Source organism: Homalodisca vitripennis, chromosome X (assembly GCF_021130785.1).
Source record: "Homalodisca vitripennis isolate AUS2020 chromosome X, UT_GWSS_2.1, whole genome shotgun sequence".
Taxonomy (NCBI): domain Eukaryota; kingdom Metazoa; phylum Arthropoda; class Insecta; order Hemiptera; family Cicadellidae; genus Homalodisca; species Homalodisca vitripennis.
Window position 1 is genome coordinate 13030696 of NC_060215.1, and position 72089 is coordinate 13102784.

The following is a 72089-nucleotide window of genomic DNA, read 5'->3' on the forward strand; positions in this document are numbered from 1 at the left end:
CTTTTTGAACAGACACATATAATTTTAAGAGCCTAGTCATAGTTTCATAGTCAAGTTTATTCTTATAGCTAAGATGACTGTAGAGGAGTTTACATCCGTCCTGAAAAGGTTTGGATTGCTCCTGCTAAAAATAATTATTTAAAAATCAATTCATATAATATAATATAATTGTTTTACTCACGTTTTTATTAGGTTGTATTTTCATTCTTAATTGTATCAATGCATGAATGAAATCTTTCAGTGGTACTCGATGAAACAGTTCTAAACTTTTCTTATAAGGCTTTTAGAGGAACAATTCGTCTCTTTTATTGCATTCAAAGTATTTTAATGTATAAAAAACGAATCAGTCGATTTAGTAACTAACAAAGCATGTTAAAATATTCTAAATGTTTGCTCTCTCTTACTGGACATGTTCCTATTTGTTTAATGCGATGTAGAAAAACCTATTTACTTTAATAATTCACGGTAATGTTAGACATATTATCGTTTACCTTAAGTTAGCTGTGCACTTTCCAAACTTGAGACAGTGTACTCATTTTACTGTCCAACACTTTATAATTGGTGATTTTGGTGTATTCTTGGAGCATAAAGCTTTGGACTTCTCACTTGTAGGTAATCGGTAGGTAAACCTCTATGTGCATTGATCAGATTCCACTTATTTTAAACCTAGTAATTTATAGCGACTTCGAGATCATGTTTTTTTCTAATTTTTTATGGTTCTTGCTTCTAAAAATACCGCTAATATCTACTCACCCTTATCCCCAAACTTTTGTATAAGCGTAATGCAGTACACCGTTGGCGTTGGCAAATAAAACGTGAGCCTCACGGTACTGTCTTGTCAGTTTGTTTTTACTGGCTTCCTTTGGATAAACTTTTGACTCCGATATAAAAACCTCCATCACAGAAATGTAACATTGTAAAAAGGAAGTACTCTTAAGAGGTTCCCAAAGAAGAGCGTGAGAAAGAGGCGCTTTGTCTGTCCCATCCTGGATGACTAACGAAAAACAATGGTTGGGCCGCGTCTATCTGCCTGCCCGTCCTTCTGCTGCCGGCTCCCTTCTTCGGCCGGCCTCGTTACATCTGACGTGGATGTCACTGCTCTCGACAACACCGACTCGCTGACCCGCTGACTCGACAACCTTTGATTAGTCGAGAGAGAAGACTCAGGATCTGGGATGTTCTCTTGCTCTCTGCGGAAAGCCTCTAGATTCTATTTCTCCGTAGATATTTACAGTTGAAAACCCCTTAAAAGTATATGAAAAGATAGTTTTCTTCTAGAAGTTCTTATGGTAAAGTGGTTAGAAAAGGTAAATCACTGAGCGTAACTTTTACTTACCCAAAGGAAAGATAAGGAAAGGTACCGATATAGCTCCGCTGTATTTGCTAATTAACGCACTTTACTTCAAGGTAACTAGCGCAACAATTACCGTATCAATTTTGGTTTTTTATAGACTCGTATCAGAACTCTTTTATCAGTACGTAAATACACCACAATAAGTATTTGTTCCATAAAAACTGCTCTATATTGGAGGAAAACTACAGCTATAAAAATTACTATGTGTGATATATGAGATAGAACCATTAAATAATTATGGTTGAAACATAAATGGAGGGTAAAAGTGGTTCAGTGAGGCCAAAACAGAGGTTTAATCTAAAATCTTATGGCAAAATCCACGTTTGGAACCTAGGATGCAGAGCCTGAAAGTTAAACAATTACAAAAAAAAACACCTTTCTGGAAGATTTTCGAGATTAAGTCCTCCATAAATTTGATATGGTGTCCAATGCGACCATAGGTTGAGGCGCCAAAGCCTTAAGATTTGCAAGTTTAAACTTTACATTGTGAAAATCCGGAGAATTCCACAAGGTCCAATTTAATTGACTGAACATACAATACGAACGTTCTTATGCACCCTTTTAAAAATTTAAAAACTGTAACGACCGTACAAAACACGTGTACCCATTTTTGACAGTATGCAACAGACTTTGAATACAGCAAACGACGTACAAGTGGACATGGTGTGGCCGCAGAACGAAAATTAGACGCGAATCAAAATAATATAAACCGTATTCGTTTTCTAACACATCTCTTACATGTACTTACATATTTCTCAGAAATACCCAATTCGGAACAAATTGAATTGGTCAAGTGAAATGTACTAGGTAATAAATGTGTTAATATTCTCATTAGTCTCTCGATATCGATAACTGGAGGGTCGCGTTATTTAATGAGACGTGTACAATGAGAGGTAAAAATATGAATTATTAGTATAAAACAATGAATTGTTTATTTTATTTGGTCTTCTGGAAACATTAAGAACATATTTAAAATGGCATTAATCAATTATAGAGAGTTGTAAAACAACGAAGCGATGAAGCTTGCAATGGTTACTGTCCCAAATGACAAATTTACTGTTATTTTTAAATGTATCGCTTTCAATACATATAACTAAATTTATGGAATATTTCAAATTTACACGTTCATGTTTTCTAAGTGCAAGAGCGTCATAGTTTGACCTTCGTGGAAATTAAAATAAAATCTCTTCACTCTCTTCTCTTCTCTAAACTGGATGGCGGAGACGAACTGGTTCCTAAGTTTGATATCATAATCACACGCATAATTATGAAGAGTTAATATCGTCAAGACGTCAAGCAGGCTAATTGACTTAATGTTATGTATTCACGTCATTTCTATGAATAAATTATCCAGAAACGGCACATCGGGTTTGTCTATTACCAGGTAATGTCTGTATAATTTACCTGAAATTAAAAATATATGATAAATAAACTATTTATAATTCAGTATTAAGTAAAAGAATTGTTTTAACTACAATAGTTTATTTATGGGAATAAATTAAACATGATGCACTTTATAGTCTAGTTCGCAATCTGTTCCTCCGTAGATTTTTTTCCCCGAATTTTCTCCAATAATATTATTGCTTCATTAGAGGGAAGGGAGGGTTACTCCCTCAACAATTATTTTCTTTGGTAACCTATTTTGTAACAGATTACTTGTTCTCACCGTCAACATTTTCTTTTCGGTTAGATGCTTGGCGACCATTGTAAAGAATGACGTGTAAGAGTGCAAAATGTATCTTGTGGGCATGGAAAAAGCCTTGAAAAAGGCGATACTGTTAAAATACAAAATTTTGTTAATTTTTACAAAATGAACGCCATTACGATGACAAATGTTGTTAACAAAATCCTGAAATGTTTTTAAAAAGCCGTAGTAAGTTTCTAAAATATATGCCTTTTTTCTGATTTTGAAAAATGGACAGGATATGATCAAATTCACCATGTACGCTAAGCTTTAGTGTAAAAGAGGTTTATAATTTTAAAACCTTTGATTATGCAGTTCAGAATCACGTAATGTTTAGTGCCATATGAGTATGTAATTTTATACACACTGTTCGAGCATTGTGGTCTGAATATTAATAAAAAATAAGTAATAAAAAATTTTATTATTTATACTTTTGTAAAAAGTTTTTATTTTAGTAACAGTAATATTTTTTAACTGTATAAATTGAATTTTTGCAGGTTTTAAAATTACAAACGCCTTTCAAACTAAACATATGCATACGTGATAGATTTTCCCCAACTCCTGCTTACTGTTCCAAATCTGGGAAAGGGACATATTAAAGAAACTTATAAAAACTTAAAATTCAAAATATCGCAGGCCCTTTGTTGACAATGTTGTTCCTGTCCAACTATTAAATACTTGTCAATATGGACACTTATATTCTGCCAGTAAGTGAATGCACCAGTCGACTCCAGGTGCTGTACGGTGGGATTGAGATCATTATTACTTATGAGTAATATAGGCTATTAAAAATGACTAGTCTGTGGAAGATACATCTTTTTTAGAATTTTAAAAATACATTTCAGTATCGTCAATACTGTTGACCACGAACCCAAAGTTTAACATTACTCATACTTTTGGCCTTAAATTAAGACCGAGCATGAGCTCTATACATTCAACCAGATCAAATCCAAGAACTGACAAAAATGTTGAATTATCTCTATTTATTTATTGTTTCCAGTTTAAAGAACAGAACATTAAGGGCCCGACGGTCTTTCTTAAAAGAGTGTCGTCGTCTGTTCGTCTTCCCGACTGGACGATATCTCTTGATAGACGAACTTTCAGACTTGAAACTTGCTACACAGGTTCCTCTTAGTCCAAAATCCTACTGATTTTGGGGTGAACAAGTTTAAGTGCTGCTTTGTTGTAAGTGGTTCCGTACAGAGATATGTTACATTTCGTTATTTTCTGCTGAGTTCTCTGATAGTCGCTTTATCACTGCTAAAAGCTGTCTTAACATTATCAGTAATGTAGCAGCAGACCCACCTAAGTTATTCACAGACACTATCGTGCAATTTTCTTTATTTTATTTTATTACAGAGCACCAACTATTGCCGAAATATTTCAAATACATATGGGAAGGGTTGATTCAATGTGAATGTTGAGTTTAGCTCCAGTTCACCTTCCTCATAGTGCAGCGGCGTCTGGAATCTACAAAATATAGAATAATCTAGGTGAAGAGGTTGCTCCTCCTTGCTCAGAGATTGTGTCTAAAAGATCGTAGTGCACTCAACTCCACACCTGATGAGACAATGAGAATTCCTATTCACCTAGATTATACTATATTCTGTAGTCTAGGTGTTCCTGATGTTGAAACATGCAAAGAGTTCACATTGAGCTCCGTTGTCATCGACGTTTTTGTACCTCTTCAGACGAACATGACTCCAGATTCCAGGAGCCAAACCTGTGACAGCGTCAGATTCCAGACGCTACACTAAGAGGAAGGTAAACTCCAGCTAAACTCAACACTCACAATTTAAAATACCTGTTAAAACTTCCAGGTGAAAGAATAACAGAGAAGCCGTATTAAAATGCATTTCGGTTGGGTTAGTAATTACGACCTGAAGAAAGCATGAGCAGTACCCAGAAAGTGGGCCCACCTTTGGCCCCGAGTCCAATTAGTACTTCGGCACATCCACCGCTTAATTCGGTGAGAGAACCGTGTCCACTTCACACTGATCGCTTTGATAAATTAATATAATAATATCGCACGAATTAAATCTAACTTAACACAAGATGCCCTAGGAGAACGCTTCAAGATAGAATAAATGCAGCAACTACATGGTGGTGTTGTAGATATTGTTAAACTAACCAGATTTTAATTTTAAGAAATTGACACTGTTTCTAAACGATACTCAAATATTGAATCTGGACGGACTATGTAAGAGCTTAGTTTGCTCAGTGCCTTACCATCTGCGTTAAAATTGCTGTAAGAAACGGAAATTCTTACCTTGTAAATAATTACCTATTTTTTACTCATAATCTTATAGCTATAATTCGAAATCAGCAAAGTAACTGTTAATCCAGTGATATTGCTGTGGTGATCCCAATAGAGTACGCCTATACTCTATATATATATCTCTCTCTCTCACTCTGTCTGCATATAGTTATAAAAGAAAGCGCAAGATTTTGTTTAACAGGATGTATTAAACGTATGACATTTAATTAAGTATTCTTTAAAATAATAGCATCATATAATGTAGTAATTTGTATGTAAGGACGTGCGTGATAATGAAATTAAATAAATTGTTCAGGACGCAAAAAAAATGTGCCGTTATCCCTCGATATATATATATATATATATATATATATATATATATCAAGGTTTCAGTTAAATATATGATTCAAATTTAAAGGTAGTAGCTTTGCATTTTATATTTATGTTACCAATATTTATCAAACTTAAAGCACTTAATACTAAGACTTAAGTAACGCCACTAGGCTACTACACTGAATACATTAGCTGAATATACCAGGTGTCTTAAAAGCCCCCCTCTCCAAAACTGTCTTATAAATACAGCTAAAATTATTTACTTTTGGGAATATTTATATGACCACAAGAGGAGTTTTTTATGTATGATCAATTTTTACACCTTTGCCCCCACCAACATGGGGTAGATTGGGGTAAATTAAAAATGTAAATAGGATCTACTAGCAATGTGTCTCACTTACTAATGTAGCGAATATAGATGACATGGTAAAACCTTCAATTGGTATTCCCAAAACTTCCTTCTGGACTTCAGTCTGACAGAACAAAACCTATTAAATGCTGTGTTAATCATGGTTATTGATGATTGTTGATTCTTGTAATAACTTGTTCCACGATTTGGTTTCATAATTGCTCAAAATAACTAGGGAGTGAATGTTTTATCTGCCTTACAACAACTTCAAATGTAACTTAAACTGTGGGGACTTCATAACACAATTCAACTTTAATTGTCCACCAAATTTGATAGAGTAACATTGGGGACCTTTAGTTTGTGACATTGTTCTTCTTTTTATAATACCTTTAAAATGAGGAGTCATTTGCTAGGGGTTCCTATTTTAAAATGTTTACTTGCCCCCAAACTAGCCAAGTTTTGGGGTGACAAAAGAATACATGAAAAATCACCTCAGTTGGTCATATGAGAAAGCCCCATAGTAAATCAATTCATCTCTAAGAATAGGGGGTGGAACCTTTAAGATACCCAATATTATGAGAAAAAGTAATTTCAACATTACAATTACAGTTTGGAATAATTAACACCAAACATTCTTGCATTTACTAAATTAAACAATCCCAAAGTACGAGTAAATTAGGCCAGTGTTTCAAGATAGATATCACGCCATAGATAAGGTGATCTTAACGGCGTATTAGCGCATCTTGTGTTTCTCCCTCAACTTGCGCATCAGTGTTGTGCTAATATTATTATGGACAGCTAGGATTTCAGGCGTTCCTTAACCGTAACTGATTTTTTGGGCAACAAGATTTCCACTCCGATTTTTCGTTCTATGTCAGCCCCCCTTTAGGCATATTTTAAATATAGCTTAATTCATCAAAGTACAGAACCAAACGGCAATCTGCCAGTATAATATACAATATAGTATATACGAATATATTATAATCGTGATATACTGAGTGTTAACTCATATTTCCTACCCTGTATTGACTTTCAGCAAAATCTACTTCAGCTCCCCCTCAACTATTTTTGTTTGTTTTGGACATCCCAGTTTAAAAGTGGCTCCAATTACACGCAGTGTGCCGAGAGAATGCGCTCCTGATAAAGTTGTGTGTGAGGACTATGAAACCTCTTCGAAGCACGTAAAACTTAATGAACTTTTCCTAAAAGAAAAGATTCAAAAAATACGAGGAGACAATGCTGCAGATCACGCTTGACAATACTCTTTCTGATATGATCTTGTTAGGACATCAGGTTCATGCTTATTAAAAGAAATTACATCAGGATTCCGTGCTAAAAGAAATCTTAATCTAACGCTCTGATTTCAATATTCGCACACCCACAACTGCTTGGGAATTAGATCAAAGCACTTTAACTAGGAATCAACAACTATAAAATCTAACCAGTGGGCCACATGGGATAGCTTTTTTTATTCGTTATACCTTTTTTAGAAAAGTTTGGTTTGAATGTTCAATTTGTGGACAGTGGTAGTGATAGTTATTTGAAGCTAAATTTACAAACAGTTGCAAACCTCTATCCACCCAACCTATCTTTAGGAAATAAAGCTTGACATATCTTGAATTTGTAGGGATGATATTTACAAATTTCAATCATATTTCATCAATTAACTTTATAATAAGGCATCGCATAATTCTGTTATTACCTTTACACCGGATTCGGAGTTGGCCTCAGAACAAAAACGTAATTTTAAATATTTTTATTGATGATTTTTCATACACCGGCGTTTTGTCATTATTGCACCAGAGTTTATCCAACTATCAACTGCTTGTATCAAACTGACGTACTTTCTGCTAGCAACTTGTCAATTTTGCTGGCAGAAGTATTAAATATCCATCTAACTTTTATGGATCTGCCAATTTCATTTTACCCCATTAATGGCAAAGCAGTGAAAATAGTACTACACAAACTTCACTAGGAAATATACAAGTGCTAAGAAATCCAAGAAACAAAGGTCTGAATCGCACTAAAATAAGGAATATCTGTCTCTGGTGTGTTTTGAATAACCTACCATAATCACCACAACAATGAGAACTGTGAGCAGCATCAGCTGTTTAAGTTTACTAAATACAAACAGCTGATTTATAAATACTGTATTTCCTTACATCAGCAGAACGAGACCGTTTAAACTATAAACTTTTAAACTGCTAATTTAAGTGTACATCATAATCGAATAATTATAAAAGTTGGACTTCATGGATTGCTCTAATTTCTGACAATTATTATACTAATTTATACAGACGACAACTACAATTTAACCATTAGTTAAGTTATTCGTGATTTATTTAAGATAAATGTACTTACTGTAGTTAACAGTTTTCTTAGATTATTTAAAAGTTAAATAGTAATAAATTGAAGAAGTTCAAGTTTTATCAGTAAGAGAAATGTAGAAATTTCAAATTTTAAAAGAGATTATTTACTATTTCACAGAAGTTTTGGAATAACAAGTACCTGTATAAAAACTACGAACTTCAACATATATTTTTATATAACCTATGTCTTTTCTTTTTAGTGTTAATTGCATTATTATTATGTTATGTATTAAAGTCAAAGCGTCTTGTCGTAATCTTCTGCTTGATATTTTTTTCTAGATATCGAGCTAAAGATGACATTCGAAGGATTGTATTTAATAAGAACTAATTATTGACGAATAACATGTAAAAACAATTTTTTATGGTGGGCAATTGGATGTTGTAATTAATTTCCGTTTCATACTAGACATTCATACACTGAATTAGCGAGGGAATTCCATGACGTTTATTACTGTCTGGTTACAATAAATTCGAAATTTGGTGCTTCACTGAATTATCAAAAATATTAGTAGGCCTAACTCAACATGTTTTCACACGTTAAGTAAAAGAGATCAACGAGTACGACGTTAAAAACCTACGGACTGTAGAGATATGTGAGGGACGCCTTAAGGTTGGTTACATTGAATTCCATTTGTGATACTTCTACTCGTTAAATCGTCGAGTGAGCTATGGTGAAGCACACCCTGGACTCTGTATTGCAGCGTGAGCAGCGAGAGGTGCCAGCGAGGGTTCCAAGTGTCCGGGTCGCGCGATGACGACACGGCCGCCCGGAATGTACCCAACTGAGGCGATGTAACAACTCGAAACCGCAACCCTGTTTTCACTGCCATTGGCATTCACCTCTTTCACGAGAGACCAGGGCAGTCACGACCGTCTCAGCCTCCTGCAATAATTACCTCAACTTCTACTGTCACACGCAATTCGCCACCTCCGCTGCTGACGATTCTTCGGAAGCTGCCAGTTGCCAGAAACTAGAAAACTAGAAACTAGTTACCTTCGTCAGCCAGCTGAAGGATTTGGTTGTTTTGTTATAGTTGCCATAAATAATAAAGTTCCCTTCGGAAGTTGTGGAACCTGGTTGTTCTGTGTCAGCTGTCATAAGCTACAAAGCTCCCCTCGGAAGTTGTGGAACCTGATTGTTTTATTCAGTTGTAATAAGAGAGTTTTAAGTTGTACAACTCTCTTCGAATGTTATAAAACCTGGTTATTCTGTGTCAGCTGTCATAAGGTATAAAACTCCCTTCAGAAGTTGTAGAACCTGGTTGTTCTGTGTCAGCTGTCATAATGTATAAAACTCCCTTTGGAAGTTGTGGAACCTGGTTGTTCTGTGTCAGCTGTCATAATGTATAAAATTCCCTTCAGAAGTTGGAGAACCTGGTTGTTCTGTGTCAGCTGGCATAATGTATAAAACTTTCTTTGGAAGTTGTGGAACCTGGTTGTTCTGTGTCAGCTGTCATAAGGTATAAAAACTCCTCTCGGAAGTTGTGGAACCTGGTTGTTCTGTGTCAGCTGTCATAAGGTATAAAACTCCTCTCGGAAGTTGTGGAACTTGGTTGTTCTGTGTCAGCTGTCATATGGTATAAAACTCCCTTCGGAAGTTTTGGAACCTGGTTGTTCTGTCAGCTGTCATAAGGTATAAAACTCTCTTCGGAAGTTGTGGAACCCGGTTGTTCTGTCAGCTGCCATAAGGTATAAAACTCTCTTCGGAAGTTGTGGAACCCGGTTGTTCTGTCAGCTGTCATAAGGTATAAAACTCCTCTCGGAAGTTGTGGAACCCGGTTGTTCTGTCAGCTGTCATAAGGTATAAAACTCCTCTCGGAAGTTGTGGAACCCGGTTGTTCTGTCAGCTGTCATAAGGTATAAAACTCTCTTCGGAAGTTGTAGAACCCGGTTGTTCTGTCAGCTGTCATAAGGTATAAAACTCCTCTCGGAAGTTGTGGAACCCGGTTGTTCTGTCAGCTGTCATAAGGTATAAAACTCTCTTCGGAAGTTGTGGAACCCGGTTGTTCTGTCAGCTGTCATAAGGTATAAAACTCCTCTCGGAAGTTGTGGAACCCGGTTGTTCTGTCAGCTGTCATAAGGTATAAAACTCCTCTCGGAAGTTGTGGAACCTGATTGTTTTATTCAGTTGTAATAAGAGAGTTTTAAGTTGTACAACTCTCTTCGTATGTTTATAAAACCTGGTTATTCTGTGTCAGCTGTCATAAGGTATAAAACTCCCTTCAGAAGATGTAGAACCTGGTTGTTCTGTGTCAGCTGTCATAATATATAAAACTCCCTTTGGAAGTTGTGGAACCTGGTTGTTCTGTGTCAGCTGTCATAATGTATAAAATTCCCTTCAGAAGTTGGAGAACCTGGTTGTTCTGTGTCAGCTGGCATAATGTATAAAACTTTCTTTGGAAGTTGTGGAACCTGGTTGTTCTGTGTCAGCTGTCATAAGGTATAAAACTCCTCTCGGAAGTTGTGGAACCTGGTTGTTCTGTGTCAGCTGTCATAAGGTATAAAACTCCTCTCGGAAGTTGTGGAACTTGGTTGTTCTGTGTCAGCTGTCATATGGTATAAAACTCCCTTCGGAAGTTTTGGAACCTGGTTGTTCTGTCAGCTGTCATAAGGTATAAAACTCTCTTCGGAAGTTGTGGAACCCGGTTGTTCTGTCAGCTGTCATAAGGTATAAAACTCCTCTCGGAAGTTGTGGAACCCGGTTGTTCTGTCAGCTGTCATAAGGTATAAAACTCCTCTCGGAAGTTGTGGAACCCGGTTGTTCTGTCAGCTGTCATAAGGTATAAAACTCCTCTCGGAAGTTGTGGAACCCGGTTGTTCTGTCAGCTGTCATAAGGTATAAAACTCTCTTCGGAAGTTGTGGAACCCGGTTGTTCTGTCAGCTGTCATAAGGTATAAAACTCCTCTCGGAAGTTGTGGAACCCGGTTGTTCTGTCAGCTGTCATAAGGTATAAAACTCCTCTCGGAAGTTGTGGAACCCGGTTGTTCTGTCAGCTGTCATAAAGTATAAAACTCCTCTCGGAAGTTGTGGAACCTGGTTGTTCTGTGTCAGCTGTCATAAGGTATAAAACTCCTCTCGGAAGTTGTGGAACTTGGTTGTTCTGTGTCAGCTGTCATATGGTATAAAACTCCTCTCGGAAGTTTTGGAACCTGGTTGTTCTGTCAGCTGTCATAAGGTATAAAACTCTCTTCGGAAGTTGTGGAACCCGGTTGTTCTGTCAGCTGTCATAAGGTATAAAACTCTCTTCGGAAGTTGTGGAACCCGGTTGTTCTGTCAGCTGTCATAAGGTATAAAACTCCTCTCGGAAGTTGTGGAACCCGGTTGTTCTGTCAGCTGTCATAAGGTATAAAACTCCTCTCGGAAGTTGTGGAACCCGGTTGTTCTGTCAGCAGTCATAAGGTATAAAACTCCTCTCGGAAGTTGTGGAACCTCGGTTGTTCTGTCAGCTGTCATAAGGTATAAAACTCCTCTCGGAAGTTGTGGAACCCGGTTGTTCTGTCAGCAGTCATAAGGTATAAAACTCCTCTCGGAAGTTGTGGAACCCGGTTGTTCTGTCAGCTGTCATAAAGTATAAAACTCTCTTCGGAAGTTGTGGAACCCGGTTATTCTGTCAGCTGTCATAAGGTATAAAACTCCTCTCGGAAGTTGTGGAACCCGGTTGTTCTGTTAATCTTTCTTATGGCTAATGGCTACGTATTGAATTAAAAAATAAATAATTTATATTCGATTATTATGTAATACTCATCACCCTAACACCGTGGCACATGCTTACATGCCTAATTAATGTTAAATGATGTTATGGCAATCAACATTCGTATATACATATTTATCATACCAAACCAAGTGTTATTATTTCGAATATCTTTTTTTTTATTTTTTTTTATTTATTAGTTATTATAAAAACTGCAGACCTATACACTGTTAACTCAATCCCACTCTAGTTTATCCTACTGTTATCTTAGATTCTTTACTCATGTTGGTCCTTTTCACATAGTTTATTTACTGTTTTTCCTTTATAGTATTTAATTAATTGTTGTTATTTCTTATTTAAATAGCTCTCATTAGGCTCTATGTTCTATGTCCTATTGCTATACAGTGTTTACTGGCCTTACAATTTCCAGTCTTGTACAGTTGTTACCTGTGTTGTTTGCTGGTCATGCCTCCTTGTTGTATGTTACTATTTACTCTCTGTCTTATTAGCTCCTAAGAAAACTTGTGTACATCTTGTCCATAATTATTTTTTTGTTACTTTTGTATAAAATTGGCGATTGCCGTTGAAATAAATAAATAAATATTTTCATTGATTTACTATTAAATGAAAGGGGGTTATTTACGTTGTTAATTCAATTTCACGGATATAACTTTGATATATTTATAAAGAAAATTTAAAGATCGTAGTAAGGAATTGCACATGACAAATAAAACAAAAATAATAGTTTGTAAGTAGCACGAACCTAGTGTGACGATTTCGTAAGTGAGTGTATCCAAGCAGATAGTTTCCTTGTCAAGTTTCGGCCAACTCGGCAAATCGTCAATCATGTGGTTGTGGTTGATTATGTCATTAAACGTATCAAACGATGTGTTTTTACACTGTTTCTTATCCATTTCCTGCATTTCCCGAGCCTGAAACCTTGTGACTGGAGTAATTAGTGGCACAGCTCACTCCCACTTCCTCGCCGCCGCCGTGGCTGGGCACGTGTTCGATAACTCAGTGTTCGGAACCCATATTGTAATTTACTTATCTTAGGCTCCCTGGTCACCGTTTTTTGTTTTAATAGGTGTTTGCTTCAGTACACTCACTCAAGACGATGCAGCACTTCTTGTAAGAACGTGTGAAATTTCCACCGGTAAAAACACTGATTTTTCCTCATTTTTCATATTGTAACTCTGTAATCAATGATATGAATGTGGATCTGGCTAACAAATTGCAGAAATGCCAAAGTTACTGTTTACGTTTTGTATTTGATCTAAGACGTGACAATCATATAAATCATATTTATATTCAAAATTCTATTCTAAAATTGGCCGCTAGAAGATTATTAGAAATTCTAAAATTGGTGTATTTTAGTCTTAACACTGGAGAGCCTATATATGTGGCTGACAAATTCAAATTGATTTCTGAAACAAGCGCAAGAGAGACATGAATCGCCTCATCATTGCTTCTTATCCCTCCTCACGGAACCTCAACTTAAAATAAATAATTTGTCGTTACTGCTTACCGAGCATGGAATTCCCTTCCTAACCATATTAAGTAAGTTGCAAGTAGAAACCTGTTTGCAGCCTTACTGAAAGCTAAATTTCTAGAAACGATGTCAGCGATGGGTTAGTTGAGGTAGGTCTTGGAGGACGGATAGGGTGCTAATGAATGTGCGTATGAATGTACTGTATGGATATATGTGTATTAAATTCTTAAAGAGACCTTATTGCATAATTTTTGTTTTATTTTAAATGTAGTAGTTTTATTATTGTATTACTATATTAGGGCTAATTGTTAGACAGGGCCTTATGGCCCTAAATTCGCCCTTTTGTACATTATGTATATGATACAAATAAAGTCATTTGACAAGAAGCTTAGAAAATTGCACTTAGTCCTTAAGAACCTTCCAGAGTGACAGGATATCTTGTATGAGTAAGATTGGGAGTAGGGGCCGTCTACTGTCGAGACTCACGAGGAAAAGTTTAGGGCACTAATCTCAAGTCATGTCCCCTAGAAAGAAGGAGAAGCTAGCTCTGAACCAACCTCTCCAGTCAAAGAAGGCAGGGGATGGCATACCCTTATGTCTATGCTAGCAAGAACCATTGACTCTTTGGGGGAAAATCCCACCAATTCCAACAGTCATCTCCCGCAGTATATTAGACCTATCGAATTACCCTCGACATTTGCGGTTAGTAATATGCCGCTCCTGGACATCTATAAGGTTACGCTGATTTAAATGACACATCGGTTTTTGCTGTACCCAGTGTGGGTTCAACTGGAAAATATAAACCAGCCAGAAGTAAACCCTCCTGGAGATCTGGTCACCCTAGTTCAGTCTGCTCGCTGAGGAAGCAACAAACTTCACAAGCACGCAGACTCATTTTACACACCATTAATTTCCTATTTATCCATGAAGACATCCGGTGGTTTAAATAGAAAATAGATCACTGGTAAACAAACCTTGGCATTTTATGTTGTATGAAGACCTATTAAACATAAACATGAAACACACAAGACAGGCATTCATATAACATTAACTAAAATGCACATGTGACATGTTTTATATAAGCTAAGCACTTTACTCTTTGACAAAATATCTTAATTTGAAACACAACAGAATTGCTTCCTAAGAGCAATTCAATGAAAAGGTCAAACCGTAAAAAAGGAAAAACTGCTATTATTACAGAATCCCCTTACAAAAACGAGCTTCAAGCCGAGAAGCAGAAACAGGAGGAAAAAATCAAAGCAAAAGCAGAAAGAGCAAGAATGAAATTATTCAAAGAAGAAAAAAATAAAGAGAAAAAGGACAAAGCACAGAAAAAACAGAAGAAAAGGAAACTCCATGAAAATAGACATGAAAGTAAAGGTAAAAAATTGAAGAAGAAAATACAACCAGAGACTGATGACTCAAGCGATGATAAAGATGATGCCCAATGTTTGTATTGTGGGTACTTTTATTCCAAGTCAAATGAGGGATGGATAAGCTGTGTACGATGTAAGAACTGGGCACATAACTCTTGTGCTAATGTAGACAGTGAAGAGGACGAAGTAGTTCTCATTTGCAAAGATTGTCACTCTGACTAGTTTCAGTAGGCCCAGGCTAAATTTCCAACACCGTTCCGCCCCACCCATGGGAAGTTTGTATTAATTTTGTTATTATATTTTATTAATAATATTTTTTATATAATACATCATGTAAATAGCCAGTGTTATAACCAATAAACATATAATTATATATTTCGGTTGATTTTTTTTATTCCTTCAAATTTTTGAATTAGGTTAGATTTAACATTAAGTGCCCCGTTCCGCCCCGTCTTCCCCTATTGTAACATAGAGTAACTGAATATATTTAAATTTTAAGCATTTGTTTAATATGAATGTTATGTAATAAATAGTGTATAGAGCTTAGTTTAATATTATTAAATTTTAAATTCAGCCTCAAAATAAGGTAATTTTTCATTTCATATTGCTTTTATCCATTATGTCATTCTTTACCAACTAAAATTATTCTTAATAACTAATAAACTTCATTTTCACCCATTGTAGTTGAATAAACACGAAACAGAATTAAAAACCCTTTTTATTAGCTGTTGTAATCGATTCAACTAACATAATATTCCCTCCATTTGCATATAATTTAACAGGTATAGCCATATTATAACAATTGAGTAAAAATAACAATTTTGGCGGTCTAGACAAATGTATTATAGTCTACATCTGTTTGTAGCAGGTATAAGATAGCCCATATCATTGTTTATATATGATTTACAAAGGAAAAACGTAATAAAAAGGTGATGTAAGGATAGCGTGTGTAAACTGGAATTTTCCACTTTCTGGAAAAGTCGAGACTCTGAAACTGTGATTTATCTCAGAGGCAACAACGTCATCCACCCGTCCCCTTCTGGGGCTGCCCCTTGATGTGTAGCAAAATATTAGGGAACATTTTTGTAGCTTAAACTCATAGCCCTTTAAGCAATTTTCCGTGAAATACTTGATCTTTTGTCACTACGAGGAATGTCATGCATTGAAGGAAGGAAATGTAGGCAATATTGTTATTAAGTCCAAATGAAACCTGCTGAAGACAACAATAAGAAATCTCTGTAGTGTGTACACGGGTTCTAGCGTCAGGGAGTTACACGTTTTAATTTATTTATGATGTAAGGACATATAAGTTTTTTAATTACACACAACTGAAGAAATTACATTTTCATAGCCTACATAAAAACTTAGTCACTAACCCCAGTTATCTTTAATGGACACACTCTAAAAAGTTCATATCGTGAATATATTCAAACGTTACTCTTTGGGCTTGATTAAAAATGTTACAAAATTCTGTTTGAAATACCTACCACTTCTCAAGCGAATAATTAAAAAAAAACTTTTCATAAAGGCATGTAATGGAACTGTAACAAGATTTCTTTGAAAAATCAAATAAAGCATTGTAACAAAACTTAAATTACAAATACTAGATTAAGTTGAATATAATAATACTTAATTTTACACCCAACTTTCTTCATTTTGTTTTCTTCCCACTAATTTCTATAATAAGTACGCCGTTTTGGTAAAATTAAAGTGCTATTAAAGGTTAAAAATAAACATTAATTATTAAGTGCATATTTGACAGTTAGTGTGCATGGAATAGACACACAACATGGCTGTTGTTGTTCCTGACTTATGCGTGTCACAACAACGCTCTGGTATGTAAGTTTACTTTAACTTAGGTTGTAGTCATGCATTAGTTTGGTCATTTCCACCAAAAAGAGATCAGTTTTTAGATCTCAAAACGCAGTGTTACTACAGCTTTATCCACAATTTCATTACGAGTCACCGCATCTCGCTGTAATTCTTTGCATACGTAAAGTTATTGAAAATAACTTAATTCTGAACAACAGTTATTTATTTAAACTTGTATATTGGTCAATATCAAGAGACTGTTGAATTTACAAATTCGTCAATTATTTTCACTGACACACACTTAACACATGAGGTAATCATAAATTGAAATGCAATACCGAAAGACATTCCCTGGAACAATTAGTTTTGCCTACACCTAAATTACAAAACAAGTTTTTCATCAATTAATTGCAGTTTAGTGAACACTTATAATATTTTATTTTAATTATGTTCAAATAAAAGTAAATTATCTCAAAAGCCTAGACACATACTCAGGTCTACGAGTAGTGATCAAGGAAGCTCTAAGATTGTTATATATTAAATTGTTGTGTTCCACTTTAACAACACAGGTCGCCCTTTCCAGGAAACATATAGGAAATGTTGAACTAGCATATGTAGAATATAGGCTAAAGAATTATTTATTTCAAACGAGAAAAGAAAAAAAACTAAACACAAAATAATATTTTCTTCAGATTTCTACTTTGTGTTTTGTGATAATTTATTGAATGAGTTTATAAAATTGATTATTCATTTAATTACAAATAACAATAATCTCATTTTATACATCTCATAAAAACGATTCGTTGATATATTAAAGAAGGAATTTTATTTGTCTTTGGTCCGAATCACGTTAGTTTTTATATTTTTCATCTGGGAATGTTCCAGGATCCTTTCAAACCGGTTGAGGCCGCGAGGAGGGGGGTGCCGCCTGGAGGGGGGAGCGGGAAGCCATATTGGACAAGGTAATAGTTGGACGGTCGGCCACCACAGCGCTAGCGACAGGAGACCGCCTACTAACGCTACCTCGCGGCAGCTTACAAAGCTAAACCTTGCGCCGGCGCCTCGCCCACGCTACCTAGCGGCCTCAGCAGGAACCACGTAATTTGTTTGAAAATTAAATCTAATAGGACCCAGTGAAACTGTAATAATTTAGGATCTAACTTCATTCACAAGCGAGATGCGCACGTAACCGTGCCCTCGAGTGGTTAATGATGTTTACTTTCGTTCGGCATAATGTTGTCTTTATACTCCCGTCCTCGTGTTACAGGAGGTGGCCAACTGTCCAGATAACGGTGTATTACTCTCGGTACTCTCGAGTCACACAAGTCAATTTTCTATTGCTCAGCCAACGCGAGTACACTTGTGTTGACTATTAAGTCAATTATTTCTATTAAGTCAAATATCCTGACTAATATCCTACAAAAATTAGTATTTTCTTATTAATTAGTAGTTTTTAAAACGTTAAAGATGTAATCGGATTAAGAGCTGTTTCTTACCGCTCAAGTAATGTATTATTTAAAATTGCAGCTGTTGACTCTGCCATGTCTATATATCTTGGAGGCGGTTTTATTGTGAAAGTATAAAAATGTGCCCTGACTAGACGTCGTGACTTACATTGATATGAAACGAGAGGCAGAGACAACTACCGTACTGGGCGACACAGAACGGTGGTTTATGAACACCTACCCTCGCAGGCAGGTGTCCGTTTAATCAACAGACGTTAAAAACTCGTCTGAAGCGCTTTTATAGCATTCTACAGTGTCGACGAATTTTTTAATTATAGTTGGGAGACCTCCAGTCTAGAAGGCTGACACTGGCGTTGGTGGTGGAGACAATTGGCGAGTGAGTGGTATGGATGAACGTAAAGATTGTATGTCTGAATGTGTTATTGTGAACAAATGTAAAAATTATAGATTTATCCGGTATGACTTTTGCCACATAATTGTTATATTGTACTTGACACTAAAAGATTTGACTTTGACTATTTTAAAAACACAAAAATCTACGTACGTGATACGTATTAAACAGTGATATAATTTGTGTGTCCACGCAATATCATGCCGTAATGGATTGAGGCAGATCTTGTGGTCTATACAAAAATAAAACTCGTTTACCAACACTTTACGTGGAACCAATTCAAATTTGAGAAGTATGTAAATTGCGGGTGTGGAATATAACGACGTTACGTTGTAGTTGTAACGGTTAACACAACACAATGTGTCGCGCCGTAGCTTGTCCATCGCCTCGCTGAATGATTGATTTATTGCAGCATTAATCTGCACATGCAACAGATCGTGCGGCGACCGGTTAAACTACACACAGACCAAATAAATTACAAGACGGTAATTCACGAGAAAACCTTCGGAACCTGTTCTACTCGCGGAACATGTTCTATGAGGAAGTTAGGAACAATTGTACATCATGGAAACAGTTTATGGTTAGCAAGATCCTGTGCGGTGCGTTTGTGTACCTTCCGTTTAAACCAGTTTAATTTCGTCGAATCAAATTTCCACACACAAAGGTGTATCCAGGAACTGGCTTGAGGTGGAGGGGCGAACTCGTCAGCTTATATATTATTTATTGTTCAGGGAACTAGTTCAATCTTTTATTTTACGAATACAGGATTTTAGCGTTACAGGATGTTCGGCAATGTGGGCTAAAATTGGTCGGGTTAACAACAATTCCTGATCCGAACAATGTGAATGTTGAGTTTAACACCAATACATCTTCCTCTTAGTAGACAACTGGGTAGGTTCACCGTGCTTAGTAGACAACTCGGTAGGTTCACCGAGCTTAGTAGACAACTCGGTAGGTTCACCGAGCTTAGTAGACGACTCGGTAGGTTCACCGAGCTTAGTAGACAACTCGGTAGGTTCACCGAGCTTAGTAGACGACTCGGTAGGTTCAACGAACTTAGTAGACGACTCGGTAGGTTCACCGAACTTAGTAGACGACTCGGTAGGTTCACCGAGCTTAGTAGACGACTCGGTAGGTTCACCGTGCTTAGTAGACAACTCGGTAGGTTCACCGAGCTTAGTAGACAACTCGGTAGGTTCACCGAACTTAGTAGACGACTCGGTAGGTTCACCGAGCTTAGTAGACAACTCGGTAGGTTCACCGAACTTAGTAGACGACTCGGTAGGTTCACCGAGCTTAGTAGACAACTCGGTAGGTTCACCGAACTTAGTAGACGACTCGGTAGGTTCACCGAGCTTATTAGACGACTCGGTAGGTTCAACGTGCTTAGTAGACGACTCGGTAAGTTCAACGTGCTTAGTAGACGACTCGGTAGGTTCACCGAACTTAGTAGACGACTCGGTAGGTTCACCGAGCTTATTAGACGACTCGGTAGGTTAAACGTGCTTAGTAGACAACTCGGTAGGTTCAACGTGCTTAGTAGACAACTCGGTAGGTTCAACGTGCTTAGTAGACAACTCGGTAGGTTCAACGTGCTTAGTAGACGACTCGGTAGGTTCACCGAACTTAGTAGACGACTCGGTAGGTTCACCGAGCTTATTAGACGACTCGGTAGGTTCAACGTGCTTAGTAGACAACTCGGTAGGTTCACCGAACTTAGTAGACGACTCGGTAGGTTCACCGAGCTTATTAGACGACTCGGTAGGTTCAACGTGCTTAGTAGACAACTCGGTAGGTTCACCGAGCTTAGTAGACGACTCGGTAGGTTCACCGAGCTTAGTAGACGACTCGGTACGTTCAACGTGCTTAGTAGACAACTCGGTAGGTTCACCGAGCTTAGTAGACAACTCGGTAGGTTCACCGAGCTTAGTAGACGACTCGGTACGTTCAACGTGCTTAGTAGACAACTCGGTAGGTTCAACGTGCTTAGTAGACAACTCGGTAGGTTCAACGTGCTTAGTAGACGACTCGGTAGGTTCACCGAGCTTAGTAGACAACTCGGTAGGTTCACCGTGCTTAGTAGACAACTCGGTAGGTTCAATGTGCTTAGAGATCGTGTCTAAAACATCTCAATTGTGCATCTGACGAGACAATGAGAATACTTCATTACACTATATTTTGTATTCAAGTTGTGTTTGATGTCGAGACTAGGTAAAGACTTCATTTTAAGCTTCTTCGTTGCGGACTTTTATGGACCTTTTCAGACGAACACGACTCAAGATTCCAGGGGTCAAGTGGGAGGGGAGCGTCAGATAACAGAAGCTGCACTAAGCGGAAGGTAAACTGCAGCTAGACAGCATTGAAGCTGAATCAACCCTTCCTACCATGGCTACGTCATGTGTAGAACCTCGGTTGTTCCGCCGTGCTTAGAGATCGTGTCAGAAACATCGTAGTGCACTCAATTGTAATGCGATGACAAAACAATCGCATTGAATCAACCCTTCCTACCATGGCTACGTCATGTGTAGAAACTCGGTTTGTTCCGCCGTGCATAGAGATCGTGTCAGAAACATCGTAGTGCACTCAATTGTAATGCGATGACAAAACAATCGCATTGAATCATCCCTTCCTACCATGGCTACGTCATGTGTAGAAACTCGGTTGTTCCGCCGTGCTTTGAGATCGTGTCAGAAACATCGTAGTGCACTCAATTGTAATGCGATGACAAAACAATCGTATTGAATCAACCCTTCCTACCATGACTACGTCATGTGTAGAAACTCGGTTGTTCCGCCGTGCTTAGAGATCGTGTCAGAAACATCGTAGTGCACTCAATTGTAATGCGATGACAAAACAATCGCATTGAATCATCCCTTCCTACCATGGCTACGTCATGTGTAGAAACTCGGTTGTTCCGCCGTGCTTAGAGATCGTGTCAGAAACATCGTAGTGCACTCAATTGTAATGCGATGACAAAACAATCGCATTGAATCATCCCTTCCTACCATGGCTACGTCATGTGTAGAAACTCGGTTGTTCCGCCGTGCTTAGAGATCGTGTCAGAAACATCGTAGTGCACTCAATTGTAATGCGATGACAAAACAATCGCATTGAATCATCCCTTCCTACCATGGCTACGTCATGTGTAGAAACTCGGTTGTTCCGCCGTGCTTAGAGATCGTGTCAGAAACATCGTAGTGCACTCAATTGTAATGCGATGACAAAACAATCGCATTGAATCATCCCTTCCCACCATGTTATGCTTACTTTCAAGTTAATTCCATTTTAGATACATCACATCTTAAAGATATACTTGTACGATAGTGGAGGTTCTTTCCTTGAAAACTTCAAGTCTAGTTTCTGGAGTTCTCTGGTTTCTGGAGTTCCTTGATGTAGGGAAATGTCTTGGATCATGACCCGACCACAAACACTAAGGAGGCGTTAACCACTGAACACATATTATCACTGCTTTGCGTTTTGTGGAATAACAAAGGAAATCACTTAAGTGGATACTTATACTCTTAACTTTGCCTCTCAAGAATTACATTTTTAATTTCGTTTCACATCTATAATCTTCAATTCTAAACGTGTATTTTATTTTTAGAACCTAAAATGCAAGGACAATTATTAATATTACAAATAAAGGGTACCGTTAAAAGAATGTGTCATTATTTCTGCAAACCGACTGGTAGAGTATGTGGTTAACAAACCACACTTAATTTAAGTATCAGTATTGAAACTAAACAACTTTATTTGATTTTTAAAATAATATCTAAATTTTAATGAGGCTAAATCTTTCTGTAAGCTTCCATACGTATAATCCACATTTCTATGACACGTTTATTTGTTTCACTACAAAACCCCGTGTTATTATCTCAGTAGATAGTATCCTACATATAATCATTATGTTAATTGAAGACTTGATGGTAAACAAAAGAAATTTATGGTAGCCTGTTATCAAATGTTGCGTGAAAATGTTTCTTGGCCATATTTAAACTCATAAAAACAGGGAGTAATCCACCTAGACGCAAATAAACGGTACAGTAAACGTTTTAACATTTGAAGTGCCAACACTACATTTTTAAAAAACGATATCAAATTGCTATTGTGAGTTTTGTGTATTTTGCTACCGACAATATTGTGCGTTATTTGCAGTAATATTCGGTTCATTGCAAGTCCGGTTCCCTGCTAAAGCAGAAATAATTGAGCCTATGACTGAAGTATTGGAGCCAACCATTGACATTAAACTGTAGGAAAATTGTATTTTGAGTCCCCCCGGACTCAAGCCCATGGACTCCTTTGAAACTCAAATTTTTAAACCATTCGATGTGGAACAATAAATGTGAAGCACATTCTGCTTCGTGTTTTCTCGAAAACGTTGTTGTTACATTTTCTAACATTTTAAACATTTTGTGTGCCAAATGATAATCTGAAGGTGGAAAGTAACATTATGTTACTAAAGGTTGACCTTGTTTTTAAACACACGCTTAAAATGTTAGTTATCTTAGTTATAATGTGCGCAGTATCCTCGGCTTACCAGTTTTCCCACATAAGGACACAAATAAAAGTCCTGAAAATTCCAGAAAAAAAAACACATGAATTATTCGTCCATACATATGACTTGTGAATAATTTTATAAAAAAGCTATTCTAAATATAAGCTATACGTGTTTACTATGTCGTCATTCTGGATTTCGTGGAAATCATTTAGGATGAACAGTTCATACTGCGAATTAAAAATGTCATATAAGAGAAAGTATGGGCGAATTAAACAAGCCATATAGTAGAAAATATTGATTATAATAAGTTTACGAATTAAACAAGCCATGTAACAAAAAGTAGATAGTCATTGGTGATAAACTTCTACGTATGAATTAATGACATGTAACAGAAATTATTGATGATAAAAATGTTACTAGCGAATTAAACAAGTCATGTAACAGAAAGTAGAGTTTTTGATGATGAAATTGTACGTATGAATTAATTATGCCATGTAACAGAAATTATTGATGATAACAATTTTATTAGCGAATTAAACAAGTCATGTAACAGAAAGTAGGAAAATCAATTATGATAAAAAATGAACGTGACCTCTCTGTGGTATTAGTGTGATCATGCAATGTCAAAGTGGGTGATAAAATAATACCTTTTTATTTCTTATAGTTGGTTCAAAATATAATAATAGTGGCTTTCATTATCCTATTATAAACTTTGATTATCTAAAATAAATTAAATGTCTTATATTTATTCCACGTATGGGTAGAAAACTGATTATGGAACAGAGCGATGAACAAAATTAAATGCTGTGAACAATTCAATGCCATGAAGAATTATTAAATGTGTAAATTAAATTAATAATCTACGAAATGCGGTGAAACCTTGTCCCCAGTTTGCTATATTGAGGAATTCAGGTGATTTACTGATTACTTTTCGTAATAGTGTTACATATCAATATAAAATATCTGAAAATAAAAAATCTTTGCTTCTTGACCTAATGCTTTCATTTCAATGAAATTTATTGGAATCTGACGAAGATTACTTGAGTTCTCATATTATACGATTGGATTATTATAATATGCGCTCTTATGGTTCCATCATCCAAGATTAACACGAACCACGGTCTATTTTATTTCATTAAATATATGTACACTTACGCTTTCGCTTATAGAAATTAACTTAGAATATTACCCCAGATTATTATCAAATAATAACTAAATTTAATAATAATAATATTTTCTTTATTATATTTCTAATTACATGGCTCATGTGTGTAAATCATATCACAACACAAACTTATTTATTTATTACAATATAACTATAATTATAATAATTACTTTTTTAAAGTTTATTACCAACCTGGTACTAAAATAAAACAATACAACCTACTACGACGTGTACAAGACATGTTACGATGTTAATTTCCGTGAATATACCAAATATATATATTTTGGTCGTGAATATTTTGTCGACGTTTTAAAACAATCTCCTCCAACAAATCATTCACGAATTCTACTAAATTCTAAAAAGGTAACATAATCTTCAGGTACTTGCTATAGATAGGAAGAAGCTATTTGGATTTTAGATGTACAAACGTAATGCTAAAATAAACTGTATGATAAATGAAAGGTGTGTAAGGTAGTGGAATAACCGGTAGCCCGTGTGTAGCACAATAACGGTAGCACCTCGTCCCGAGAGCTTAGCGTGCACGTTATCTGACCGCATCAATACTGTAATACACACGTATATACTGTATATTTCAGTAGAAATAAAGCTAAACTCTGTGATAAATGAAAGATATGTAAAGAGTAACCTGGGGTCCGTGTGTTGTCGCATTACACCTCGTCCCGAGAGCTTAGCGTGCACGTTATCTGACCGCATCAATACTGTAATACACACGTATATACTATATATTTCAGTAGAAATAAAGCTAAACTCTGTGATAAATGAAAGATATGTAAAGAGTAACCTGAGGTCCGTGTGTTGTCGCATTACACCTCGTCCCCAGAGCTTAGCGTGCACGTTATCTGACCGCATCAATACTGTAATACACACGTATATACTATATATTTCAGTAGAAATAAAGCTAAACTCTGTGATAAATGAAAGATATGTAAAGAGTAACCTGAGGTCCGTGTGTTGTCGCATTACACCTCGTCCCGAGAGCTTAGCGTGCACGTTATCTGACCGCATCAATACTGTAATACACACGTATATACTGTATATTTCAGTAGAAATAAAGCTAAACTCTGTGATAAATGAAAGATATGTAAAGAGTAACCTGGGGTCCGTGTGTTGTCGCATTACACCTCGTCCCGAGAGCTTAGCGTGCACGTTATCTGACCGCATCAATACTGTAATACACACGTATATACTATATATTTCAGTAGAAATAAAGCTAAACTCTGTGATAAATGAAAGATATGTAAAGAGTAACCTGAGGTCCGTGTGTTGTCGCATTACACCTCGTCCCCAGAGCTTAGCGTGCACGTTATCTGACCGCATCAATACTGTAATACACACGTATATACTGTATATTTCAGTAGAAATAAAGCTAAACTCTGTGATAAATGAAAGATATGTAAAGAGTAACCTGGGTCCGTGTGTTGTCGCATTACACCTCGTCCCCAGAGCTTAGCGTGCACGTTATCTGACCGCATCAATACTGTAATACACACGTATATACTGTATATTTCAGTAGAAATAAAGCTAAACTCTGTGATAAATGAAAGATATGTAAAGAGTAACCTGAGGTCCGTGTGTTGTCGCATTACACCTCGTCCCCAGAGCTTAGCGTGCACGTTATCTGACCGCATCAATACTGTAATACACACGTATATACTATATATTTCAGTAGAAATAAAGCTAAACTCTGTGATAAATGAAAGATATGTAAAGAGTAACCTGAGGTCCGTGTGTTGTCGCATTACACCTCGTCCCGAGAGCTTAGCGTGCACGTTATCTGACCGCATCAATACTGTAATACACACGTATATACTATATATTTCAGTAGAAATAAAGCTAAACTCTGTGATAAATGAAAGATATGTAAAGAGTAACCTGAGGTCCGTGTGTTGTCGCATTACACCTCGTCCCCAGAGCTTAGCGTGCACGTTATCTGACCGCATCAATACTGTAATACACACGTATATACTATATATTTCAGTAGAAATAAAGCTAAACTCTGTGATAAATGAAAGATATGTAAAGAGTAACCTGGGGTCCGTGTGTTGTCGCATTACACCTCGTCCCGAGAGCTTAGCGTGCACGTTATCTGACCGCATCAATACTGTAATACACACGTATATACTATATATTTCAGTAGAAATAAAGCTAAACTCTGTGATAAATGAAAGATATGTAAAGAGTAACCTGAGGTCCGTGTGTTGTCGCATTACACCTCGTCCCGAGAGCTTAGCGTGCACGTTATCTGACCGCATCAATACTGTAATACACACGTATATACTATATATTTCAGTAGAAATAAAGCTAAACTCTGTGATAAATGAAAGATATGTAAAGAGTAACCTGAGGTCCGTGTGTTGTCGCATTACACCTCGTCCCGAGAGCTTAGCGTGCACGTTATCTGACCGCATCAATACTGTAATACACACGTATATACTATATATTTCTGTAGAAATAAAGCTAAACTCTGTGATAAATGAAAGATATGTAAAGAGTAACCTGAGGTCCGTGTGTTGTCGCATTACACCTCGTCCCGAGAGCTTAGCGTGCACGTTATCTGACCGCATCAATACTGTAATACACACGTATATACTATATATTTCTGTAGAAATAAAGCTAAACTCTGTGATAAATGAAAGATATGTAAAGAGTAACCTGAGGTCCGTGTGTTGTCGCATTACACCTCGTCCCCAGAGCTTAGCGTGCACGTTATCTGACCGCATCAATACTGTAATACACACGTATATACTATATATTTCAGTAGAAATAAAGCTAAACTCTGTGATAAATGAAAGATATGTAAAGAGTAACCTGAGGTCCGTGTGTTGTCGCATTACACCTCGTCCCCAGAGCTTAGCGTGCACGTTATCTGACCGCATCAATACTGTAATACACACGTATATACTATATATTTCAGTAGAAATAAAGCTAAACTCTGTGATAAATGAAAGATATGTAAAGAGTAACCTGAGGTCCGTGTGTTGTCGCATTACACCTCGTCCTCAGAGCTTAGCGTGCACGTTATCTGACCGCATCAATACTGTAATACACACGTATACAGTGTACATAACCACGATGTGTGATAGAAAAAGACCTCGATATCAGATCCACAGAAGTTAAGCCCGTTTTCACGGATAAGATCATATCTGCAAGAAAGACAACAGGTCACAAAATTTGGCAATGAGACATCTCAGCCCCTTTTCAAATTACGTGGTGTACCTCAAGGGAGCTACCTCGGCCCAATTTTGTTCAACTTTTACACATCAGACTTCCTGATGTGTGTGCAAAGTTGTACCTGATGACTGTCAGCTGCATCTTGCTTATGAGCATTATATTATAGAAATGGCTATCGGTTAGATCAATACTGAGCTGCAACTTGGTCAATCCGAACTGGACTAAGGCTCAATATAAGCAAATGCATAGTTCTGCATATTTCTCCGCATAATCTGTTACAGACCCTTACTGAGAGTGGGGTGCCGTGTGCAATAGAGTAAGACTCTGGGCGTTGCACAGTGAGGTAAAACCCCGGTTTCCTTGGCAGAAACATTAAAAATGAACGGCGAATCTACTGGAAATAGGATTGTTTTTCTTTATATCCATTACCTAAAGCATGCATCCATAACGAGATAAGTCAGTGACCCCACAAAATCCTTGGCTCACACTTTATATTACATTAGCATTTATTTAATATTTGATGCAAGTTTCATGCTTATCTCTGTTTTTAAGTTGACCGTTTTATCTGAATAGTTCCTTAAAATTATTTTACAAATACGTGTTTGATCTCTTAGGGTAATGTAAAAATAAGAAATTAAACTTTTTTAATAATAATATTTATTTCCACAGTGTGTTGAAACAAAACTTCAAACAAAAATCATAATTTTTAATGTCTTTTTGTATTAAATAAAGGTTATAGTTTGTGTCCCAACGTGTCCCGGTTTATATTTTGCTATGTTTGTGTAGCGTAAATTATGCAGATTGTGGATTAATTAGTTGCGCATACGTACGCCTTAAAAAATACTAATAAAATATATATAACTGCAAATATTGCATAATACTATTTTATAAACATAATTTTTTACAGGTTTGTGTAAAATCTTGATAGAGTCAAAAACTTATTTTGAATAATTTGACAGAACGTTAGGTTTGTTCAAAAATTATCTAACACATAATGGACCTTACAACAGAATTATTTTCTATACCTTAGCTAACAATGAATACATTGAACGATCGAGGTTAAAATAGATGAGATTTCTTCAATTCAATATTATAAATTAAGTACATTGATTTTAAAATGGGCTTATAATGTAGCTCTTGCCATCATTTGTACTAGCAAATGTTTGTTGGAACAGATTCTAATGATTCCAGCATGTTTATATCATTACTCACGCCTTTGCGATTGGTGATTAGGAACCCTACCATAAAGGATGCACTTTTGGTTTCTCAAAATCCTCGATCATCACTTACATCCTGCATGGTATTTCCGGATAGTAAAATTTTGGTTTGATACGGGATCAATGGACGTTTCCTTAGCTGAAAATAATAGAATAGACAAAGGAATAGCGAGTTTATGGGGCAAATTATAATTACACCGTAGGTGTAAAGAGTATAGAAATATCTTTCACACTTAGTTTTACGAAATTTGATCGCAAAATTTGTAACTCATTACCCAAGACTTCGTCTACCTAAAGATGTTACACTTATGGGGTTTATTCAAAGGAATTCGACGTCTTGATAAAGGCTTATCTGTACTGCACTGTTGGGTTACATTCACTGGGTGACTTCTCCACGTTCGTTATCGACCCCCAATGAGAAAATGGCAGGTGTGGTCTGAAAATAATGAAGTATTATAAGAAAATAAGAGAAAAAATACAGAGATAATTTAGTGATAAAACGAGGTTTGATTGTTGATTGACCGAAGCCAGAGTTGGGGAACTCTTTCCGTCGGAATCACAGACAGGCGGTATTTCTAGAACTCTAATTTCTTTTCGGAAATAACTGGAGTTAATGCATGGATAATGAACAGATTATAAACAGTTTTACTAAGAATGTCAAGTGGTTTCGACACAATAACAAATTCAGAGCCGATACGGCAAATATATGTGTGCGTTTTATATCCATGGTTCTACACGCATCCAACCATTCATAAACGATCGATTTATGGGCATGAAATTATTTCTGGCGCTTTCCTTCGAATTCACATGCTTTCAGAAGAAGCTACTCGTACGAATAAAAATTTCAAAAAATTGTGCAAAGGTACACCATTAAGACGTCACGGGAAAATTGGAACCAGGATATTTAAAGTATGATACTTATCACCTCAGATATTTTAATAATCATTTACAGACGGCTCCAAAGAAATATATCGACAATTAAGGACGTGTTTGAAATGATTATTCCTGGTGGTGTACCCATAGCTGACACAACAATTATTAAAAAAAGCTATGAGAGTTTCTAGCTCGGAGGTTTAGAAATAGAGTGACAAACGTGTATGTAAATTCTGTACGTTACATATTTTTATATTTTTAGCATTAATTTAACGAATGTGATTACTTATTGCTTTAATTGTGTTTATTTACTTTCTTAAATCATAGAATAGTAAATAAAAATTATACAATAATACAAATTGTTGTATATGAATTTATCCCGATGTTGAGGGTGTTTTGTCGCACTGTGCGTCGTTTTGGTTCGTGGCATCACATGTCTCACGTCACTCAGCGTGCGATCGGCAGATTGAAGAGTTTGTGCAGATTCAGAATATTGCTACTGCGGAGACTACGAAACTGCGGCTTATGCAGACGTTACTACTAAGACGTTGGAAGTAGTTGCAGGAAGTAGTGCAGGAACTTACTGCAAGTAGTTGTGCAGACGTCTACTTGCTTATGGAACATCATTTCGAAAGAGGACGTTGGCAGAATCCAACAGCTGCAGAATTCAGCCATCACGTTCGTTTTCAACCTGAGTTGATCATATCTTTCTTTTCCGGAATGATTCAAGTTACTTGCCGTGGAGGCAGTGTGCAGGCTGCTGACGTGTCGCATGGTCCACAAAGTTCTCAAATTTAGAGAACCACAGCACCTCAGCAAGAAACTCTTGTATCGGGAGCAGGTATCTCAACGAAGCACCCGCCAAGATGGAAGGCTTCACTTTCCAAAAGTGAGGTTTGAAGTTGGAAGAAAAGGCTTCTCTTATTTTGGTCCCAGCATTTGCAATGGCCTCCCCAACATATTACAAATATTGTATTTTTTTCGTCTTTTTAAGATAAGATGAAGGAAATTTAATAAATACCAACTAGTTGTGGGTGCTGAGCTGTTATTTAGATAGTTTTGTTAATTTTAGTTAGTATTTAGATTTGACCTGAGTTGATTTGTAAAACAGCTGTTTGAAATAAACTCACGAATAAAGTTATTTTTATTTATGTGTTAATTGTTATTTTATTTGCAAATATTTAAGGACGTATACAGTTTCTAACTACATAGATCGAAAACAGGAAAGAGAAAATATTGACGAAGGTAAGATAACGGATATATGAGGGTACTAGTACCTATAATATTTATTTGCTTCATCTAACAATTGAAACACATGAGATAGTTTATTGGAATTGTTACAATTTACGAAAAATAGTAACATATTTAATTTATTCTCTGATAGTTATTTTATTTCAATTTATTCCTCCAAAGTAGTTAATAAAGCTGCCTGGTACAATCCCAGTTTATGGCCCTGTAGTTCAGAGGAAATGTAAATATAACTTATTACGTATACGGGTACGTATTAAGTATGAGTATATGCATGTATGTGTTTTATTTCTCTCCCCAACACTAACCTGGGTAGTATCGAGTTTATGCATGTATGTGTTTTATTTCTCTCTCCAACACTAACCTGAGTAGTATCGAGTTTATGCATGTATGTGTTTTATTTCTCTCCCCAACACTAACCTGAGTAGTATCGAGTTTATGCATGTATGTGTTTTATTTCTCTCTCCAACACTAACCTGAGTAGTATCGAGTTTATGCATGTATGTCATTTATTTCTCTCCCCAACACTAACCTGAGTAGTATCGAGTTTATGCATGTATGTGTTTTATTTCTCTCCCCAACACTAACCTGAGTAGTATCGAGTTTATGCATGTATGTGTTTTATTTCTCTCCCCAACACTAACCTGAGTAGTATCGAGTTTATGCATGTATGTGTTTTATTTCTGTCTCCAACACTAACCTGATTAGTATCGAGTTTATGGATGTATGTGTTTTATTTCTGTCTCCAACACTAACCTGATTAGTATCGAGTTTATGCATGTATGTGTTTTATTTCTCTCTCCAACACTAACCTGAGTAGTATCGAGTTTATGCATGTATATATTTTATTTCTCTCTCCAACACTAACCTGAGTAGTATCGAGTTTATGCATGTATGTGTTTTATTTCTGTCTCCAACACTAACCTGATTAGTATCGAGTTTATGCATGTATGTGTTTTATTTCTCTCTCCAACACTAACCTGAGTAGTATCGAGTTTATGCATGTATATGTTTTATTTCTCTCTCCAACACTAACCTGAGTAGTATCGAGTTTATGCATGTATGTGTTTTATTTCTCTCTCCAACACTAACCTGAGTAGTATCGAGTTTATGCATGTATGTGTTTTATTTCTGTCTCCAACACTAACCTGATTAGTATCGAGTTTATGCATGTATGTGTTTTATTTCTCTCTCCAACACTAACCTGAGTAGTATCGAGTTTATGCATGTATATGTTTTATTTCTCTCTCCAACACTAACCTGAGTAGTATCGAGTTTATGCATGTATGTGTTTTATTTCTCTCCCCAACACTAACCTGAGTAGTATCGAGTTTATGCATGTATGTGATTTATTTCTCTCCCCAACACTAACCTGAGTAGTATCGAGTTTATGCATGTATGTGTTTTATTTCTCTCCCCAACACTAACCTGAGTAGTATCGAGTTTATGCATGTATGTGTTTTATTTCTCTCTCCAACACTAACCTGAGTAGTATCGAGTTTCAATACAAACAATCTAATTATATTGTTCGATGACTACCAAAATATTAAAAGATAAAATATGTGTAGACTTTAAAGTTCAGTAGGAAGGGTTACTGCACAAACAAACTATTAGACACAATGATCGCAATGTTTTCCAAGACGATTTGATTAAATATTGGCAAATTAATAAATGTTAGTATACAATGCTAACGTTGGCCCAAAACATTGTGCTTCGTTTTTTCACACACTTTTGGGAAGGGTAGAATGTTTGCCCACATCAAACTTGAATTCCATACCTCCCTAGTAAATATTTTAAAGAAATTAATGCTATTTTTCATGATTTCTCAAGCTTTCTAATCATCTTTAGTTGTGATTTTCAACAAAAATTACGAGACGTTATTGTACATCGCTTTTTTGCCTGACCAGGTCACGAACTGAAAAGTTAAAAATGTAGGAATTAATAAACTTGAATATTTTTTTATACCATTACGTATATTGTACATAAATATTTCTAGAATAACCGTTTATTTTGGGCAAGATCAGTACACGGTTGTATTAACCTCTTTGTTGTACTAAAATTACACATAAACATGATGAGAATACAAATAAAATGTTTCTTTGTTTACAATCTTGTCCAACAGCAGGTTTGTGGGCTCATCCATGGTGAAACACAGAGTTCTGCATCAAAGATCCATATAGCAAATTTTAATTGTTACTGACATTGAATATATGGGAGTGCCTATGACCGAGTGGTCTAAGGCGTTGGACTTTGGATTTACGTTAGATAGCGCAGGTTTAAATCCTGTCTGTGACCCTTGCACTTTTTATCAGTACCATCGACCTTATACTGTATCGACTGAGCTTATTCTGTTTGATAAGATCCTCGCACAGGCCAGTGCAGGACGTGTAGAATAACGCTTAACAGGGGATCGGCCTTTCATAAAAAAATAATATAATAATTGTTCTCATACGTTGTGTATACGGTAAAGTATACATCAATCATTGAAGGGTTCCTTTACCACTGTGAGATGTATTAATGTTTCTTCAGGCTATACAGAAAATGTGCATGCGTTCACCATATTTCATTACATTCCTTGTTTAAATTGTAAAGACACTCGATAAAAATACTAACAGTGAGCCAATGGAAACTTCGCAATTGCGATAGTCAATCCTTAATCTCAGCATAATCTATATTCTTATTTCCCTTTAAAAATTATTCTAGTTACTTCATTTAGTCAAATCTATTCTTCCCTAAAATAAAATTAAGACAACATATTGAAACTCTATGTTAAAAAGGTTAATAGTATAAACTTATACAGACGAACTGGTAGGTTCTTGATACGTATAATTACATCCTAATAGATGAATCAAAGTTTCCGATATTATGAAGACGCATATTTTTAACTATATCACTTTATGTGATAAATATAAGTATTAATGTTTTTTATGCACACTATAGATTCAAGTACAACACTTCCGTTTATTGTAGCATAGGAACTAGTGGTAAAGGTGTTTTGCATCTCAATACTCTAATTCAAGATCGACAAGTATGGTTGGATTTCTTAAGCTAAACATTTCTTTACCTGTCATCTGTTTGGAACAAATAGTTATATAGGCTGAGCCTTAGAGAAGATTATCACTCGCAGGGCTGGAAAAACTTCATTTTATCTGTCTATCTGTCCGGGTGATGTCTCCAAAACGAACTGACCAATAAATAGACTTGAACTTTTTAATTCATTTATATGTTAACAACACTGAGTTCGATGATGATGCATATCTCTTCATGGGATTAGCCTGAGTGTTGGCGAATACTTTTACATTGGTCTCATGGGTAACCATGAAGACAGCGAAAAAAAGTTGAATAAATAAAATGGTGAAACATTCAATAAGATATTCAAACATCTGACATATTGGCACATATATCTTGACCATCGCAATATATACGTTATCACTTTATAGTGACTTGGTGTGTCGAGTTTTATTATGTAAACACTGACATATTAGCACATATATCTTAACCGTCCCGACATATACGTTATCACTTTATAGTGACTTAATGTGTCGAGTTGTATTATGTAAACACTGACATATTAGCACATATATCTTAACCGTCCCGACATATTATACGTTATCACTTTATAGTGACTTGATGTGTCGAGTTTTATTATGTAAACACTGACATATTAGCACATATATCTTAACCGTCCCGACATATACGTTATCACTTTATAGTGACTTGATGTGTCGAGTTTTATTATGTAAACACTGACATATTAGCACATATATCTTAACCATCGCAATATATACGTTATTATTTTATAGTGACTTTATGTGTCGAGTTGTATTATGTAAACACTGACATATTAGCACATATATGTTAACCGTCCCGACATATACGTTATCACTTTATAGTGACTTGATGTGTCGAGTTTTATTATGTAAACACTGACATATTAGCACATATATGTTACCCGTCCCGACATATACGTTATCACTTTATAGTGACTTGATGTGTCGAGTTTTATTATGTAAACACTGACATATTAGCACATATATCTTAACCATCCCGACATATACGTTATCACTTTATAGTGACTTGATGTGTCGAGTTTTATTATGTAAACACTGACATATTAGCACATATATCTTAACCATCGCAATATATACGTTATCATTTTATAGTGACTTTATGTGTCGAGTTGTATTATGTAAACATTGATATATTAGCACATATATCTTAACCATCGCAATATATACGTTATCATTTTATAGTGACTTTATGTGTCGAGTTGTATTATGTAAACACTGACATATTAGCACATATATCTTAACCATCGCAATATATACGTTATCATTTTATAGTGACTTTATGTGTCGAGTTGTATTATGTAAACACTGACATATTAGCACATATATCTTAACCGTCCCGACATATACGTTATCACTTTATAGTGACTTGATGTGTCGAGTTTTATTATGTAAACACTGACATATTAGCACATATATCTTAACCATCGCAATATATACGTTATCATTTTATAGTGACTTTATGTGTCGAGTTGTATTATGTAAACATTGACATCAAACCCAATTAAATGAAAAAATCTGAATGTATTATGTGGCGAGGTATATCGAAAAATATTACATTTGTACTTTATAAATTTTGCATGAAACTTAATGTCTACAAGAATGCGTTCTATGATGCGTTAATTGAACTGTAGTTATTTGAGATTTCAACATTTGACTTTTATTCATATAGTAAAAAGAAAAAGAGCGGAGTAAATGTGAAAACTAGGTGACAAGATTTGATTCCAGCACACTTTTTCGTCGTATTACCTTCCTTAGATCCCCGGAACTTTTATTTTTGGGATCTTTCTAAGACTCATGTCCCCACTTCAGAAGACGACTTCAGGACCCTAATTTCTGTTCTTATCCATTTTATTGACTCTCCTTATCTTCTCAGTCGGGTCGATTTCCCCATCCCTACTCCAACTCGCTCTAGAGGCATCTTTGGTCGCAGGAACACGATAGAAACTATGAGACTTTGCTCCTCTGCCTCGACTCCAGCGCCTTGGCAACGAACTTTTCTCTAAATTGGTCTTTTTTTAATGAGTGCCATCACTTCTTCTGGAGGAGGGGTCTCCAGTTTTTTAATCGCACGTGAATGGAGACTCCTCCCTCATTTTGACTGGTTTTGTTTGTTAATATTGTTGTAATGCCTGCCACTTAACTTTATTGTGTTTCAAATTTTTTTGTATTAATATGTTTACTGTTTGTTATATATTGTTGCAAAATGGCTGTACCGTTGATAAATAAATAACATTGCTTCGAAACCCAAGGAAGTTTTAAAAAAAGTTGGGATGCGTTATGTGGCCAAATGCGTTATCTTGAGAAATATGTTATCTGTTGACTTTACAATTTGCGTGAAACTTCATTTCTATATACCAAATAATGTATTTATGATGGTGCACGTCCAAGGACAGAATCTGGCTGAGCGCCATTGTAAGCTGTGTCTCAGTAGGCTTTATTCCTGCCGGAGGTGAAAAATGTCTTTACGATTGTCCGTCTGTCTGTCTGTCCGCAGGAAATCTCGGAAATTAAATGAGCTATAGAGTTGATAGTTTGCATGCGACCTCAGCGACGCCTGTTACGTGACAAATAAATGGTGTGGCGTGCTCCGTATATTAGAAAGATCGCACTTCTCAGATCTCAGTATACTGTGTGAAGGAGTGCAGACCGAATGTACCATCTGCGTAGTTTGGAACAGGTACGTGGACCAAGTACGTGTGGGGCCGATTGCTCACCGAAGCTCGGCTTCAAATTGGATTGCTTGAATCGTACAGAACCACGGGACCCTACACGAGACTCGAACTCGTCATTCTCGAACCAGAGCTCACCGTTAAGTTCGATCGGGTCGAGACCAGTCGTCACCCGGTACCACTGTCAACAGAGATGTATGTAAATGAATGTATCTGGGCCAGTTGTTACTGTAACTTTCCACTTAGTTACAAGTCTATCTCGGCTGTTCTGTCATGAATAAGCGATCAGCGGGGCCTCCTGCGCGCAGCACAATTTTAGTCTTCAATGCAGTTCACAACTCGCATTGGATCCAGCACTCCTCTCTACGACTGTCTAAGACATTCTTATCCTCCTGTGTTTTATATATATCACACTTAACACCATGCAAAGCAGTCAACTTGGGACAGTATCCCTGGCCACGGAAACAAAAAAATAATAGAACATGTGGCCGAAATAACAAGAAAACTGTGTATGTATGTATGTGTATCACATCGCCCTAGCATAGTTTTACGTTACAATGATAGTCTAGAACTCTCATAAAAGGCGTCGATAGAAATCGAGTCAATTATGTCCCTTAAATGGGAAGGATGAATTGCGTGGATAGGCCTATACATGAATGACATGTGTATCATCGTTTAAAAAATATCGACGTTTACACAGGTATCTTATATTAATGAAAAGTTCTTCGAAAACTTCGAATATAATGAAAAAATAACAATAAATATACCAGTAAAACCTACTTGTCCAACTGCCTAATTATATGTATGATTCTAATAAATCCGTTCGTGATACACAATTTAAAATGTGTACATATGTTCCACTCAGGGCCGTACCTAACTTTGGCGGGCCCCATCATGTCCAGCCACTACGCCCCTGTCGTACCACTTCACTCCCCCCCCCACAATTTCCTTGTAATAATCACAGTTTCTTAGAAATTTTTATGAAACGATATTACAAATTTAGCCTACAAAAACATTACAGTTATTAGATTGAGCTACCTCGTCCGTCGGTAGACACGGTCTGTCCAAATAAACGTGTGGTGAGAAGGCCGTGGCCCAGGTAAATGTTTTCTAAAAACCGGTCTGAGTACGGGCCTGGTTCTACTTTATAAGTCGGTATTGTGAAAAAATAAACTTGGTTTCTCTCTTCAACATGTATGACATAACAAAGGTTTAATCCAAATGTCTCAAAACCTCTATTTTAAAGTAAATTGGGAATAAATTCAACAATATTTGGATAAACAATATCGAATGATATAACGCAGTTTAGCCATTAGCGACTACGCTACTTAAGGTACCGGCTGCCATTCGTGTCTATTTACAATAATGACTTATTGAGTCATCTGTCATCAGAAGTCATCATTGTTGAGTTATTCATCAACAAACAGGCCCTTATAACCAAATACTTTTTTATCTGTAATGAAAATACATAAAGAAATTCTTTAATAGCGGTTATTAATTATTCAATTATACATATTGGTAATTACTGCGAGTTAGGAGTGAGGAAAGCTAGTGTATCGTTAGTGGATAATACTGATTTAGCATGTAGAACATATACAGAGCTTCAATTTTATAAACCATTTTGAAGTAGTAAGTTTAAAAAATCATTCAGCAGTCAGATCGATATACTATAAGCGTTGCGGTGTATACAGTACAAGTGATAGTTATGAAGTTTGTACATAGTGATAGTTATCTTTATTTAGAATGCGTAACAATATAAAACTTCATGAACACTCTGTATGATTCCATCAAAAGTTGACTTGGGAGTAAAAACTTAATCAATCATTCTTTGAGATATCATGTTGCAATTTCAATATTTTATATAATCTTCTAGACTGGTCTAGGTGTATCTGATGTCGAAATGAAATAAAAAGTGCGTTATGAGCTTCTTCGTCGCGTTACCACGCAGGTAAAATTATCTTAAAATGTTTGGAGTGGCATAGCAAGGAATATCATATACACTGAAGAATATTTATATTCCTTAATAACCACCTTAACTTAGGTTAAAATCTGTTTTCTGCCCGCAGTTCAAACTTGTTTCACTACAACTATTTAACACTAAAACAATTGAATACATTATTCCATATTAATAATAGCAACTTAGAATCCGTTTGATTTACGATATCAGTTAAAATATTAAATGTATTATCGCTATAAAGACAACTAACTTGAAATTGGGTATCTAAACTTAGCTTTGCTTCTATAGAATACATTTTTGCAAATGAGATTATAACATATGATAGCTTTTTGTAGACATGTCTGATCAGACTGTCTATAATTTTATTCCGTTGCGTAATATTCACTATCTTGAGATATATTTTTCAATCGTCGCCATCCGACGGCCGGAGGCATCAGTGTAAGATCTAAAACTATTAAAATAGGAGTTTAAAAATGAAAAAACCAAGAAAGCTTTTTGTATGATTGTTTGAAAAAAATTAGAAAATACTTCTAGTTCTACCCGTCTTACACTAATGCCTCCGGTCATCAGTTCTAGCTGAGGAACCTTCAGTACTGCCCCGCACTATGCCGATGAACGAAAACCATCCCTCGAGATAATGCCTGTCACGTAACAGAACACCATTCTAGAGGGTCTAATCACGAATAACTGAAAACATCGTTTTATATTGTTTAGGGTCTATAGGAATAGGTTAAGAGTTGCCTTTATATAATAGATTTTAGACCTGACTTACTACTGGAAACGAGTACCCCCTAAAACGGTTACACCATATACATTTATACAATAAATATTCAGACAATGCATAGTAAAATACCGGTTACGATATTAGCATTTCGTGTTTTTGTTTCTCCTGCCTCCAGTTACATATTCTAATTACATTTACACTATCATTAAAGTAAATAAAATATGTTTTAACAATATTTGTATTGGAAATAGACCTATTTCCAGTTTATGAATTGGTCGAAAAGTACAGTGACCTGTCTGATCTTTTCATTTATAAACTGAGCAAGGAAAGATTACCGAGCATATCTTCAGATGGTTTATTACACCACAATGCAGTATATGGTCAGACATTGAGCTTGGTTTATTCTTACCTCTCGACTTGGAAGCAGGTCTTATGTTGCGTCTTACAAGGGTCTATTCTTGGACTGATTTTGTTTGACACTTTTTTCTTCGATTTTTCATACATTTCAATTATTACTTGAATACAAATCTTTGCTGATGACAAGTCACTTATTCTATATGCTCCATTAATAAACACAAAACAGAGTTTTTCTTGTGGCAGCAGGTATTACGTTACAATATTTGTTTCAATAGCAGTTTTCAAAAGTGGACTCAACAAGCGTGACTTGATTTTCTGCACGTTTTTTTATCCCATACTCGACACGTTATTTTTAATGTATTATACTCTTTTTTTCTTAACCTTTCAAGTTGTTATTAATTATACTAGTGAGCTTACCGGTGTTCGTAAACCTTTCACTCCATCCAACCCTTACATTCCGTGAGAACTGTCTACAATTAAATAAAACATTCTAACAATGATGTAACTGTAAAATTTGTGTATAAAGGGTCATTTATTAAAAATACAGACTAATTAACGTCCACTGTTATTTTTGTGTTGTGGAAAGAGGCATACTCCTTGTTTATGTTAAAAATTACTAATCAATACTGACTTCGTGTCGAAACCAAAAATTGACTGGTGTTGAAAATTGAAATCCACTTTTTATATTCCTTCCTTGCAACACATCTACCATTACACACATTTAATATCATAAATCAACATTTGGTGTTAACGACGAAAAATTAAATATTTTTTTCCTCCGTTTTTTACACTTTGGCCGGAGCCTCGAGACAGGCGAGTCGCGGGCAGCTTGGCGGCGCTGGGCCGACAGCCGCGGGCTTAGGCGTGCAAACCTCGTATTGAGGCTTTTTGTGTACCCCGCCAGCGGCGACGGCGAGATCCGCTCCAGGCCCGTGCGAAACTGCGAGCAGCCCGCGGAGCGGCGACTGGCGGCATGCGGCATGACTGGCACCACAAAAAACATGCCAGCGCCACGGCCGTCGCTGCCCCATCCTTCCCTGTCCTTATCATTAGCCGCTACCTGTATAATTGTACCGGACCAGGCGCCCCTCCAAATTAACTCCACATTATCATCTATTCATTGTTATTTATCGGTCTGCTGGGGCGCTCTGGAAAAGTCGGTAAACACAGAAACTCACGAGCCACGCGGAACCGCACTACTGAGCAATTAAAATTACAATTTGTTCATGTACTGACGCTCCAAATACCTAAAACAACTCATCACGTTGAAGGGCAGATTCAATGTTCAGAGGGATCTGTAATCAAGGGTTCAGGTACGGTTCAACTTCCTCTTATCGGGGTGTCTGAAATCTGACACTGGTACAGATTAACTTTAAGAATCTGGAGTCCACATCTGTCTGAAGAGATCCTTTAAAGGTCTGTGACGAAGACGTTCAAAATGAACGCCTTGCATCGTTTCGAAATCACACCCAGGCTCAAAGGAGGTCAGTCTGATTACCCAGTAGCTATCGAGTGTAATATAGCAGAAGAGATCAGGATGCAAAGAGTTCGATTTCAACATCTTCGCCTAGTTTTTGTCGATCCCTTCAGACAGATGAGAAATCCAGATTTTAGGAGTCAGTCTCTTCCAGAGTCAGATTCCAGACGCTGCACTAGGCGGAAGGTGAGATATTGCTTAACTCGATATTCGCACCTAGAACAACCCGATGTAGGACAAAGACGTCATCTCGATTTTAAAGTCAGACAATTATAATTATTTGCAGTAAGTATATTAAAAAAAGCTCAGGCTTTAAAGCCCAAAAGATATGACCGTCGGTAAGAAGAAAGTCGTCGATCTCATCGGGGATTCATTGCTCCAAGGAAAGGACATGTTCAGGACTGCTGTGGAAAATGGGAAAGTTCAGCCAGTGCAGCTGTTTGGACCAGCAGTTATGGTCGTGCTCTGTGAAGACCTTGAAGGGCTTGAATCAATACCTCTAGCCCTATGGAATATGGCATACGGTGTCAGTCTGACCCAGCAAATCAAATAAAAATAGTTTATTCTTTCAATATTACACGAAATTAATTGGAGGATTCACATGCATCATAATACACGTCATCCGTATATTTATTTTAAATTTTAATTATCCCTCGTATAGGGTAAGAGTCAGATGACACTAGCTCGTCAGGACGTATCTAAGACACAACCGGTTGCTACAGACGGACAGACCCCCTCCCCCTTCCACCCCCTTCTTGGTACTCACAATCATCAACATCCTCCTCTCGGCTCACTTAGCAAAACTTTATGCTGGAAGCATACACTCAGTACACATGCCATTTCAGATCTATATAAACCCACTTACGCGTCGCTCTCACACTCGATATGACAGCAAATTTCAAACATATGGAAATAACTAAAGAAAACAAACCATAAATTGTAACTAATCATACTGCAATATAATCTAATCAGTTGTACACATTCAATTGTTTTGAGTTAAGTGCTTAATTTTGGTCTATGGTTCCGAGTCAATCTGTCTGGAGATTTCTGTAAAGAATGTGGACTATACAATATGGGCTAATTAGCGAAAATATTATATCACTCGTGGTATTCGAATTCAAGCACTGGTGGCATAGTCATGTATCATAGGCTCATAAAGAGTATATTAGTATTTATTTGTGAATGTATAAACCCAACGTTCGAACAAAAGTTGTCTAATATTCAAAACTTTCATTTCGTTAAAAAGAGCTTCTGAAGAGTGACGCCTCACAAGAGCTGACTTTAACATACCCTTCTGAACGATAGCCGGTGGATTCAAAATGCTTTGATATGTCCTCCCCATGCCAAAATACCTCCTCTAAGTATAGTATGCACTATAAAATTTATGTATATTATTTAATAAGTCGCATTTCCTTTAAAGTTAATAGAGCGTTTAACTCACTGAAAATACATTATTATTGTCTTTGTAAGTATATTCATTTGTATAAGTAACAAGAAGTGACCACGGGAGTCTGTTATCTGCCATTACACTTAGATACCCATTTACCAGTCCTAAGACTATGACTCACAACCTAAGATGATATTGAAGACATCTCTTAGTGCACTAAATTGTGTATTTGTTGAGTCAATAACAATACCTCTTCAACTATATTACACTGCATTTGTTGTCTACGTGTCTCTGATGACGAAACGATGTAAAGAGTTAATTTTGAGCTTCTTCATCGCCGACTTTTTTTGAATCTCTACAGACAAACATAACTCCAGATTCCAAGAGTCATGTCAGTGTCAGCACTAAGAAGCTGAACTGGAGCTAAACGCAACATTCGCCGCAGAAGTGTAGTGAAGGATGTTACTCATCGTTTCACTACTTTCTCTTAAAGAATTTGCATAAACGTATATTTCGAAAATGTATCAAGTTAGGAATACAAAAAATTTTTACTTTTAGTACATTCCGAAGAATAGGGTTCCAGTGGGTGACCCGTTTAGCTGACATCCCCAATACTGAAATGTGCATCAATGTATTTCTTGCCCCCCATACAATCAAAACATCAGGATTTTAAAAAACATTGTAATTTTTAAATATCTTGGATCTTTACTTTTATTTCTTTACGTGGACTTATTATAGAAAATAGAAAATGGATTTTAAACATTTTCAATCCTAATAATTAAATGCAGCAATAAACCACGGATACAACGTTATAAATATTTATTGCTTCGGTTCATGATGATTGTCCCTAATCACGTAAAGCTGCACAATTATCTACTTAGCTCCATCCTCTTTCATTGGTTCGGAGTCTTCAGCATGATATCACATTCGTAACTAATGCAAAGAGTTGTAAACATTTGTAAGATTTAATTAGTATTTAAATAGTATAAAAATTCATACATCGGTGAAGAAAAACATAAAATGTACAACAGTTTATACTATGTAACTTTTGAATTCAAACCACACAATATATAATATGTTCATTGACTAACAAGAGTCTTTGCAATATGTCTTGGTTTTTATCGATATATATTGTTATCGAAATATGCAGTTATCAAGATACGTTGTTATCGAGACATGTAGTTATCAATATATTTATATCAATATGTGTAACTACATAACAAACTGTAGAGATTTTTTTATCAAGATACTTTGTTATTGAGATTTGTTTTTATCGTGATGGCTTAACTTACCGATAACCCTCAAAAATACCATAACTAAGATTAATACAGTAAAATCACTCATTTGAAGTAACAACGAGCTTGGCCGATCCTTGGATAAGTGCTCCACATTGGTTTAAAGAGCGGAGACTTCGGAGAAAATTGTATATACATATACATTATGAATTTCTTACCCAAAATACCTAGCTAATTCAAACAATACAAACAAATTAATATAACATAAGCAATAACAATGATAAGGAAATCATATTTGAGTTGAATTTTTGCGTCTCGATCAAACCTCTTATCACATATGGTTTTTGTTATAACTAGAAGATGATGATGATAAGGTATTTTTGATGATTAAAAACATTTTGTACCCATGACCTAGGTTCCTACACAATATACAACTAAAAGATGCTCGACATCAAACTTGACTTAGACCTGTGTCTGCACTTGCTGTGCAAACCGTACTTTTGTTAAGGAAATATATTTATTATGTGGTTGGGGTTATAACCAGCCCAACATATTAGTTTATTAAACTGAATCACCAGTACGATTAAATCTTAGGTATAGCTAAGGAATAATTTTGAAATTTTGTTTCTCTATGTTTCACTCCTTATTTTGGATAAGACTTCAAGATAAAACGCGTTAATATTGTACCTGTAAAATTTTAAAAATACTTAAAAATATAAACATGTCTATGGCATTTGCAGTTTTGACTAGTTTGAAACTTAGAGATAAAACTGTAATGAAATCTAATTTATGTTTATGTTTCATTTTATTTATTCGTGTTATATACATGGACTTGACCCACCAAGCCATACCAGGCATGTCGGTGAGGATCTCACATTCAAATCAATATATATATATATATATATATATATATATATATATATATATATATATATATATATATAAGTTGATTTAATTATTTATTTATAATTTATTCAACTTATATAATATAAGTTGCATAATTTGCTGTGGAATAATTAAAGTTGAAGGTGATTTAGGGGAAGGTACTAATCTTAATAAATGGTGGTCTTTATACTAAATATAAAAACTTATACTAAAAGTTACCATACGATATTACTATACAGTTGCCATGCATGTACATCTACTTGCATGGCAATAACCATTTAATATTATACTATTTTTATGAGTACAAATATTCGGACGAAAATATTCTAAATGTATTGGAGGTGAATTATTTAAAATTATTTTAACTATTTAATTATTTTATTTTTAATTATTTTAAATAATTTTTTTAGTTCATGAATGTTTGCCCTCACAGGCAGGAGTCCATCTCATCAACAGCTTGCCAAATGAAATTAAAAATTCGCCTATGCATAAAGCTCGTTTGAAACGCTGTTTAGTGTCGAACGCGTTTTATAGCGTGAACGAGTTTATGGCGTATAACTGGGAGACCGCACAATCAGAAGTCTTACTCTCGAATTGAGGTGGGAAAAAAGTGGTGATGAATGGAGCGGAGTGAGTGTCAAAATGTATGTATAAATGAGAGCTCGATGTGGCATGTGTGTAAATATTGGTGTTTGCTATGGGTACACAAATATCCTTTGTGTCTCCGCAATAAATACTGGACTATTTACTATAAAGTTGATGTAATTATTGAACTATTACCTTATCGTTAGTCCTTTACTAATTACGCATGATTAACTAATTTATTGTGCCAGGGATAAGTATGGCCTAATTACTCCGCCAAAGCGGCGCGGTGGACAGTTGAGCATGGACCTACAGTCAATGAGATTCCGAATTTCGTACACCGTGGAACGGGTATTTAATTGTACTCTTTTATTTAAAATTACTTTATATAATAATGTTTTTCTGTAGCTAACAAATTTAAGTGTTCGTATAACCTGAAAGTGTTTTTGCGTGCGATTTGACGGGCTAGTGATTTGATAACAGAAAAAAATTATAATTTTATCGTGTGTAGTTTGTGTAGTACACTACAGGACTACAGTGCTCATACCTAAGAGTGTTCACCTAATGTTTCAGCGCCCAGGATCTGTCAGCCAGGCGAGTACTGCTTTTTCGTAGGTACAAAAATATTATATTTTCAATCCAATTGTGTAAGCGACTTTATATTCGGGTAAACGTCTACCAAACTTTGTTCTCAGAATGGGAGTTAAATACTTAACTACATTTCTCTTTTTGACATTTAATTTTTTTTATAATGATCGTCACTCAGATAAAGTACGATAGTACGATAGTACCTCAGAAAAATCGAATACATGTAGAATCCTTTTAGTGTAAACTGTCCAGCAATATTGTATCTTACTCTGTAGAACATATTTTAAACATCGCTTTTGCCGATTTAAAATGATATTCAAGTGTGATTTCGCTACGCTCCCCCCCATTTTGTTGTTTTCAAAGAACAAAATCTTTTTAAAACGTCTGATCAGTACCGCTCTAATCACATTACATAAAAGTTGAGTAGTATATAAAGACTATAATATAAAACATACATAACATATATATTTTAAATTATGGGACGAAAAATTAAAATTTACGTTCAAATTTATATTGCTTGTTTTAATTTCAAAAAGTGTCAAAGCCATACAAAGCTTGTTATTAAATGTGTTTACCAAATATCGTACAATCTCTATTAATAAATGTACATCTCTCTCAAATTCGAGAGATGAGAGTGGTTGTCAGCTGTATTTTTTGTGCCCAGAGGGGAACTTTTAGATTTTTTTCATGAATTTTATTTTACTAGATTTTTATTGTACACCTTGTAGAATAAGATCAAAATTCATTTTTTGATGGTCCTAGAACTTTCGTCGTTTACAGATAAAGCGACCTATTTACGTTCAAAGTAATATTTTTCGATATCCTCACTCTCTTACGCAATTGGTCACAGAAATGACTTTTATTAATTCCTTATCTTTATAAGTGAGTGAAAAAAATCTTATGATGGCCATCCTGTACTAAAACAAAAAAATTCCGGTTTGCGAGTTAACAGTGAAATTGTTATCAACTGCACATTATCAATAAAACTGATCTAGAATCCAAGGTCGCAGATGGATGCAGCCGATTTTACCTCTTACTTGTAAACATATGTCTCTTGGAATGTTTTGGAAGAAGGAATAAGAAGAAAATACGATGAGAGCTGCTGTTAAAACACGAATTTAAGTAGTTTGAAGATGATATATAAGTTGAAATCCTCTAGTGACATAAAACATTAATTTTCGACCAAGCTGAGTGTATAAAAGCAAATAACACAACAAACCATTGTTTTGTGAAGTGACTCTACGACTGGTGGTGGTTCCGAGTTCAATAAACATTGGTTTTTCACTCCGATTATTGTACAAGCCTCTGGTATGATAAGAGCACTGTTTTGAAGTTAATTTCAGTACAGCTGATATTTCGAACCAGAAGTTGAATTTACGATGGTATCATAATTCCATCATTGGGGCCGCAACATAGACTTGTCGATTCTTGGGTGTTAGATCCAGAATAAGGTCAAGGTAAATTCCAGGATGTGGAATAAGGTCAAGATTAGGATGCCATTTTTTATTTTCCTCAATGTCCGTGATTATGATACAGTAGGTGTTAAATGCCAAGCGGCTTAATTATATAAACATATACCATTAAATACTAGTTTCTTATACTATTGGTCAAGTTTGTTTTTCACAATGGAAGGATTGTGAAGGAAACAGAATTTTTTCCGGACATTTGCCATCGTTCAGCGATACAATACAATCAGTAACACTAAGTTTCTAGATCTGAAATCTGATCTCTTTTTCAGGTAAATGACTTAACTAATGTAAAATTATTAAAATATAGTGAACAAGTACTAAATATGTAAAGTCGTTTAAAACACAACCCCTTGTGTAAAAGTTAACTTAAAAATGAATGCAAACTTATGACAAAAAGAGCTAGAAAAAAAGTGTGACGATAGTCCCACACTTCAGTCCCAAAACAGTGTTACTACTGAAGTATAAACTTTTTCATCAATTTGTTGCTTATTATCATAACTGCCTTGTGTTAATAATCCTTAGTAACTTACTTTAGTGGTTGTAAGAATTTTATTATTGTAAGATTTATGGTCGTTAATATGTATTTCAATGGACGTCCTCTTAAGTCATCGATGACCAAAATTACAGAAAATTAGATGTTATTAAAATGTTATTTTCATTTCTAGAGTTTTTCAGAAGTTAAACCAATACAATGTATTAAGCCATCCAGGGGCGTATTTAACCCTGCATATAAATTAAAACACAACACCTTGTGTAAAAGTTAACTTAAAAATGAATGCAAACTTATGACAAAAAGAGCTAGAAAAAAGTGTGACGATAGTCCAACACTTTTATAATGTTAACTTTTACAATATTAGATTTCTCTCTTATAAACCATAAATTTATCATTATCTTTGTACTATTCTTTTTGTGATTGTAGATCAGAGGCTTGTTTCCAGGCATCTGCGATTCAAACTGCATTAAAAACTCAGACATATGTATTTTGAGGAGATTGTTAATAAAAGTAACAATCTACGATTGTCAGTTTTTATTCGGCTGTAAATGGTAAAAATGTACTAAAAACCATAATATATGTTACTACCAAATTCTGCTTGGTAAAAAAACAGTTTTTTTTTTTCGCAATTAAAAACGATTGATGAGTTTAAAATCTTAAAACATATTTAACTACATTAAAAAGTCACATACATTTTCAAAATGTCAAAATCAAGCACTCAATTGTGTTTTCATCCAGGGTCAACAAGACATCTTATAGATATATTGTTTGGTATTCTATAGAGTCATGAGTGTCTCTGATGTCTAAACGATCGATGTAGAGCTTCGTTCTGAGCTTCTTCGTTGTCGACTTTCTTTAGACCCTTTCGGAGGAGCGTGACTCCAGATTATGGGAGTCGATTTTGAGACAGCGTCGGATACTAGAGGCTGCAATGAATGAATGGAAGGTGAACTGGAGCTGAATTCAGCATTCAAGTACTCTCAATAGTATTCCAGAAATTTATATTTTTTTACGAAATTATTGCTTTTATTATAGGTAAAAAATGGAAATATGGCGTATTTTATATGTACACAACATTATTTGATAAATATCTTCCGATAGTAAGCCTGTATACACATCCACACGTACACACGTACACACATACACACGTACATACATCATTGCATATGTCGAATGTGAATAGAATAGTTCCTAGCAACATCTTTTGGTTCTTTGCTTACCAATATTATTTGTATAAGGGGCGGTATCAAAATAATGGTTTGATAGTTTTGTCATTAAGTTATAACCGCTAAGTAATTTTGCTAAAATTTGTCATGTATAATCTGATAATAGCCCAAAATCCCATTTTCATTAAAAAAAAAACAATTAAGTCAGAAACAGTTTAAATGCAGTTCAAAATTTACTTTGAAAATTCATAATGTATAAAGTTCTCAAATTAAATCTACATCCCAAACACACATGATTCGTGACGCGTCTATCAAGGCTTCAATTTAACTGTTGCCCAAATTTAACATATCATTCATTATAACACTGATATTAGTTACTTGCAATTTAGCAAAATTCCAATATTTTTTTAAGAAGTGATTAAAGTCTTTACTGGTTTTGAGTAAACGGTTTTATGACGAAAAAAGGGATTTGAGTAAAGAAACACATTTGTTCAACATAATATTTGTTATAAGTATTATTTAATTGTACAAGTACTGTGGGTAAATAGGTATTAACACATAAAAACTTTTAGAATTCTCCAAGCTCTTTAGTTTTAAATTTAATTCCCTCCAACCAAAGGTGGTCTTGCTTTAATGTAATAAAATAATATTTGCAATAAAGCATACATTATTTATGCGCCTAAATATGCGCTCTTTAAACACGGGTTTCGAGGAGATGTCATCATTTATAGATGACTTTTATTTGGATTTGTTTGGAGTATCAGAAACTTGGCTCAGTCCGAGCACCCCTTCTGACCATTACGAGATACCTGGATACACGCTTTTGAGAGCTGACCGAATAGTAGGAGCCGGAGGAGGTGTGGCTCTTTACATTAAAGAAGGTTTGACTTTCGAGAGAAAGAATATACCTAGCGTGGATCCAGGCATAGAATTTATCTCTGTAGTCCTTAAAATAAGGGGTATTAAGCTCGCCGTTGCCATAGTGTACAGGCCGCCTAGTGTTAGTAGCACCTGCCTCGACTCCTTCTTTCAGGCACTGTTTGTGGACATCGCAGTTGAAGTGGACTCAGTCCATATGCTTGGGTGATACTAACATCAATTTGTTGTCAAGTCACTGTCAAGAAGTCAAACATCTTCGTCGCCTGTTAAAAATGACAAATAGCGTACACCACATAACGGAACCTACTCGAGTTACTGCCACATCATCCACACTGATAGATCATATAATAACAAATAAAGCGACTCACCTTGAAACGTGTGGGGTGATTGATGTTTCGAGTATTTTGGATCACAGGAATATGAAAATTACTGACCATAAACTCATTTACTGCAGTCTAATGTGTAGAAAAGAAAAAAAAAACCGTTGCCAAGTTTGTAACATATAGAGATTTTTCAAAGTTTGACATTGAGGGTGCATTAGCCAATCTGAGTAAAGTAAAATGGGAATGTACCTATGAAATGACGGAGGTGAGATGTATAAATAGTTTTATTGCTTCAAATGTGAGAAGTATTTTTGATTCTTTGGCACCTTTGGTGACAAAAAGAATAACGAAGAAGAAAGCACCATGGAGAAATAAAGAAATTATTGACTTAACAAAATTGAAGAATAAGTTACGAAAAAAATTTGCAAAGACTAAACAAGAGCGTGATTGGATAGAATATAAAAATATTAGAAATAGATTAAACGGTGTTGTACGCAAAGAAAAAAAGAATTTCCTTGTTGAAAAACTGACTGACTGTAAGGATTCTAAGGGGTTTTGGACGTGCCTGAAGCAGAGTGATATAGTGAAGAAAAAGAGCAAAAACCACCTCCCAGCAGATATAAATGTGAATTAAATAAATAACTATTTCTCAAATATGGGATCCTTTTATGAAGCAGACGAAGAACTGATAAACAATTACTATCGACAGACACGTGGGGCCTTGGTCAATAATTTTGTTTTTAGAAGAATATTAGAGGACGAAGTAAAGTCGGCTATAAATGAGATCACCTCCAGGGCAGTTGGAGTAGATGACATAAGTATTTTAATGATAAAAGCCGTCAGTCCATATGCCATTGGTGCTATCACCCACCTAATGAACAAATCTTTGTCAACTGGTGAGTTTCCCAAAGAGTGGAAAACAAGTATAGTTCACCCTTTGTCAAAAAAACCTAACCCGAAAGATGTCAATGACCTGAGGCCAATATCTATACTACCAGCTATGTCTAAAGTCCTTGAAAAATTAGTAACTAGACAAATTGTTGAATACGTAAACGCAGAACGATTGCTCCCAAAACTGCAGTCAGGATTCAGAAGAAACCATAGCACCTGCACTGCGTTGATGAATATGTTTGCAGACTTGTTTGAGGCGAGGGATAGAGGCAGGTGTAGCTCTGTAGTTATGCTTGACTACTCTCAAGCCTTCGACTCCATAAGCCATGAATTACTGCTTGCGAAATTAAAATATCTGGGCTTTCAGGACGATGCAATTACCTGGGTTAAGTCCTTATTTAAAAAACAGAGAACAGGTGACTAAGATGGGTTCCGAAGTCTCACATCCCCTCGAGAAATCGAGAGGAGTGCCGCAGGGAAGTTGTCTGGGCCCTCTTTTGTTTACCCTTTATACAGCCGACCTAACCGATTGTGTGCGTCACTGCAACGTGCATGCGTATGCTGATGACTGCCAATTGCATCTGTCTTATGAGCTGAACTCAATCGACCAGGCTATTGTGGCAGTCAATTCTGATCTTTTGAGAATAGGTCAATGGTCGATAAGGCACGGTCTCAAATTGAATGTTGACAAATGCACAGTAATCCATGTTGCACCTCCCACCATGATCCAACGTGTCGTTGAGGCAGCTGTGCAAGTCAAACTTGGTGACGAGTTGCTAAGGGTGAGTGACGCTGTCAAGACTTTGGGCGTGGTGCTTGACAGTGGTCTCACCTTCTCTGACCATATCACTTATGTTTCTCAACAGGCTTTGGGGAGGCTTAGGGGTCTGTACAGATACCGAACCATCCTACCAGTTGCAGCTAAGCTCCAACTGGTACAATCAATAATTCTGTCAGTGCTATATTACTGTTTTCCTGCATACGGCAATAGCATCACGCATGATGAAATGAGCCGTATTCAAAGACTGCAGAACGCAGCTGTCCGTTTTGTTTTCAGCCTCCGTGGACGGGAGCATGTGTCTGCATTTCGGGATGCTGCCGGACTTTTGCCAACACAAGCCGTGTGCAGGATGCAGACTTGCACTCTAGTCCACCGTGTGCTGGCGGCGCGGGAGCCGTGGTACCTGGTGGATAGACTTGTGACCCGGGGGGAGGTTGCTCTCCGCGGTACCCGACAGGACGCGCTACTGCATTTTGCAAGGGTTAGGCTTGAGGTGGGAAGGAGAGGGTTCTCCTACTTCGGGCCTAAACTTTATAATGATCTCCCCTGTGACCTCAAGCAGCTATCGGTCTCGGCTTTCAAAAAGAGACTGAAGCAATATCAGTCTCACATGTATAGATAGTTTATTTATTTGTTATTTCATATATTTTGATATTATTTTGATTGTGTGTTAATTACTTTCTTACTCTTGTTGTCAGTTTTGAATTTGTGTTGAATATGTTTTAATTGTTATTTTTAGTGTAAGTTCTTTGACTAGGAGTTGTGCTGTAAAGCAGTATTGAGCTGATGTGTCACTCGTCAATAAAGGCATTTTTATTTATTTATTTATTTATTTACACTGTTGTATAACTTTACAGACATTTCTCTCAATTTCAATGAAACTGTTATATGTGGCCTGTAAAATAGTGTTTACGTTTTTTATTTGTTATAAAACATATTTATACGAGCATTTCTATGAATTCAGCTTTGTAAACAATTAATATTCCAATAATTGTTCATTACTTTTATAGCATATTCATCTTTTTACACCAAAACATATAACTGGACCCTTAATACTCATTTTCCACAATCATTTATCTATTTAGCATTGATAAAATGCATCGTTGTTGCATTTTATATTGTAATATTGACATCACAGGATTTTTCTTGTACAATATTACCTATATCATGTATACAATTATTAGCAATCTGAATATATGTATTTTACAACAATATATCTTAACACATAACGCAACTATGGTGAAGAGGGGTTAGGTCCAGTTCACCTTTCTCTTAGTCCAGCGTCTTCGCCTAGATTACACTTAATTTTGTAGTCTAGGAATCTCTGAAGTGTAAAACTTTTACAAATTTCATTTTGAGCTTTTTTGTCGCCAATTGTTTTTTATGTCTTCCGACGAACATGACTGCAGATTCCAGGAATTAAGTATTCCAGATACTGTACTAAAGTGAACTGGAGCTAAACACAACATCCACAATAACATAAATTTAACATTACAGTTATAGGGTGTTTCGCTGAACGTAAACCGTTCTGAAGTTTGGGAGATGTAGGAGTCTCGTGTGTGTATTGTAATAGGAACCTGTGTAACAAGCCATGCGTTTATGTTACTACTGGCGCCTTGACTACGTGATTAGGCATGTTGTATCTTCTGTACAGAGAAGTGTTGAGGTTGAGTGGTAGAGAGGGCTTGATAGCCCTAAGTCCAACTCTTTAATAAAGGATTTTTTCATTTCATTTCATTTCAAGTCCCTGTAGATCGTCTGGCTTACGCGCTGTGTCTTCCAACTTTAGCAGCAAGAAGAAATGTTTCTAATGTTTCTTTATAAAATTACGAACGGTCTGCTTGATTACCATGAGTTTCTGGTGGTTTTTCGTCTGCCTTCTAATACAGGAACTTTTTGGTAGATTCCATCACGTGACCAATTACGAAATGAACAGCTCCATGGTCAGGATGCTACGTCTTGGAAACTTTGCCGGAAAAGTTGGACTTCTTCATATCGGAGGCTTTCCGAAGATCAGTCACGTCGACGTTATTGATATTTAATCGCTTATTATTTTATAATTGTTATGGTTTTTATTATATTTATTGAATTATTTTAGTGATTGCTATTACTATCGTATAGATATTACTTAGAGTATTGCTATTGGTTGTTAATAAGCTGGATTTTGTTTGGACGTGGACGCCTCTTGTTGCTAGCTATGCATGATTAATGTTGTCGATTATTATTGAATATTGCACAATCTCTTCTTGTTATTGTTTATAGATATATTAACTTCAATGGCTCTTTTATCTTTGGTTATATATATTCTCTTATTATGTTTTATTGTTATTGATATTACTTATAGTATAGTTATTGGTTGTAATAAGCTGTTTCTTTTTTTATTTGGATGCTTCTCGTGCACGATGGACAATTGCTTAATTAACGTTGATACACGTTGTTTGTAATGTTATCAATTAGGAAGTCCTAGGAATACCAATGGATGTGTTTTGCCATGTTATCTCTTATTGGTTACTAGTTAGTATGTGAGACACGTTTATAGAGGTTCCTATTTAGATGTGTTGACTTATCCCCCATTTTGGAGGGGAGGGTCAAACATTTGCGTATATAAACATCCCCCAAAGTAAATCACTCCATCTCTGCTCATAAAAAAAATAAGGGGGGCTTATGAGACACCCGGTACAGTATATGTATAACATTACTGAGATTACTAACAAAACAAACAAAAAATAAATAGATGTACCGATTTTGTGAAATAAAAAAAATAATTAAAGAAATTTAAACTGAAGTCTTAAGAAATTAGGCAATTAAACCCGTAAGAATTTGTAATTCTACTGGTATCATTTCTTACAATCCAAGTAGAAGAATAATTTACTTGATGACTAATATTTTAATTTATTAATGAATATTACTGAAGTTACTTTAGGGATAGTTAATTGAAAAGGCTTGTCCTGTCATACAGAAAAGAGGGTTTGAAACATAGTTGTTTGATTTAGGTTTTTTAAACTGCCAGTCCCCGCTTCTCGTGCAAGCGAAAACTACTTGAACCTCTATATCCGCGTATACCGTAAAACATTCTTAGACATAAGTCAATGTTTACCAATCAAATTTACAACCACTCAAGGACAACGCCTCTAATTTACTGTAGCCTTTATTTTGGAGGGAAGCTGGTTGTCAAACAAATCCAAACTATTTTAAAACCAATACGTAATTCAATATATTATATATACGAGTAGATATGTAATTTACGTAAATTAGAATAGCATTATCCGTTATATTTGAATTTGTAAATCTAAATTAGGCTTAGTTTTGTTATTTAAACCCCAAATAAAGGATTTAAGTTTTTTTTTGTTTATTAGGAAAACCATTTATCGGCATACAATTGGGACTTATGGATTATACCGACCACACTTTCTACCCATTCGAACTCTGCATGTTTCCGTTTAAAAGAACAAAACTTACCCAACACTAATTGTAAAGCATCTATCCTACCCATATTTTAACATACATAATTATAACCTAACATTGTTATACCCTTATCAAACCTATCCTATACATTGAAAATATATTGATCTTGGGGGAAACAAAAGAACAAAAACGTATGTAACCTAAACAGGTGATTGTCACTCATGCGCTTTATTCTACATTAGCCAAGGGCCAACCGCTCTGTCCTAGAGGAGAGCCGAGCACCGTGCTTGCCCACCGCTACAGGTCGCCCGACGACCTTTGACCTTATTGATATAATATAAATAATTTTTTATTCAATGTACAGAGTGAGGACCTTTTTTATTCAATATACAGATTCAGGACCTCCCCCCCCCCTCTATTTGTTTTAAGGGGGTTCGGTATGCCCTATCCTTCCCATGTTAATTTGGCCAATTTTATGTACCTTTTTCTCAGAAAACCTTTAAAGCTATCATCATCAAACTTTAGGACACTACTATTTAGACCTTTGTTAACATTTAGAGCGGAACAAAGTTAAAAAAAGAAGTTTTTATTTAATTTGTTGTAAATAAAAAATTTATTAATTTTTTTGTAAAATAATTTATAATTATAATTTTTTTTAATAAAAATTTAAAATAGATTTTTATAATGTCTTCCGCTCTAAATGTTAAAAAATGTCTAAATAGTAGTGTCCTAAAGTTTGATGATGATAGCTTTAACGGTTTCTGAGAAAAAAGGTACATAAAATTTTGCCAAATTAACATGGGAAGGATAGGGCATACCGAACCCCCTTAAAAGTTTGTATAAGTACATGTCCTTTGGGCAGCGGTGCAATGTAGAAAGGAAGTTTAATTTGATGATTTTGAAAATTTGTGTGTCCCCCAAAATTGTGGGATTTTTGAGGAAAATAAAAAAATTTTAAATGTAAACCGCCCTCATGTTTAAGAGCATTAACAAACTTAAACAATGGTGAAACCCAGAGATCGCTATCTCTTTCCCATCCACCATAATAGGCCGTCAAAATTGTAAAGAAGGCTTTACACTAACATTTACGAAACATCAGAAGACATTTTTTAACATTAATTAAACAGGCAATATGTTTCACCAGAACAGTTTTTACCGTCATATCTTTTAGATATTTTATTGTTTGACCTGCCAAAATCTTTCTTTAATCCTTCTTCAGTTTTGTGTGAATGAAGAAAGAATTAGATCGTGATGCACAAATTTGCTTTAATCATTCAAACGAACTTCTGTCATCTGGTTTACTGTGAACTCCGAAAAGGAACCTGTTGACTGCATTTAACGAACTGTGACTCGTCCTCTTTCTCTACAACTGTTTATTTTGATACTTTTATTATTTGGTTTATTGTGGTCTAACCTGTTAGTGAATATTCATATTCCACTGTTAGCTAGAACAATCGTTACAATTAGTAAATCATCATAATAACTGTTTTTTTTGATACTTTTACTATTTGGTTTATTGTGGTCTAACCTGTTACTGAATAGTCATATTCCACTGTTAGCTAGAACAATCGTTACAATTAGTAAATCATCATAATAACTGTTTTTTTTTATACTTTTACTATTTGGTTTATTGTGGTCTAACCTGTTACTGAATATTCATATTCCACTGTTAGCTAGAACAATCGTTACAATTAGTAAATCATCATAATAACTGTTTTTTTTTATACTTTTACTATTTGGTTTGTTGTGGTCTAACCTGTTACTGAATAGTCATATTCCACTGCTAGCTAGAACAATCGTTACAATTAGTAAATCATCATAATAACTGTTTTTACACGGTCAGTATCAGATTTAGTCTAGCACATTTAGTCAAAGGTTAGTATGATCTTCTTTTTACTTTATTGTTAATATTTCTAATTTTAATTCTAAAAGAAATGTTTTCTTGTTAACCAAAAACCATTTATTCTTCGCTATATTATATTTCTTTTGTGTTATCAATGTTTACTAAATGTTTTAACTATTTAATTATAATTAAGTTACATTTTTCATCATACTTAAAAATACTATAAGCATTGTATTGTAGGTTGATTTATAGTAATCTTTTGAGATAACCATATAGTTCATGAAGTTCCAACCTATAAGTAGTGTCATTCAATAGATTATAAAGGTCTCATTCAATAATGGCGGTTTTACATTTCAAAAACATATCTAGTATAAGACTCTCTCATTGTGAATGCACATTGATATATTCATTTTTACGTTCATTGACATTATAACGCATTGTTTACGTAAGTAAAAGAGTTAAAACGTTAATTGTATCTTGCATTAACTCGGAACACGATTACGCCTATTGGATGATCCATATTTTTTTCTTACATTCTTGGATACTTATCAAATAAACAAATTTGAGAAAACTTTAATAACTCTGAAAAACTATGCGAATAATTTACATTTTTAAATGCTAATGTTTATAATTAGTTTCAGTAAAATTCAACAATTTGGACACATCTGATAATTTTTACGCTTTGCAAACCTTTTAACTTACATAGAATAACTTATATAACCATAATTTACCTAATTCAAATATAAAATAACCCACCCTAATCTACTCACTCATACCTAAATAAGAATGCTTTAGACGTAAAGAAAAAAAATTGACCGAGATTTAGTTTATAACCTTATATTTATTTTTAATATTAACAATAAATATCCAATGTTGTTTAGCTTACAGCGCTCGTTCAAAAAACGCCCTGCCATCCGGCAACTCTTTACTTATAGGATCCCAATTCTCGAAAAGTTTCCTTCTTCTCGGGTTTACCAGCCATGAGAAAAATTCAAGCACTAGTTTACACCAGTAATATAGTAACATCCTTATTCGGTCTTTCGAGAAGAAAATCCATGGCATAGAGATTAGGGCACTGTTGACTATCAATTCTCCTTTCATCAAAAACTACATCTGAGGGGCTCGCTTCAATGTTGACAAGATACCTGTAGATGTACGCCCACATCGCGTACATCTGACGCCACACATGCTGACAGTATCGCTCAAGTTCCATGACACATTTCCAATCTATGGCTCATTTCATTCTCGGTATATCCTGCGGATAAATAAACAGAACGATAATTATCCGAAATAGAAGTTAATACGTAATGCTGACAGTATCGCTCAAGTTCCATGACACATTTCCAATCTATGGCTCATTTCATTCTCGGTATATCCTGCGGATAAATAAACAGAACGATAATTATCCGAAATAGAAGTTAATACGTAATGCTGACAGTATCGCTCAAGTTCCATGACACATTTCCAATCTATGGCTCATTTCATTCTCGGTATATCCTGCGGATAAATAAACAGAACGATAATTATCCGAAATAGAAGTTAATACGTAATGCTGACAGTATCGCTCAAGTTCCATGACACATTTCCAATCTATGGCTCATTTCATTCTCGGTATATCCTGCGGATAAATAAACAGAACGATAATTATCCGAAATAGAAGTTAATACGTAAATGACGTATCCTAGAACTATTCTTGTAGAAATTAAGTGTCACGCAAAACTTAAAACGTACAGATGAAATGTTTCTCGATATACCTCGCCACACAATACATTCACAGTTTTGTTCATTAAATTGAGTTCATATCAGTATTTACATAATAAGACTCGACACAAAAAGTCACTATAAAATGATGAAGTATGCGTTGGGATGGTTAGGTTATATGTTCAAGTTCAAGTTCAAAAATGCTTTATTCACAAAATTTGATTTTACAAACAAACATGCATTAGATTATCCCATGCGCTCAAGCGCGTGCGGGATGAGAAATTAATATGATACTTCAATATTGCAAACTGTTCATCAGCCAATCTTTTGGAATTCGTTACATTTACAGCATTAACAAACATTAATCTTAATATTATCATCGGCTTTAATCTGACATAATGAACACTGAAATTATCAATAACCCAAATACATACTAGGATCAACAATAGTGTTCCCTAATTAATTCTCCTATAAACTTCTACTTTCTATGAATTTACTTCAATTTATTCACCACACTTCATTTAAATTAGTTTTATATTTTTAACCAAGACCATCCACCTAAACTGTATAAATCATTGATAGATTTATAAATAAACAAAACCAATTTTTAACTATTCTGTATCAATAATTAACATTTTATAAACACCTAGGAATTAATAACAATAATATAAAAAAGTATTTCTAATCAACAACAATAAACTTATATAAGCTTATATGTGTCAATATGTGAGATGTTTGAATTTCTTGTTGAGTTTTTTTACCATTTTATTTTATTTTGCTATTTTTCTCGTTGGCGTTATGGTTACCCATAAGACCAATGTAGGAATATTCGCTAACGCTCAGCCAAATCCCACCGAGTGATATGTACCACCATCGAATTAAGTGTTCCTAATATATAATTAAGATTCATGAACAATTTTAAGCTCATAAAGCCAGTTCTTTTTCAAAATATCGTGTAAACAGACAGACAGAAATGAAATTGTTCCAGTCCCACGAATGACAGGCTTCGCTAAAGCTCAGACTGTGATATAAAGGGGAGCACCACCGTACTGGAGCCTTCGCTGTAATTGTTAGAGGTAAAGAGTCCTAGAGAAATGTATATTTTAAGGAAAATAGAAACAGAATTATCAATCCAGCTTGAGTCACCGCACATGTTAACCCGAACGTTAAGGTAGTAAATTCGAAATAATTGTTTTAGGTTATTTTTGTGTGTAAAAACATGTTATGTATTTAAAATCGTATTTAGGGAATGTCATGTAATCAGGTCCACAGAAAAACGCCTAAAAATAAGTATCTAGAGTATTTAGTGTATGTATATAAAAATGGATGGAGAGAGTGATGAAAACAATATATATATATATATATATATATATATATATATATATATATATATATATATATCCTCCTAATGTATATTGATAAAATTTATTATATTTTATTGCAAAAATGTCACATTTTAAGCTGTAAACTATAAGAAACGTCATTGCAGAAACAGTAATTAGTATAAATATCGCAATACGATTCACTTCCTTACTTTCAACCGTTATTCCCTATGACTAATTTAAATTCCCATAATTATTTGTGGAGCAATAAAAGAAATTTATTTCGATACCTTATAATTAAAAACCCAACCCAGATAAAAACCGATTGCTGCTAATTTTATATAGCAAAACAATAGCATGCCATATACAAACATATTAACATATAAAAATGGTATGACGGACCATATGTGATGACATTCAGTAAATAATATTTTTTGACAATCTTTTTGAATTTTAATTTATATTACATGGTTTACTGAATATGTAACATAATTACATGGTTATCTTATGGAAGGAAACAGAAGCATATACACCTTAGAAACAACATCATCATGATGTATAAATAAATTTGAGAAAAACAGTATGTATACAGCTTAATTTTATCCCACTGTGTTTTGGATTAAGAATTTACTGATAGGTCTGTTCAATATTGTTCACCTTTTCTAATAAAAATTTCTCCAGAACAAAGGAAGACTATATAAATTCTTTTGAAATCATAACATTCTTCAATTCTGTATTTATGTGTTCAAAACACGTTTGGACTATGCCTTCTCCTTATGTTTATGAAATGTATCACATCTATGACCAAATATTCTGGCTCTAAGATGATAACATGTTCGCTCAATGTATAGTGTGTTGCAACATTTACAATTAATATGATGAATCATATTCTGGGCGTCACATTTTACACTATCATGATGGAATATGCTACTGCTTATAAACACATGCACTTTTCTATAACTAACGCTAAAGTGTATGCTTTTAAAACTCAGCATTTTATAATTTTAAAATTACGGTTCTATCGCAAGAACCTGTATGAGTTATGCAGGGTGTTTAAATACTCTCCGGTAATATGTTTGGAATCCGAACTTATTAACTAGACAACAAAATGTACTCGTAATACAAATATGGGTCAGAAATTCGTAGTTTGGCCTGAGTGTGTATGTGTTTTATATTTATTATTTATTTCAGAAACCAGCAAAAGTAAATTTCAAATGTGCACAATCGCTGTTTTTGCAGTCCCAAATCAAGATAAAAAATAATATTATAGTATCATGTTATGTTTCAAGATGCCATACTGTTGAATTTGTTAAACTTTAATACCTTAAATCTAATGAGAGTGTGAAAGTTTTTTTAATATTAAAAGTTACCAGATTTAGCACACAAAACCTTCGACTCCCAAAATCATACGAATTGGTCAGTAAGTATGTAGATATAAGCTTTAACTGTTGTGGTGCACGGTAATGTTGCCGTAGTATATACAATAAAACTAATGCCTTGCATCACACAGTTAAAAGCTTATATCTTCATTATTTCTCGACCGATTTCGAAAAAAGCCAATTGCACTGTATAAGCACACGACCCAGCTTTTCTTAAAAACGATAAAGAGTTTCTTTCTGAGAAAGAAATCAGTCGACAGCCACGCTAGTTTTGGTGGAGGTCAAAATTTAAGAGTATCTAAAAGGTTAAAAGCATAAAACAATAATGTTTGTCCCCAGATTGCATTTTTACAGCTTGATAAACTTAAACCGGTCATCAGGTATAAACATAATATTTATATCACAACTAGATAAAGTGACAGTAAGTCTCTACTTTAAGCGTCTGTATCTGGTTAGCTAAGGCTGATTTATAATTTATTTCCTTGTCTGATGATTGTATTAAGTGTGTTAGCTAGAAAAAAATAAGATCTGAGAAAGTATTATCGTTTCAAATATTTAACCCTATCTGTACCCTTCCATTTCGACCTCCACTGAAACTAGCGCAGCTCACGATCGATTTCTTTCTTAGAGCTGCTCTTAGGGGGTTGTGTTCATCTGGCTCTCGGCTTCTGAACTATTAAGCCTTAAAACATTATATTTTGAAATACATCTTTGGAACATGAGTAAATGTGTGTGATGATTCTATCTTAGGCACCGTGCCTTTAGTTTTTACTTGGCATGGACACGTGGTGACCCGAGTTCAATGTTCCATCATGCACACTATTAAGCACATAACATCATCAATGTACTCTAGATCCTGAAGTGGAGTAATGAAACAGGACAGTACTCAAAACTGATCTTATATGACTTTTTAAAAGTATTTCTCTTATATCTTGTCCATAAAGCTCCATAAACAAACAAGGAGCGATCGTGCAGTAGAGTCGCAATCGAACAAAGGAGGGAGAGGGATAGAAAACAACTAAAAAATAGAAGAATTTATTTCCCAAATAATTGTTCGGTTTGAAGTGGAGCGGGTCGGAACCCCTAATAACACCTTGCTCCAGTTGTCGTTTTTTCTCGATCGAGGAAACAGAGGTTTCTGAGGCGCCTGGACAGCCCGGTCGCTCTGCCGCCCCGCCGCCATGTTTCCTGCTCCAGACACAGCACCGGACCTGCAACACACGGGTATAATGTTAGCTCGGTCTGCTTTACTGCCCAAACTCCCCACGAACATTGTCAGGACCTCTTGTTTATCGCCGAGTGCGGCTGAGGTCCGACCATTAGTCATAGCTCGGCTCTTCGGACACAGAGCTGTGGAAGAACACCGAGGGACACCACTACGTCCTCTCGAGGCTCACTGGAAACCATGAGACTGCCGTCTACATCTCATTTTGCACTCCACTTCCATTAAAGCATCTTCACAATTTACAATGTTATTGCCCTAGCAGAAATTGTGTACATTACAATACAAGTCATGTTGTAGTTTTGGCAATACAATACCGAAAACATAAAAAATAATTTAAACAAAAATTCTAAATAGAATTTTCAACGTTTGGTCATCGGATGGGACCAAATAGTCAAGATTTCATTGTTAGTCGTAAAAATGTTTTAATAAGGTGTGACATCTTTATCCCTTCTCCTCATAATGGGCAGGATTTTTTATTGCAAATATAACGCAATTAAAACTTAGTAAGAATACAAATTGAGAGCAATTACTGAAAAATGCCAAATATAAGTGATTTTTTTATAAAACCCAAATTTGAAAATGGGAACTCCTAGCATACAGTCACGGCCAACTGGGCGGTAAGATTCTCAGAAGGTCGCGCTAACCACGGCTATTGCAGCTCCAATTTAGATAAATGTATACCATGATTTAGGCACCAAATAGCTGAATAACAACTACAATCAAGATTTATTTCATTTCAGAGCAATCTAACCTAGAACGTATTTATTTTGAGGAGGAAATTATGGAACCCATTCTTTCTTTCACACTATAAATTAGTTATAAGTTTATAACGTGCTCGCGAAACCTGGCACAACTCGTTCAATAGATGTAATTACATCTGTCATTAAATTTATTTATTTTTATAAACTGATAATTCAATATTTATGCTTTAAGGCAATACAAACATTTACACTTTCAATGTCGTTTAGTGAGACAAAGTTACAAAAACACCAATGTTCTTGCACCACATTCTGTGTTTAAAACATCTGTGGTGCTAGGTTATCAAAAGCGAATAAATATGTTGTGTTTGAAACCTAGTATTAATGGTTTTGCTTCTGTTTTATAACAAATATACTAATATCCTTAGATATTAAAAAATAATAAAAAGCCTATAATTGTAATTAAAGCTTAATATTTTTCTCTTTTTTGTTTTTCTTTTTTTTAAACAAACATTATTTTTGTAGTGTTTTTAAATTTTTTATTGTATAAAATAGTGCAAAATTAATTTGCTAAATTGACCTAAGAATTTTCAAATTCGACAATGACTATCGATGTTTTAACATTGATATTTTTACTTTTGTGCGTAATGTTTCAAACTTGTATGTTTTCTATTTTATATAAAAAAGATAAAAACAGGAATATTACTTTTTCTCTAATATTTTACGAAGGAAGAGTATGAACAGTTTATCGGAGCTGGAGTGTTTTATATACTTGTTAAAATTTTATAAGAGAGTAAAAACACCAAGTTATAGAAATGGACTATGCAGTGGCTAAGTGACGTTTTATACCAGTTTAGTTCTGATATTTTATTAGAATATTGAAAGTAGAGAAAAATGTAATAATTAGTGAATTTATTTAGACTGTTGGTTGAATGTGATGATGATTCCCTGAAAAAGCGCAAGCCGTAAGATGTACGAGTTATGCATATAAAGAAACGGGATACTGGCTTACGTCCTTACGGATACACATTTATAATTCTAGTGATTTTTGTCTTCTTTAACGAAACAATTCTTTTGTTCTTTCTTACTCTCTTAAATAAAGCTTTTCATTGCTCTTAAGTGGTATGGTATCAATAAATGAGTTTTTCTGATTTTGCTCTATTCCCTCCTAAGTATTGTATTGGGTTTTTGCTTCTATCATCAATTATTAAAATCTTTTACACTTTAATTAAACATTAATTACAATAATATATTTTGAAACAAAACTGTTATCATAACTGTTTATAGATTTTTGTAATTTAATTAATTTTATACATAAATGAGAAACAACGAAAATTTGTTAAGAAATAAAGGCTATATCTAGGGTTTTTCATATTTTGTAGCCACTGCTTTTATATACATTACCTTTTCTAAGACTTTAATAACGTATGGTGAAACTTGAAAGATCCGATACTCGACTTGGGTGTACGATCAAACTTTCTAATATTACTTTTAAATTGTCTTACTTTATAATAAAAACTTTCAAAAGAGTCAAGTTTGTATATCAGGTGAATTATCATTAAAAGATCACAAAACGTTAATCTAATTTCCATCAGGAAATATTAAATTAATTTGTTGTATTAGGTTGCTCTTGAATAAGTATCTTATTACAATTCTTTTATATTTATAATACAGTTTAAACTAATATAAGTCAAATGTTTATTTATTTCCTTTAAATGTGCGACGTATAAATTTTATATTCATGTGTGTACTTCTCGTGTGTAATTTTTGAATACATATTCTTTATTTTTTTCTATTTCTTTGAATATCATAATTTTTGTAAAAATAAATTTATACAAATGTGTAGGCTAACATTTTGATTGTCTCCAAAAATGTCCTTGTAACCACATTTATGTATACATACAGTACATACATAGTTCCCGTTTGGTAATAGAATTTAGTCTAATAATCCAGTGAATTTTAATCTAATAGCTGTGAATAACATACTCAATATTACAATGAGAACTGTAACACGGTAACTTTACACTGTCATAGATAATGTGTAGTTGCGTCTGAACCCAGCAAAAAACCGTCATTGTGATCTAATTTTCATTAATAAACTTAAACATATAAAGGTGTGAATTAAATTAAAGGACCATTCAGCCGTTTTCCACTTCGGCAGTAGAAGCACGGATCAGTTAACGTCCACCGTGTGACGGAATTTGTAGTAATTAAGACATTAAATAATATAGTAAATAACATTAACGAGATTATTGAATGATATTGGATAATGAAAGGGTGCAGGCTGTGCGAGGTGACGCGCGACGCGTTGTTACTGCTAGGGAGTAACGTTACTTTAAAAAATGAAAATAAACAGATAAGTAATGGCGGGCGGTCACGAAGTAGATAGCGGCGGGCGGGGGTGGGACGGTGAGGGGGAGGGGAATTAAAACCACTCCACTGATGTGTTATGGATTGTACTACATAACCGAGTGGCAAAAAACTAGATTTATGGCCTAATAAATAATGTTCAAGCACTATGCATGTAAATTATCAAAGATGGCCTGTCCCACCGACGTCTCGCCGGTCCGGACCGCCTCGTATCTCGAAATCTGACCTAAACTCGGCTTTCTGGTCTTCGATGTCACTTCGCTAGTATTTCCCCGAAATTGTGAATATTTATATAAAATCTCACAGTATCCTGTGGTCCAAAATCACTTACCGATTGAATGACGGTGTCAAACACAATACTGGACTAATTGAGTGAGTCATTATTATACTTCGCTAAGTAGTTAATGACGACTGCATTCGTGTGTGTGCCAATTAATGTTTTTATTGAAAGGTGCAATCATAACGTAGAGTCGGTACTAAGCTAAACAGTTAGTACTGTATTTAAACATGAATTATGTATAATGTGTGAGAATGACAGTGTAGAATTATTACTAGATAAAACATAGTTTTTTTTTTTTTTTTATCAAATATTATTATTTTTATTATTATTAATTAGTTATTAAAATTATATATCAATATAATAAAGAAACTGAAACCCATTAAAACATTATTATATAGTAAACAAGTGTTTCTGCATACAGCCGGGTTCGGTGTACTATTCAATAACCTTTAGTTTTTATAAGTTTTAGATGATAAATGCTTTTACAAATTGTTGTATGAAGTTTGTTTTGTACGATGAAAGGATTGTGAAGGAAGCAGTCAGTGTGCATGGAATAGACACACAACATGGCTGTTGTGGTTCCTGGCCTATGCGTGTCACAACGCTTTGGTGTGTTTTGTTTACTTTAACCTAAATTGTAGTCATGCATTAGTTTAGGCATTTACCTGAAGAAGAGTTCAGATTGCAGATCTCGAAACGTAGTGTTACTGGTTGTATTATATCACTGAACAATGGCAAATATCCAGAAAAATCCTGTTTCCTCCACTTTTGAAATATTACAATTTTTTAAATTAATTTTTACTTAGATTTTTAGATAATTTTGTTTGTATGTTACTCATATCTTATCGGACCATGTGACTAATGTAATTGTAAAGTGTAATAAGGAGATACATAATTACTGAGCATCAAATTCCATCTTCCCTACATGAAACTGATAATAATGTGATCAGAAAACACAAACTATTTTTCAGTATGAGTACAAAAAATCTGTATTTAAACATGTATATTTTCGCTGTGTACTTTTTTTTATAAACTTTATTCTATTTTGGTGACTGGGGCAGAAATATATTTAAAAGTTCTGAATTGCGACTGTGAGCTTTTAGTAGAGGAGGGTTGGTGTAGTTCCTGTCATCAAACTGAAATAAAACATCATCAATAGTCGATCGTCAACACCTTTGATTGATTAAACTTTTATATCTTTGATTCATAAATCAAAAGCTGCATCATTTAAATTCCAATTTGAGTGGAAAGTTCAATAGAGAACAGCAACATTTTTAATAAAAATAAATACGATGTGTTTTCCAACAAATTCATGTATGCACTCTGAACAAAATATTGTTCGCAACGCTTATCAGATTACAAAATCGCGTTGATGGATAAAAACATAATAAAACGGCGCAACAATTCACAAGCTATAAGAAAATTATGAATTTTAATTGTGTGATAAGTGTAATGTAAAACGTGTATACAGTGTTAGATAAGGTGGTAATGGTTTTTATGCCCGAACCCCCTCACTGTGTTGTGGATACTAAGAACATTAATATTACGACGAAACTAATGCCTCTATTTTCAAAGACTTCTAGTGTATTTGATTCTGTTGTTATCATATTTAATAATTTCTATTAGTTCTCCTTTCAGGATATCAGGATATATGATAATGCGCATTGTAATATGATACATTATCAGTGCTTTAGTGGCATTGTACAATTAAACCACTGCAGTTCTAGACCGTGAGTGGTGGTGTTAGTTCTAGCATACACGATAACGTATCAATTGGTGGGTATTTTGTTGAAATAATCTTTTCAATTCGATTAAGGTCCTAATCGTAACTATTGTACTGGCAAGGAATTATAACAGACCATCGTCATGTGTATGTACGGCGCGGGTGGCGGCATTCCTTTCAAGGTTTAAATTTGACACTGTCAGTGAAACCGTAAAGCTATTTCTAACCTATTATCTTCTAAAAGGTAAGTCTCAAAAACATTCTTTTGTCACTTTCATTGAGATCATTTTAGGTGTTATAATCGTATCATCGTATAGACACTACATTTTTTCATCAGTCGTTTTTATTTGGGGCAGGTTACAAAATATCCTAAAATGTGCTACTTTTTTATTCAGCGAAGTTATTTTTAAGTTGGTTTAACATTAAAACTTTTTCCCACACTCCAAATCGATTGAACCACCTTAATCTTACGGAGAGTTAAAAAATTTCAAAGATTTTAGATTTTGTATTATTACATTTATGGTTTTATTATTTTTATTACAATTATAAACAAAGCAGTTGAAAGTTACATTTATTATAAATAATGTAGAGTACTGCAAAGATAAACATTTAGTAATAAATAAATGCGTTGTATAAATATCGAGGCAGGTAAATAAATAAACGAATATTAGGAAACGGAATTGGCAAACGTAATTACCTGTCAAAAGGTACAAAGAAAACATAACTAGATGAATGGAATAGAGTAATTAATGGTAATAGTAGCGAATTAAGACGTTTAATAGTATTCAGGGAGTACTACTATCTTCTCGTCAAAGTCCTGTTCGTGTTCGCAAATTAATAAATAGGAATTTTACCAAAGTTGCATGAGAGAGCTGACTGATCTTGTTTATATTTGGCAATCACGGCTAAAAATTTTAGTTTTAGCTAACATAAAACATGTACATAGTAAAAACATTTACTTTTTAAGGTAGTGCAAGGGATTATGGGGTTAGAAAATATCGTGTATTTTACATTTATAGTTCTTTAAGATAACTTACCCGAATACAGAAAAATTAGTACTTTTTTATCATCATATGAAATGACAGGTATTTAAAGATGTAAATTTAGGCAGTTTTGTAACCAGGGCGAAATAAAAATGCATGAATATACAATCAGGAAATTCTTGCGGTGTGCACATTATTTATAACTTCTGGAAGTGACACGATTTTCATGTATAAAAATGCAAGTTCGTTAAAAAACCTGCAGTTGTTTTAAATTATGTTTAATTATAATAACATAGTTTTCTTAAATAATAAATAAAAACCTTTATTTATCGTCAGTAGTTTTTATTTTGGTCAAATTGCTAAACATCATTTTTTTACTTTAATATTACGATTTCAAGTGGAGTAATAAAACAATTGTTTCAGCTTTATGTTATATTAAAATGCTATTAGTATTACATAAAACAATATTTTCCAAAAATCGATTGTATAGCCTTAAATCACACGATGACTATAATTACAGTAGAGTTTATAAATTGAGTCTAAAACACTCCAACCACATCGTCAGTGTCGATGGAAAAATGAGAAATCTTTAAAATCGAATTTTGTCGAGTATTTACAACTGAACGATTCGTTACGACTTGAGTGTCGGTTAACGTGGGTTGGCATTATAATTTCAGACAATAACCAGAAGAGAGGTAGAATGAAACTTTTAGTATTTGTAAGAAATGTGGTTAGGTAAATATTCTGCATAACACATTATGTAAATCCCTAATAGAAGTCGTTACCTAACTCGTTAGGTAAATGCGTATTAAATACCTGTTCCACAATTTAATGATTTCACCGATGATCGATAGAGGAAGGTGTCAGAGTAGTCGGGACGTGGGCAGACCGCGTAGCAGAAACACGGGCAAAGACGGGCTCTGGTCGGGACGCGCCATCACGGCCTTATTACAGCGATCCATCAGAGCCTGCCAGGTGCTTTACAAACCCAATATGTATTCATCGACGGGGAGAGACACGGTCACGTCGGGCGCGCACATCAGGACATGATTTAGTGCAGAGCTGCGATAAAGTTTATTAATTTTGTATCTAGCAGAGAATGCGAGTAAATCAGTAATATGGGACGCTGGGACGCCAAATCATTTTGCATTTAAAAATCAATTTTAATTTCTAAGGGATGAATATAGATGGCGCATTACATGAGGCTATCAAGACATTATTACCGCAGGATCTATCAATAGAGCATTCCTCGGCTGATGGGGATAGTTCATCATCTTCAACTCGAATTATTACCTTTCGTTGGAACTGGCAAGTTGGCGATGTTAGCGTGTCGTCCGTACTTGAAACAGATGTTGAGGAATGCTGAGGCAGTAGAGACACCTATCGGTCGGTCGTACACTATCATTGACGTTTTACCGAAAAATCTACTTTTGAAGACACGTTTGGTATAATAATGGTATTTTATTACCCGGAAGCTACTCTGTGTTACTAGGCTATATAAGTACGGTACGTCAATGCATACGTAAGTATTATAAATGTAAAAAAAAGTCAAAACTACGTGATCTGATCTTGAATTTAAGTACTGTCTCAAGGGATATTTTTCTGTTTTGCCAGAAGTGGGTGGTGACTCGCCACCAGGGCCAGGGACATTTCCGATCGGTACTTTGGAACTTTCCCGACCTTAGATCACGCCCCAGATGACCGACTTTTCCCACTTCAGATCACGGTGGACGGTGGGGACAGAGTGGCCTCCGGTTAGTACCGAAGTAGCAGAATAACTTTTGGCACCAACGAAGCAAAATATATAATAGGCTACAGCAATAATTAACAAGAACAGGAATAGTTCTTGAATTAGGATGAAATCAGAAAACAAGAGACCCATATTACAATATACGATAGTTGAACAAGCTCAGTGACAGTTTATATAGTTTGAACATGTATCAAAAGAAATTATTAATAACGAACAAACTTATTAATAACTACAGCAAGTAATATTGCAAATAATATAGAGGTCGAGGATTAAATATTATTAGCAGTAACTCTCTACACTAAGGTACATTAAGGACCTGCTACAAAGTTGTTTATCTTATAGTACATGCGTCTGCGCCAGAAGCCGCATTGACAAACAATAAGGAACCCAGATAAGATATTGGTTTTAGAGGATTTTGAGACCCAGCAACACCCGATAATCACCCCCCTACTGGTCCAGGACCCAAAAGCCAAACTGTCATTGTATATAAACGCGACCCAGTTTTACTTAAATCGATACTAAGATTAAAATATATTCAGTCACGCTAGTGGAAGTCAAAGTAGGAGGGCATCGTAAAGGTTAAAATATGAAATGGTAATGTTTTCTTAGATTTTATTTTACCTAGCTTGATTAACACGAAACCTACTGTCACACTCATACAATATGACAGTAATGTCGACAGCAGAAAACAGGATAAAGTGGCTGAAAGTCGCTCAATAATTAAGGGTCCGGATATGGCTAACTTGCGCTGATTTAATATTAATTCACGATTTTTGCGGTTGATTTTAAGTTTTTACAGGTAGGAAAACTACGATTTGGAAATTAACAATTACAATTTTTAACCCTTTCAGTACCCTTCCATTTTGACCTTTACCAAAACTAGCGCGGCTGACGATCAGTTTCTTTCTTGGAGGAAATCTCTCTCTCGTTTCCAAGAAGAACCAGGTTGTGAGCTGATAAAATGCAAATCGGCACACTGCTCCTGGACTATGAATCAGGCCAGTGGATAGAACATTCTCTCCCTAACTGGTAAACACTGGTTGTGGTCAGTTGAGTCGGATGGGAAATGACATGATTGAGACGGTTCCCGCATTTCCGGTCTTGCTTATATTGAGATTGTCCGACCAACCGGGCAGATTTCGATGACGTCAGTTACGCGGAGCATGTAGAACTTCTCCAAGGACTACCGCTGGAATTCAACGACTCCTTTGACAGAATGAGAACTTTCAAGAGCGTAATAACTTCCAAATCAGTGGGAGGGTTCCTCAAAAACTTCATTGCTGTGTACTCTGAATCGTACTCGTATCGGAGTATCGAATCTACTGCGTAAACCAACTGCATCAAGATAATCAAGCAAACTTCACAGAGTGTGTAAAAGTATCCTAGAAGAGTAGAAGATCCACCAATTAATAATCACCCCAAAGCAAACATGAAATGTCAGGGGAAAGGAATAAATAAAATCTGGTTCAGCATCGTGTTACCATAGCCCGTGAGTGTTACCTGGACGTGATCCCATTGACAATTGGTCATTTCGATAGATAATGAAGGGGTGGTTCCGGTGTGCTGCCATGAGAGTATTTCCCTCTTTAACTAAGGGTTTCCCGCAAAATGAAATTTTACACATTATAAATATATTTATTTAACAAACTTTTATGTTAAATATTGAAAATCATAACACCGAAAACTATTTTCCAAGAAGGTGTACTAA

The 72089-nt window shown here is 35.1% G+C and overlaps 1 protein-coding gene across 1 annotated transcript; it reads right to left on the reverse strand.

Annotated features, from left to right (window-relative positions):
• Positions 1-19429: 19429 nt before the first annotated feature.
• Positions 19430-40549, reverse strand: LOC124369367 (zonadhesin-like). The gene is made up of 4 exons (XM_046827358.1): positions 40358-40549; positions 36554-36689; positions 20138-20694; positions 19430-20050 (listed from the first exon to the last, which is right to left on the reverse strand). Exons 1-4 carry the CDS (start codon positions 40547-40549, stop codon positions 19430-19432), a joined length of 1506 nt encoding a protein of 501 aa, XP_046683314.1.
• Between the last annotated feature and the right edge of the window lie 31540 nt (positions 40550-72089).

Bases quoted from the DNA above. Each gene is read 5' to 3' on its own strand.
- LOC124369367 (XM_046827358.1), bottom strand. From the start codon at position 40,549: ATGTTTTTTGTGGTGCCAGTCATGCCGCATGCCGCCAGTCGCCGCTCC. The intron at 36,690-40,357 runs GTCTCGAGGCTC...CTCTGTTGACAG, and splicing joins AAGCTGCCCGCGACTCGCCT to TGGTACCGGGTGACGACTGG. The intron at 20,051-20,137 runs GTTGAACCTACC...TCGTCTAATAAG, and splicing joins CCGAGTTGTCTACTAAGCAC to CTCGGTGAACCTACCGAGTC.